The 55252-nt window shown below is 45.0% G+C and overlaps 1 protein-coding gene across 1 annotated transcript; it reads right to left on the bottom strand.

The window, feature by feature from the left end:
* Nucleotides 1–22681: 22681 nt before the first annotated feature.
* Nucleotides 22682–50864, bottom strand: LOC143297408 (elastase-1-like). Its single transcript, XM_076609745.1, has 8 exons — nt 50837–50864; nt 48750–48833; nt 47259–47389; nt 43809–43969; nt 38710–38822; nt 37761–37916; nt 29939–30078; nt 22682–22910 (listed from the first exon to the last, which is right to left on the bottom strand). The coding sequence occupies exons 2-8, from the start codon at nt 48805–48807 to the stop codon at nt 22743–22745; spliced, it is 927 nt and encodes a 308-aa protein (XP_076465860.1). The 5' UTR covers nt 48808–48833; nt 50837–50864; the 3' UTR covers nt 22682–22742.
* Between the last annotated feature and the right edge of the window lie 4388 nt (nt 50865–55252).

A 55252-nucleotide genomic window follows, 5' to 3' on the forward strand; every position in this document is an offset into this window, starting at 1 on the left:
GCTGTACATGTAGCTCTGTGTGGCTGTCACTGTCATGTTGTACATGTAGCTCTGTGTGGCTGTCATGTTGTACATGTAGCTCTGTGTGGCTGTCACTGGTCATGTTGTACATGTAGCTCTGTGTGGCTGTCACTGTCATGTTGTACGTGTAGCTCTGTGTGGCTGTCACTGTCATGTTGTACATGTAGCTATGTGTGGCTCTCACTGTCATGTTGTACATGTAGCTCCTGTGTGGCTGTCACTGTCATGTTGTACGTGTAGCTCTGTGTGGCTGTCTGTTGTACATGTAGCTCTGTTTGGCTGTCACTGTCATGCTGTACATGTAGCTCTGTGTGGCTGTCACTGTCATGTTGTACATGTAGCTCTGTGTGGCTGTCACTGTCATGCTGTACATGTAGCTCTGTGTGGCTGTCACTGTCATGCTGTACATGTAGCTCTGGGGGCTGTCACTTTTCGGTTTTTAAAATGTAGCCTGTGGGGCCCGTAAATGTCATGCTTTTCAGGGAGCAATGTGGCTGCCCACGGGGGCCCCCATGTTTCCCGTATTTGGCTTTTTATGTCATGTTGACATTTTAGCTTTTTTTGGCTGCCATGTCATGCTGTACATTTTGCTCTGCGGGGCTGCCCACTGCCCCGGGGGTAAAAATGGAGAATGTGGGGCTGCCCACTGCCCATGTTGACAGCTATGTGGCGGTAACGGTAATGTTGTGACTTTTTGGTCCGGGGGGTTGTGGTTTTTTTTTTTTTTGGGGGGGGGGGTTTGGGGGGTTTGTGGGGGGGTTTTGGGGTTTTGGGGGGGGGGGGGGGGGGGTTGGGGGGGGGGGGGGGGGGGGGGGGGGGGGGTGTAGGTTGTTTTTGGCGGGGTTGGTTCACGGGTCTTTTAAGGGTTTTAAAGGAAGAAAGGCTCTGCGGGGGGGCACTGCATATCGTCCCCTGAAAGTCTGGGGCTGTCACTTTTCATTGAATTTGTAGCTATTTTGGGCTTTTCACTGTCTTTGTACATGACAGGGGTTGGTTTGGCCCACTGTCATTTTGGGAAACATGTAGCTCTGTGTGGTTTTTCATTTGTCTTGGGTTTTGTACAGTATGTGGCTTTTCACTGTCATTTGTACTTTGTAGCATGTGGGCTTTTAGAAACATTGTACTGTAGTCTGTGTGACTTTTCGCGTCAGGGTTCTACATGAAAGTATGTGTGGCGGGCCCCACTGTAAATTTTTGTACATGTGGGCTCGGTGTGGTTTGTCCTGTAATTTTTGTAATGTAGCTCTGGGGTGGCTTCCTGCCCTTTTGCGTACATGTAGTTGTGGGTTTGTCACTGTCATGTTGTACTTGAAAGCTCTTTTGTGGCTCCAGCCTTTCTGTAAAAGTACCCTTTTTGGGGGCGGTCGGGGGCATAACGTACAGGGTAGCTCGTGGGGGATGTCCCCTGAATGTTGTACATGTAGCTCTGTGGGGATGTCACTGTCATGTTGTACATGTAGCTATGTGGCTGTCACTGTCATGTTGTTACATGTAGCTGTGTGGCTGTCACTGTCATGCTGTACATGTAGCTCTGTGTGGCTGTCACTGTCATGTTGTACATGTAGCTCTGTGTGGCTGTCGCTGTCATGTTGTACATGTAGCTCTGTGTGGCTGTCACTGTCATGCTGTACATGTAGCTCTGCGTGGCTGTCACTGTCATGTTGTACATGTAGCTGTGTGGCTGTCACTGTCCTGTTGTACATGTAGCTCTGTGTGGCTGTGACTGTCCTGTTGTACATGTAGCTCTGTGTGGCTGTCACTGTCATGTTGTACATGTAGCTCTGTGTGGCTGTCACTGTCATGTTGTACATGTAGCTCTGTGTGGCTGTCACTGTCATGTTGTACGTGTAGCTCTGTGTGGCTGTCACTGTCATGTTGTACATGTAGCTGTGTGGCTGTCACTGTCATGTTGTACATGTAGCTATGTGGCTGTCACTGTCATGTTGTACATGTAGCTCTGTGTGGCTGTCACTGTCATGTTGTACATGTAGCTCTGTGTGGCTGTCACTGTCATGTTGTACGTGTAGCTCTGTGTGGCTGTCACTGTCATATCGTACATGTAGCTCTGTGTGGCTGTCACTGTCATATCGTACATGTAGCTCTGTGGGGATGTCACTGTCATGTTGTACATGTAGCTATGTGTGGCTGTTAATGTCATGTTGTACATGTAGCTCTGTGGCTGTCACTGTCATGTTGTACATGTAGCTGTGTTACTGTCACTGTCATGTTGTACATGTAGCTGTGTGGCTGTCACTGTCATGTTGTACATGTAGCTCTGTGTGGCTGTCACTGTCATGTTGTACATGTAGCTATGTGTGGCTGTCACTGTAACATTGTACATGTAGCTCTGTGTGACTGTCGCTGTCATGTTGTACATGTAGCTATGTGTGGCTGTCACTGTCATGTTGTACATGTAGCTATGTGGCTGTCACTGTCATGTTGTACATGTAGCTCTGTGTGGCTGTCACTGTCATGTTGTACATGTAGCTTTATGTGGCTGTCACTGTCATGTTGTACATGTAGCTCTGTGGGGATGTCACTGTCATGTTGTACATGTAGCTCTGTGTGGCTGTCACTCATGTTGTACATGTAGCTCTGTGTGGCTGTCACTGTCATGTTGTACATGTAGCTCTGTGTGGCTGTCATGTTGTACATGTAGCTCTGTTTGGCTGTCACTGTCATGTTGTACATGTAGCTCTGTGTGGCTGTCACTGTCATGTTGTACATGTAGCTCTGTGTGGCTGTCACTGTCATGTTGTACGTGTAGCTCTGTGTGGCTGTCATGTTGTACATGTAGCTCTGTGTGGCTGTCACTGTCATGTTGTACGTGTAGCTCTGTGTGGCTGTCATGTTGTACATGTAGCTCTGTGTTGCTGTCACTGTCATGTTGTACATGTAGCTCTGTGTGGCTGTCACTGTCATGTTGTACATGTAGCTCTGTGTGGCTGTCACTGTCATGTTGTACATGTAGCTATGTGGCTGTCACTGTCATGCTGTACATGTAGCTCTGTGTGGCTGTCACTTTCATGTTGTACATATAGCTCTGTGTGGCTGTCACTGTCATGTTGTACATGTAGCTATGTGGCTGTCACTGTCATGTTGTACATGTAGCTCTGTGTGGCTGTCACTGTCATGCTGTACATGTAGCTCTGTGTGGCTGTCACTGTCATGTTGTACATGTAGCTCTGTGTGGCTGTCATGTTGTACATGTAGCTCTGTGTGGCTGTCACTGTCATGTTGTACATGTAGCTCTGTGTGGCTGTCACTGTCATGTTGTACATGTAGCTCTGTGTGGCTGTCACTGTCATGTTCTACATGTAGCTCTGTGGGGATGTCACTGTCATGTTGTACATGTAGCTCTGTGTGGCTGTCACTGTCATGCTGTACATGTAGCTCTGTGTGGCTGTCACTGTCATGCTGTACATGTAGCTCTGTGTGGCTGTCACTGTCATGTTGTACATGTAGCTCTGTGTGGCTGTCACTGTCATGCTGTACATGTAGCTATGTGGCTGTCACTGTCATGTTGTACAGCTATGTGGCTGTCACTGTCATGTTGTACATGTAGCTCTGTGTGGCTGTCACTGTCATGCTGTACATGTAGCTCTGCGTGGCTGTCACTGTCATGTTGTACATGTAGCTATGTGTGGCTGTCACTGTCATGTTGTACAGCTATGTGGCTGTCACTGTCATGTTGTACATGTAGCTCTGTGTGGCTGTCACTGTCATGCTGTACATGTAGCTCTGTGTCGCTGTCACTGTCATGTTGTACATGTAGCTCTGTGTGGCTGTCACTGTCATGCTGTACATGTAGCTCTGTGTGGCTGTCACTGTCATGTTGTACATGTAGCTCTGTGTGGCTGTCACTGTCATGTTGTACATGTAGCTCTGTGGCTGTCACTGTCATGTTGTACATGTAGCTCTGCGTGGCTGTCACTGTCATGCTGTACATGTAGCTCTGCGTGGCTGTCACTGTCATATCGTACATGTAGCTCTGTGTGGCTGTCACTGTAACATTGTACATGTAGCTATGTGGCTGTCACTGTCATGTTGTACATGTAGCTGTGTGGCTGTCACTGTCATGTTGTACATGTAGCTCTGTGTGGCTGTCACTGTCATGTTGTACAGCTATGTGGCTGTCACTGTCATGTTGTACATGTAGCTATGTGTGGCTGTCACTGTAACATTGTACATGTAGCTCTGTGTGACTGTCGCTGTCATGTTGTACATGTAGCTCTGTGTGGCTGTCACTGTCATGTTGTACATGTAGCTCTGTGTGGCTGTCACTGTCATGCTGTACATGTACCTCTGTGTGGCTGTCACTGTCATGTTGTACATGTAGCTCTGTGTGGCTGTCACTGTCATGTTGTACATGTAGCTCTGTGTGGCTGTCACTGTCATGTTGTACGTGTAGCTCTGTGTGGCTGTCACTGTCATGTTGTACATGTAGCTCTGTGTGGCTGTCACTGTCATGTTGTACATGTAGCTATGTGGCTGTCACTGTCATGTTGTACATGTAGCTCTGTGTGGCTGTCACTGTCATGTTGTACGTGTAGCTCTGTGTGGCTGTCACTGTCATGTTGTACATGTAGCTATGTGTGGCTGTCACTGTCATGTTGTACATGTAGCTCTGTGTGGCTGTCACTGTCATGTTGTACGTGTAGCTCTGTGTGGCTGTCATGTTGTACATGTAGCTCTGTTTGGCTGTCAATGTCATGTTGTACATGTAGCTCTGTGTGGCTGTCACTGTCATGTTGTACATGTAGCTCTGTGTGGCTGTCACTGTCATGCTGTACATGTAGCTCTGTGTGGCTGTCACTGTCATGCTGTACATGTAGCTCTGTGTGGCTGTCACTGTCATGTTGTACATGTAGCTCTGTGTGGCTGTCACTGTCATGCTGTACATGTAGCTATGTGGCTGTCACTGTCATGTTGTACAGCTATGTGGCTGTCACTGTCATGTTGTACATGTAGCTTTGTGTGGCTGTCACTGTCATGCTGTACATGTAGCTCTGCGTGGCTGTCACTGTCATGTTGTACATGTAGCTATGTGTGGCTGTCACTGTCATGTTGTACAGCTATGTGGCTGTCACTGTCATGTTGTACATGTAGCTCTGTGTGGCTGTCACTGTCATGCTGTACATGTAGCTCTGTGTGGCTGTCACTGTCATGTTGTACATGTAGCTCTGTGTGAATGTCACTGTCATGCTGTACATGTAGCTCTGCGTGGCTGTCACTGTCATATCGTACATGTAGCTCTGTGTGGCTGTCACTGTAACATTGTACATGTAGCTATGTGGCTGTCACTGTCATGTTGTACATGTAGCTGTGTGGCTGTCACTGTCATGTTGTACATGTAGCTCTGTGTGGCTGTCACTGTCATGTTGTACAGCTATGTGGCTGTCACTGTCATGTTGTACATGTAGCTATGTGTGGCTGTCACTGTAACATTGTACATGTAGCTCTGTGTGACTGTCGCTGTCATGTTCTACATGTAGCTATGTGTGGCTGTCACTGTCATGTTGTACATGTAGCTCTATGTGCCTGTCACTGTCATGTTGTACATGTAGCTCTGTGTGGCTGTCACTGTCATGCTGTACATGTAGCTCTATGTGGCTGTCACTGTCATGTTGTACATGTAGCTCTGTGTGGCTGTCACTGTCATGCTGTACATGTAGCTCTGTGTGGCTGTCACTGTCATATCGTACATGTAGCTCTGTGGGGATGTCACTGTCATGTTGTACATGTAGCTATGTGGCTGTCACTGTCATGTTGTACATGTAGCTCTGTGTGGCTGTCACTGTCATGTTGTACATGTAGCTGTGTGGCTGTCACTGTCATGCTGTACATGTAGCTCTGTGTGGCTGTCACTGTCATGTTGTACATGTAGCTCTGTGTGGCTGTCGCTGTCATGTTGTACATGTAGCTCTGTGTGGCTGTCACTGTCATGCTGTACATGTAGCTCTGCGTGGCTGTCACTGTCATGTTGTACATGTAGCTGTGTGGCTGTCACTGTCCTGTTGTACATGTAGCTCTGTGTGGCTGTGACTGTCCTGTTGTACATGTAGCTCTGTGTGGCTGTCACTGTCATGTTGTACATGTAGCTCTGTGTGGCTGTCACTGTCATGTTGTACATGTAGCTCTGTGTGGCTGTCACTGTCATGTTGTACGTGTAGCTCTGTGTGGCTGTCACTGTCATGTTGTACATGTAGCTGTGTGGCTGTCACTGTCATGTTGTACATGTAGCTATGTGGCTGTCACTGTCATGTTGTACATGTAGCTCTGTGTGGCTGTCACTGTCATGTTGTACGTGTAGCTCTGTGTGGCTGTCACTGTCATATCGTACATGTAGCTCTGTGTGGCTGTCACTGTCATATCGTACATGTAGCTCTGTGGGGATGTCACTGTCATGTTGTACATGTAGCTATGTGTGGCTGTTAATGTCATGTTGTACATGTAGCTCTGTGGCTGTCACTGTCATGTTGTACATGTAGCTGTGTTACTGTCACTGTCATGTTGTACATGTAGCTGTGTGGCTGTCACTGTCATGTTGTACATGTAGCTCTGTGTGGCTGTCACTGTCATGTTGTACATGTAGCTATGTGTGGCTGTCACTGTAACATTGTACATGTAGCTCTGTGTGACTGTCGCTGTCATGTTGTACATGTAGCTATGTGTGGCTGTCACTGTCATGTTGTACATGTAGCTATGTGGCTGTCACTGTCATGTTGTACATGTAGCTCTGTGTGGCTGTCACTGTCATGTTGTACATGTAGCTTTATGTGGCTGTCACTGTCATGTTGTACATGTAGCTCTGTGGGGATGTCACTGTCATGTTGTACATGTAGCTCTGTTTGGCTGTCACTGTCATGTTGTACATGTAGCTCTGTGTGGCTGTCATGTTGTACATGTAGCTCTGTTTGGCTGTCACTGTCATGTTGTACATGTAGCTCTGTGTGGCTGTCACTGTCATGTTGTACATGTAGCTCTGTGTGGCTGTCACTGTCATGTTGTACGTGTAGCTCTGTGTGGCTGTCATGTTGTACATGTAGCTCTGTGTTGCTGTCACTGTCATGTTGTACATGTAGCTCTGTGTGGCTGTCACTGTCATGTTGTACATGTAGCTCTGTGTGGCTGTCACTGTCATGTTGTACATGTAGCTATGTGGCTGTCACTGTCATGCTGTACATGTAGCTCTGTGTGGCTGTCACTTTCATGTTGTACATGTAGCTCTGTGTGGCTGTCACTGTCATGTTGTACATGTAGCTATGTGGCTGTCACTGTCATGTTGTACATGTAGCTCTGTGTGGCTGTCACTGTCATGCTGTACATGTAGCTCTGTGTGGCTGTCACTGTCATGTTGTACATGTAGCTCTGTGTGGCTGTCATGTTGTACATGTAGCTCTGTGTGGCTGTCACTGTCATGTTGTACATGTAGCTCTGTGTGGCTGTCACTGTCATGTTGTACATGTAGCTCTGTGTGGCTGTCACTGTCATGTTCTACATGTAGCTCTGTGGGGATGTCACTGTCATGTTGTACATGTAGCTCTGTGTGGCTGTCACTGTCATGTTGTACATGTAGCTCTGTGTGGCTGTCACTGTCATGTTGTACATGTAGCTCTGTGTGGCTGTCATGTTGTACATGTAGCTCTGTTTGGCTGTCACTGTCATGTTGTACATGTAGCTCTGTTTGGCTGTCACTGTCATGTTGTACATGTAGCTCTGTGTGGCTGTCACTGTCATGTTGTACGTGTAGCTCTTTGTGGCTGTCACTGTCATGTTGTACGTGTAGCTCTTTGTGGCTGTCACTGTCATGTTGTACATGTAGCTCTGTGTGGCTGTCACTGTCATGTTGTACATGTAGCTCTGTGTGGCTGTCACTGTCATGTTGTACATGTAGCTCTGTGTGGCTGTCACTGTAACATTGTACATGTAGCTATGTGTGGCTGTCACTGTCATGTTGTACATGTAGCTCTGTGTGGCTGTCACTGTCATGTTGTACATGTAGCTCTGTGTGGCTGTCACTGTCATGTTGTACATGTAGCTATGTGGCTGTCACTGTCATGTTGTACATGTGGCTATGTGGCTGTCACTGTCATGTTGTACATGTAGCTATGTGGCTGTCACTGTCATGCTGTACATGTAGCTCTGTGTGGCTGTCACTGTCATGTTGTACATGTAGCTCTGTGTGGCTGTCACTGTCATGTTGTACATGTAGCTCTGTGGGGATGTCACTGTCGTGTTGTACATGTAGCTATGTGGCTGTCACTGTCATGTTGTACATGTAGCTATGTGTGGCTGTCACTGTCATGTTGTACATGTAGCTCTGTGTGGCTGTCACTGTCATGTTGTACATGTAGCTCTGTGTGGCTGTCACTGTCATGTTGTACATGTAGCTATGTGGCTGTCACTGTCATGTTGTACATGTAGCTCTCTGTGGCTGTCACTGTCATGTTGTACATGTAGCTCTGTGTGGCTGTCACTGTCATGTTGTACATGTAGCTATGTGTCTGTCACTGTCATGTTGTACATGTAGCTATGTGTCTGTCACTGTCATGTTGTACATGTAGCTATGTGTGGCTGTTAATGTCATGTTGTACATGTAGCTCTGTGTGGCTGTCACTGTCATGTTGTACATGTAGCTCTGTGTGGCTGTCACTGTCATGTTGTACATGTAGCTCTGTGTGGCTGTCACTGTCATGTTGTACATGTAGCTATGTGTGGCTGTCACTGTCATGCTGTACATGTAGCTCTGTGTGGCTGTCACTGTCATGTTGTAAGCTATGAGGCTGTCACTGTCATGTTGTACAGCTATGTGGCTGTCACTGTCATGTTGTACATGTAGCTCTGTGTGACTGTCACTGTCATGTTGTACATGTAGCTCTGTGTGGCTGTCACTGTCATGCTGTACATGTAGCTATGTGGCTGTCACTGTCATGTTGTACAGCTATGTGGCTGTCACTGTCATGTTGTACATGTAGCTCTGTGTGGCTGTCACTGTCATGTTGTACATGTAGCTCTGTGTGGCTGTCACTGTCATGTTGTACAGCTATGTGGCTGTCACTGTCATGTTGTACATGTAGCTCTGTGTGGCTGTCACTGTCATGTTGTACATGTAGCTATGTGACTGTCACTGTCATGTTGTACATGTAGCTATGTGTGGCTGTCACTGTCATGTTGTACATGTAGCTCTGTGTGGCTGTCACTGTCATGTTGTACATGTAGCTATGTGGCTGTCACTGTCATGTTGTACATGTAGCTCTGTGTGGCTGTCACTGTCATGTTGTACATGTAGCTCTGTGTGGCTGTCACTGTCATGTTGTACATGTAGCTATGTGTGGCTGTCACTGTCATGCTGTACATGTAGCTCTGTGTGGCTGTCACTGTCATGTTGTACATGTAGCTATGTGTGGCTGTCACTGTCATGTTGTACATGTAGCTCTGTGTGGCTGTCACGGTCATGTTGTACATGTAGCTATGTAGCTGTCACTGTCATGTTGTACATGTAGCTCTGTGTGGCTGTCACTGTCATGTTGTACATGTAGCTCTGTGTGGCTGTCACTGTCATGTTGTACATGTAGCTCTGTGTGGCTGTCACTGTCATGTTGTACATGTAGCTCTGTGTGGCTGTTACTGTCATGTTGTACATGTACAGCTATTGGAAAGAGATGAGCTGTTGAGAATTAATCAGGAGGGGAAAAGGTGGGTCTTCAGCCTGGATTTGAAAGATTGCAGCGAAGATGAGTGACGGAGAGGCTGAGGCTGAGGAAGTTGATTCCAAAGAAAGGGGGCTTGGAATGAAAAACTACGTTGCCCATGCGTTTTGGTTCGAGCAGGGGGGATCCTAAGCATACGGGTGTCAGAAGAAGAGCGGAGTTGGTGTGAGGGTATGTAGGGGTGAATGAAATCAGAAAGATACTGTGGACCAGAAGCCTCAGTGGACTTGAAACAAAGAGAAACGACTTTGTAAATAATTCTTTCTTGTACTGGGAGCCAGTGTAAAGCATGAAGGAGAGGAGAGACGTGATCAAAGTTAGAGAAACGAAAGACAAGACGAGCAGCATAGTTCTGGACTTTCTGAAGCCTAGCAATGAGGTAGCTGGGTGAACCGACAAGAAGGGAATTACAATAATCCAGGCGGGGCAGCACAAAGACACAGAGGAGAGTTTTGATTGCATCTTCAGTCAGGAGATGAAGACTGGATGCAATCCTGCGAATTTCAAAGTAACACAGTTTGCATATATCTGCAACATGCTGCTGACAGGAAAGAGACTGGTCGAGTATGACACCAAGATTGCGGACGGAAGAGGAAAGAGGAATGTCGGTGCCACTGAGGGAGACTGAGGAAGGAAGAGAGACTGAGTGGTAAAGTCTCTGTGGGGTGATAGTCATGATTTCAGTTTTATCCTCATTTAATTTAAGCTTGTTTTCAGTCATCCATGTCTTCAGATCGGAGATGCAGGCCTGAGTAGAGTCAATGAGAGAGGGAAGGAGAGACGGAGGTCCCGACAGATACAGCTGGTTGTCATCGGAAAAGCTATGGTGGGACAACGAATGATGATTCACAATGGTGGAAATCGGTTGTGTATAGAGAACAAATAGAATGGGCCCAAGCACGGAACCTTGTGGCACACCAAACTGTACGTCGGAAGGGGAGATTGAAAGACCGCAAAAAAAAAAAATTGGACCAGTCAGACAGATAAGAGCGGAACCATGAGAGAGCAAGATCGCAGATTAAAAAAGTGCGATTCGGACGGTTGAGGAGATTCTGATGATCAACAGTATCAAAGGCGGCTGAAAGATCAAGGAGGGAGAGAATAGAGATTTTACTGTTGTCAAGAGAAGTTAATAAATCGTTCGCAATTTTGAGAAGAGCTGTCTCAGTGCTATGACCGATGCAGTAAGCAGACTGAAATGGGTAATTCAAGTTACTGGTGCTGAGGTGGTCAAGAAGTTGAGCAAGGACAACTTTCTCAGTTACTTTTAAGAAAAAGGGAAGATTAGAAACGGGTCTGTAATTCTTTAATGAGTCTGGATCAAGACTGGACTTTTTTAGCAGTGGCCGTAAGATAGCAGACTTAAACACAATGGGAAAGGTGCCAGACAGAATAACAGCAGTGATGTGTGGAAGAAGTGTGTGATGGCAGTGGTTGAGGAAGGAAGCAGGAAGAAGTTCAAGTTCGCATGTTTTAATGCTTGACTGTCTGATAAGTCTCTTGACAGTGTCAACAGAGATAGGCTGGAAAGAGGTGAGGGGGTTGCCAAAGAAAGTTGGGTCGGGAAAGACGGAGGAGGCGACAGAATGAGAGTCAAGAGTCTGACGGAGGTCCAGGATCTTACTGGTGAAGAAATCTGAAAGTGCTTGTGGAAGTTGGGAGGGTGGGGTGTTGGTGGGAAGGGGAGGGGGTCGGATTTGCCAAGGTTGGTGATCGAATATAACATTTTGGAGGTGGCACATGCAGGAATTTTGACAATATGCAGTTTTAGCACCGTGTACTAAAATTGTTCACAGCTTTGTAAGCAGCCTGAAATATTTGTTTGTGAATGGTGAGGCTCGTTTTCAGCCACTGTCTCTCGGTTCTGCCACGCTCTCACTTTGCTTCCAGCAACAGGGGGCCACCGTCAGATAACCTCGGTGATGGCGGGCGCTGGGAGACCCTGCGTTCTGGTGGCAGGGGCGTACTGGTCCAGCAGGTCAGCCAGCAGCTGGTTGAGGTCATCGGCAGAAACATGGGGACAGGCCGCCAGCCTGGCCTGGAGGTCCTCGTCAAAGGCGGCCACGTCGACACCAGCTAGATTCCTAACAAGCACGTAGACCTGGCGAGGAGGGGACCTCAACAAGTGCAGCTGACACTGGAGGCACACGTGGTCAGAGGGCAGGGTGTGGTTGACGGTCAGGGACTTGAGTAAGGTCTGATCCAGTCCAACGTATGGCCATGCCGGTGTGTGGGGACACGGACAGCTTGGATCAGACCAAAGAGTCAAAGAACTCTAGAACTCTATAAGTCTGGCAGTTTGAGTATTCAAGTAACAGAGTGAAAGATACGAAGAAGTCAAATGACAAAGAAAACAAGAACCCAAATGGACCCACCTCAAGCCATGTTGAGTGTGCCAGTGGTGACGAGAACAGCAGTCCGTCCGCTGCCACAGTGTGGGGGAACTGCCACGTGTCGGGGAACTGCCACGTGTCGGGGAACTGCCACGTGTCGGGGAACTGCCACGTGTCGGGGAACTGCCACGTGTCGGGGAACTGCCATGTGTCGGGGAACTGCCACGTGTCGGGGAACTGCCACAGTGTGGGGGAACTGCCACGTGTCGGGGAACTGCCACAGTGTGGGGGAACTGCCACGGGGAACTGCCACGTGTCGGGGAACTGCCACGTGTCGGGGAACTGCCACAGTGTGGGGGAACTGCCACGTGTCGGGGAACTGCCACAGTGTGGGGGAACTGCCACGTGTCGGGGAACTGCCACGTGTCGGGGAACTGCCACGTGTCGGGGAACTGCCACGTGTCGGGGAACTGCCACAGTGTCGGGGAACTGCCACGTGTCGGGGAACTGCCACGGGGAACTGCCATGTGTCGGGGAACTGCCACGGGGAACTGCCATGTGTCGGGGAACTGCCACGGGGAACTGCCACAGTGTCGGGGAACTGCCACAGTGTCGGGGAACTGCCACGGGGAACTGCCATGTGTCGGGGAACTGCCACGGGGAACTGCCATGTGTCGGGGAACTGCCACGGGGAACTGCCATGTGTCGGGGAACTGCCACGTGTCGGGGAACTGCCACAGTGTGGGGGAACTGCCATGTGTCGGGGAACTGCCACGTGTCGGGGAACTGCCACGTGTCGGGGAACTGCCACAGTGTGGGGGAACTGCCACGTGTCAGGGAACTGCCACGTGTCAGGGAACTGCCACGTGGGGAACCGGACAGACAAGGCATCACGAAGGGATGTTCATTCAAGATTTCCCCTTACTTCAAGTTACCGTAGGTGGCTGAAATTGCTATGTATGATAATACATACCTCTATGTTTCACATGGTGATCTGCATCTCTGAAGTCGTACCACTTTCTCCCTTCCAGGTGCTGTGGTGGAGTGATGTGTGGTAATGGGAGCCAGTTGAAGTCAGAGCGGTCATCAAGTTTCTGTACCCGAGAGGCCGCACACCCTGGGAGACGGTCGATGAGGTGAAAGAGACTCACGGGGAGGACGCCCCCATCGTGTGACGTACTCCAGCACTGGCATCGTCAGTTGGTGGGGTCGGACATCGTTGGAAACGGCTCCCATTCCCGGGTGACCACACTCCGCCATTGATGAAGACACCACCCGGCAAGTGGAGGCGGCCATTTTGGAGGATCGCCGCATAACCGTTCGTCAACTAGCCAAAGATGTCAAGATCAGTGTGGAGTTTGTGGACCATTTGCACGTGCGGAAGTTGACTGCACAAAGGATTCCCCGGTTGCTCACACCTTTCCAAAAGCAGGAACCAGTCACGTGCCATGTGCCAAGAAATTCAGGAGGGCTTCTTCCACAGACTAATCATGCAGGACGAAGCATGGGTCCATCACTATGATCCAGAGACTATACCCCAGTCACAGCAATGGAAGCACTTTGACTCACTACCTCCGCGGCGGGCAATGTCATGCTCACGGTCTTTTTGGGACCAGCGCGGAGTACTGACGATGGATTTCCTGGCAAAGGTACCGCAGTTTCCGGGACACACGACGCTTCATTGCTGCAGACAATGCGGGAGGCCACTAAAACCGAGAGGCGTGGTGGGGAGACTAAATGTGTGCGCGTCCTGCAAGACAACTGTTCACAACTCGCGTGTCGCCCAGAGGGAAGCGCGGTCCTGCGGCCAGCAAACCCTTCACCACCGACCTCACACCATCTGACTTCCACCTCTTTCCAACCATGAAGTCATTTTGAACGCAAAGCACTTCCTAGACGATGAAAAGCTTATTTCCGAGGTCAGGTCGCTGCTTCTGGCAACCTACAGACTTATTAACAGGCAAGGTCTTCAAAGCTGCATAAATTGATGGGAGAAGTGTGTCAGCCTTAGTGATGTCTTTGCAGAGAAAGACAAATAAGTGTGCCAAGTTTCACTCCTGTCAGTTCATGGGAAGTGGGTCAGGGTAAACTTCAATGAACATCTGTCACAACCCATAAGGAGTTGCCCATGAACCCCCCCCCACACCACACACACACCCCCCCCCCCCCCCCAATCCCCTCCTCCCCCCGCCGCACCTAACTAACAAACTAACTATACAACTCCCCCCTCACCTGTCACCAGGAATCAGGCACACCACTGGCCCAGGAGAGAACACAGAACCACACAGAGGCAGAAGGGGGTCACACAAGAATCGAGCCCCCACGACTGTCCAAACAGGGCACCCAACAGCTCGCTTGCTGGAACGGCGATCCTTCTCCTTCCAAAGCTCGGCACCAAAGGCAAAAGCAAAACCCTTTCTGCGAAACGACGTTAACTCCGAACTCATCTCACGAGTTCAGAGCGAGAAGGACTAAGGACATGTCAGACACGCATCACGACAGATTCACGTGCTTCAGTTCGGAACAGAACTGAGCACGCAAGAGAACGATAGAGCAAAAGGGGGAGAGAGGAGGGAGAAAGGGAGAGGGGAAAAGAAGAGGAGGGGAAGGGAGAGAGAGGAGAGGGGAAAGGGAGATGAACACACGAACACACGCACAAATGAATGCCACGAGCCGTGACATACGAGACGTCACAAATCATGTCTTCCGCGCTGAGCTGTTCTCACCAGGTCCACGTGGCGTCCTGTCCATTGATCACTTCACAGGAACAGTTGTGTTTTGGACAGAAGACGGAGAATGGATACTTATGTGGTACACTTGTCAGAAATCTGCTCTGGGTGCTTTTCAAAGCCTTTTACATAGCACATCACATCAATATTACATATTCACACTAAAGTGAAACAAGCAAACTGCGTAGACAAAGACTCACACACACACACTCTCTCTCTCTCTCTGTACATACATTTAAACAAACATTTAAATATACAGCCCCTCTCTGCATATACGCATACATGCGCGCACACACGGACACACAGACACACACACACAGACACAGACACAGACACACACACACACACACACACACACACATATATATATATATATATATATATATATATATATATATATATACGAGCACGCGCGCGCACGCGCGCACAATCATGAACACAGACACAAATGCACATTCGTTCACATACATGCATGTTATGTGTACACATACATATGGACACCTTTCATCAAAGTGAGTTTTATTTTACAACCCACAGTGTTTATAAACTTTCTCCCTTTGGTGTCTCCATAGACTCAGCAGTCATTCTTCATTTTATCGTCAGAGTGGATAGGTTATAGTCGATTCGATCAGACAGGCAACCAGTGGAGAGACTGAAGAAGAGGTGAAACATTGTCAGATGTGGAAACTGCAAATGTCTGGCAGCGTTATTCGGTTTGACTTCTTTTGGTTGCCGGCCAGAAGAGAACTACAGAAAAATAGTCAAGAAGAAAAAAGAAGAAGATGAAGAAGAGAGAGAGAGAGAGAGAGAGAGAGAGAGAGAGAGAGAGAGAGAGAGAGAGAGAGCTGAAAACTGTTTTAATGTAAGGCCACCGACCTGTATACATATAAATGCATGTGCTATGCACACACACATTTGAAAACCCAACCTTGAGTTGGACGAATAACAAAATGTTAGAAAGAATAAACTGATAATATAACTAAACTAAATAAAAAGCTAAGGGTAACTAAGAAACATGTCTTTCATCTAAGACTGAGCGCTTTCTGCTCTCTGTTTTAACACATAAACAATAAACATTGCTACATCTCTTGACACAATGCTGTTGACATTTTGAAGTAAGTGGGGTAATATGGGAATCTGTACATGCTTGGATAAGTATTTCTTTCTCAAAATATAGGATTGTGGACATATTGCCAGTACATGAATTTCGTCTTCGTACCCTCCACAAAAGGTACAGTTTTTCAGGCTATTCTTATATCGCTCATTAACTTTAAGTTCTTTTACTCCAAATCTGGATTTAATGAAAGACGATCTGAATTTGGAAATAGTAAGATCAAATAAATATTTTTCTGGCTGCAACAATGATTTAAAGGAACGGTTTGTTTCAAAACGATTACTACTGTATAGTTTGTTTGACCAGTCTTGTTTATAACAGTCCACCATACGTTGTTTAAATGTTCTAAGGAAAGCTTTTTCGTTTCCTACACCTCCATTAAACCAAACTTCAGAAAATCCATAAACATCTAAACAGTGCTTTATTGTAGACATCCAATATCCTGAATAATCATTTTGGCAGCTGGTCATCTTGTTCACACTCATGATATACATTTGTTTTGGGAATTCTCGTTATGGACATCTGTTGCAGTTTAAACCAGTATTGTAGTGCGCTAATGCAGCTGTCAATGTACAGAGGATACCTGCCTGTATCACCGTATACCATTGCGTTCGGCGTTTTGGGGCATACATTAAAAATCATTTACATGCAAATAAATGAACTGATTCTAGTATTTTAAAACGCAGAGTCCCCCATAATTCTGATGCATACAGCAACATGGGTTTCACTTGTGCATCAAACAGTTTAAAGAACACAATTCTATCCATGCTCCCAAGATTCAACATTGTACGCATGATTTCGACCACCCTGCCTTTTGCTTTGCCCACATATTCTTCTAACGGAGAAACAAAAGATGGTTCAAGCGGAAACCTGCGTATCTATAACTCCTCACTATTCCTCACTATTATAAAACCATTTTCAGCTTTTGACAAATGACTACTTTTCTACAAATAATTATTTTCGTTTTGCTCAGATTTACTTTTAGTCCGAGAGATTTTTGTTATGCTTTTTCAAGATTGTTCAGTTGATTTTGTAATCCAACTGGAGTTGAAGAAAATAAAGCAATGTCATCTGCAAACAGCAGGAGAAATATTTTTTGAAACCAGGTATGAACTGAAATCCATGTTTTCCATTTTTATTAACCTCATCAGCAACTTCTGAAATCAAGATTGAAAATAGCAAGGGAGATAACAAACAGCCTTGTTTTACTCCAGCCGGGCAGTCAAAGAATTCTGATTATAACAGGATCCCAGCGAACACAGGACGGAGCTATACATTCCTTTGAGCATGCGGATCATTTCAGTTGACGATTTTTATCTTTTGAAGTACTGCCCACAAACTTTCACGATTAACTGAATCAAAAGCTTTCATGTGATCAATGAATGTGATATATAGTGTGCTCTTCTTCGTGCCATAGAGACAGTTTTGCATCATATTACAAAGAGTAAAAATATGATTAATTGTGGAGTATTTCCTCCTAAAACCTGCATGCTCTTCTACACTGTTCCCTTCCTTTCAGCCCAGTCATATAATCTTTTATTCAAAATTGATGTGAATACTTTGCTTAAGATGCTCAGTAAAGAAATACCTCTATAATTCTCTTGATTGTTCGCATCACCCTTTTTCAGCAATGAAATTATGACTGAGCGTGTCCAGCCTGAAGGGAAGTAACCATTATCCAAAATGCTGTTAAATAACTTGGTTAAAAAGGGAGCAATTATATTTTCTGACGTTTTGATGAATTCGCCCCCTACATCATCCAGACCAACAGATTTTCCACATTTCAGTCTGTGGAATTGCACTTTTAACTTCTTCAAGACATATCTCAGCATCAAGATCGTGTACTACTACATCGTCTTCAGTATCTGCTGGGAATATTACTTCGTCATTTTTATTTTCTGCCAGAGAGAGAGAGAGAGAGAGAGAGAGAGAGAGAGAACTGAAGACTGAACACTGAAAAGCTTAATGTCATTTGCTGCAAAGCTCTAGTGAAATAGTAGGTACAAATCAGAAAAAAACCCAAATAAAATGGAACAGAAAGGGAAAACATAATCAAAGTAAACTAAACTACTAAAGGATAAGCGGCACTTTGGTATTTTGTCGTTTGCTTAAAATGTCCATGTGGCAGGCGGGTACTGTGCCTTTTTTTCCACCCAGTCGTTCGTCTCCAAGGTTTGAACAGTACACAGGAAACAAAGTACATATTATAATCCGAATAATAATTATCTAAGCATGTGACATTGCCACACATCATATCAACACGAACACATAACAGGGTAACATAAAACATATTGCAGAGGGTGGATGGGAGTGGTGTGTGTTGCAGAGGGTGGAGGGTGGTGTGTGTTGCAGAGGGTGGTGGGGTGTGGTGTGTGTTGCAGATGGTGGAGGGGTGGTGTGTGTTGCAGAGGGTGGTGGGGTGTGGTGTGTGCTGCAGAGGGTGGAGGGGTGGTGTGTGTTGCAGAGGGTGGTGGGGTGTGGTGTGTGCTGCAGAGGGTGGTGGGGTGGTGTGTGTTGCAGAAGGGGGAGGGGTGTGGTGTGTGTTGCAGATGGTGGAGGGGTGGTGTGTGTTGCAGAGGGTGGTGGGATGTGGTGTGTGCTGCAGAGGGTGCTGAGGTGTGGTGTGTGTTGCAGAGGGTGGTGGGTTGGTGTGTGATGCAAAGGGTGGAGGGGTGGTGTGTGTTGGAGAGGGTGGAGGGGGTGGTGTGTGTTGCAGAGGGTGGTGGGTTGGTGTGTGTTGCAAAGGGTGGAGGGGTGGTGTGTGTTGGAGAGGGTGGAGGGGGTGGTGTGTGTTGCAGAGGGTGGAGGTGTGGTATGTGTTGCAGAGGGTGGTGGGTTGGTGTGTGATGCAAAGGGTAGAGGGGTGGTGTGTGTTGGAGAGGGTGGAGGGGGTGGTGTGTGTTGCAGAGGGTGAAAGGGTGTGGTGTGTGTTGCAGAGGGTGAAAGGGTGTGGTGTGTGTTGCAGAGGGTGGAAAAGAAAGAGGTGGTGTGATGAATGAAGTGACAAAATAGTGGAAAAGAAAGAGGTGGTGTGATGAATGAAGTGACATAATAGGGGAAAAGAAAGAGGTGGTGTGATGAATGAAGTGACAGAGTAGTGGAAAAGAAAGAGGTGGTGTGATGAATGAAGTGACATAATAGGGGAAAAGAAAGAGGTGGTGTGATGAATGAAGTGACAAAATAGTGGAAAAGAAAGAGGTGGTGTGATGAATGAAGTGACAGAATAGTGGAAAAGAAAGAGGTGGTGTGATGAATGAAGTGACATAATAGGGGAAAAGAAAGAGGTGGTGTGATGAATGAAGTGACACAATAGTGGAAAAGAAAGAGGTGGTGTGATGAATGAAGTGACAAAATAGTGGAAAAGAAAGAGGTGGTGTGATGAATGAAGTGACAGAGTAGTGGAAAAGAAAGAGGTGGTGTGATGAATGAAGTGACAGAGTGGTGGAAAAGGAAGAGGTGGTGTGATGAATGAAGTGACAAAATAGTGGAAAAGAAAGAGGTGGTGTGATGAATGAAGTGACAGAGTGGTGGAAAAGGAAGAGGCGGTGTGATGAATGAAGTGACAAAATAGTGGACAAGAAAGAGGTGATGTGATGAATGAAGTGACAGAGTAGTGGAAAAGAAAGAGGTGGTGTGATGAATGAAGTGACAGAGTGGTGGAAAAGGAAGAGGCGGTGTGATGAATGAAGTGACAAAATAGTGGACAAGAAAGAGGTGATGTGATGAATGAAGTGACAGAGTGGTGGAAAAGAAAGAGGTGGTGTGATGAATGAAGTGACACAATAGTGGAAAAGAAAGAGGTGGTGTGATGAATGAAGTGACAGAGTAGTGGAAAAGAAAGAGGTGGTGTGATGAATGAAGTGACAGAGTGGTGGAAAAGGAAGAGGTGGTGTGATGAATGAAGTGACACAATAGTGGAAAAGAAAGAGGTGGTGTGATGAATGAAGTGACAGAGTAGTGGAAAAGAAAGAGGTGGTGTGATGAATGAAGTGACAGAGTGGTGGAAAAGGAAGAGGTGGTGTGATGAATAAAGTGACAGAATAGTGGAAAAGGAAGAGGCGGTGTGATGAATGAAGTGACAAAATAGTGGAAAAGAAAGAGGTGGTGTGATGAATGAAGTGACAGACTAGTGGAAAAGAAAGAGGTGGTGTGATGAATGAAGTGACAGAGTGGTGGAAAAGGAAGAGGTGGTGTGATGAATGAAGTGACAGACTGGTGGAAAAGAAAGAGGTGGTGTGATGAATGAAGTGACAAAATAGTGGAAAAGAAAGAGGTGGTGTGATGAATGAAGTGACAGACTGGTGGAAAAGAAAGAGGTGGTGTGATGAATGAAGTGACAAAATAGTGGAAAAGAAAGAGGTGGTGTGATGAATGAAGTGACAAAATAGTGGAAAAGAAAGAGGTGGTGTGATGAATGAAGTGACAAAATAGTGGAAAAGAAAGAGGTGGTGTGATGAATGAAGTGACACAATAGTGGAAAAGAAAGAGGTGGTGTGATGAATGAAGTGACAGAGTAGTGGAAAAGAAAGAGGTGGTGTGATGAATGAAGTGACAGAGTGGTGGAAAAGGAAGAGGTGGTGTGATGAATGAAGTGACAAAATAGTGGAAAAGAAAGAGGTGGTGTGATGAATGAAGTGACAGACTGGTGGAAAAGAAAGAGGTGGTGTGATGAATGAAGTGACAAAATAGTGGAAAAGAAAGAGGTGGTGTGATGAATGAAGTGACATAATAGTGGAAAAGAAAGAGGTGGTGTGATGAATGAAGTGACAAGATAGTGGAAAAGGAAGAGGTGGTGTGATGAATGAAGTGACAAAATAGTGGAAAAGAAAGAGGTGGTGTGATGAATGAAGTGACAAAATAGTGGAAAAGGAAGAGGTGGTGTGATGAATGAAGTGACAAAATAGTGGAAAAGGAAGAGGCGGTGTGATGAATGAAGTGACAAAATAGTGGAAAAGAAAGAGGTGGTGTGATGAATGAAGTGACAAAATAGTGGAAAAGAAAGAGGTGGTGTGATGAATGAAGTGACAGACTGGTGGAAAAGAAAGAGGTGGTGTGATGAATGAAGTGACAAAATAGTGGACAAGAAAGAGGTGGTGTGATGAATAAAGTGACAAAATAGTGGAAAAGAAAGAGGTGGTGTGATGAATGAAGTGACAGAGTAGTGGAAAAGAAAGAGGTGGTGTGATGAATGAAGTGACAAAATAGTGGAAAAGAAAGAGGTGGTGTGATGAATGAAGTGACAAAATAGTGGAAAAGAAAGAGGTGGTGTGATGAATGAAGTGACAAAATAGTGGAAAAGAAAGAGGTGGTGTGATGAATGACGTGACAAAATAGTGGAAACGAAAGAGGTGGTGTGATGAATGAAGTGACAGAGTGGTGGAAAAGAAAGAGGTGGTGTGATGAATAAAGTGACAGAATAGTGGAAAAGAAAGAGGTGGTGTGATGAATAAAGTGACAGAATAGTGGAAAAGAAAGAGGTGGTGTGATGAATAAAGTGACAGAATAGTGGAAAAGAAAGAGGTGGTGTGATGAATGAAGTGACAGAGTGGTGAAAAAGAAAGAGGTGGTGTGATGAATGAAGTGACATAATAGTGGAAAAGAAAGACCCATGAACTGGACTGACTGACAGTGACTTATAACATGTATTATAACAGTGATTCAAAATTCCCTATAACAATGTAAGCATACTCGTTTTAATTAACGAAAACAATATCAAAGGTTGTTACTAAATGGATTTCGATTCAAACAGTCTGAGTTTTTTTTTTTCGAAGTAATGAATAACTATTCAGAACCTCTTCAAGGACAATTATGTGCTTGGTTAAAACTGTTGAGCCACTTTTTGAAAGATAAGTTGTGTTCCTTGACAGTGGACAAGTATATAATGGATATTCACCTCTTTTCCGATAAACACTAGGCCTTGTGTTCCGTAAAAATCTCGATCGGTGGGCATTCAAACGGATTCTAATCGGTCTTGGCTGGGAGAAGCTTTAGAGTTGCTTGCTATATCTGCAGGCTTCGGTGACGGTAACATTGGCCTATGCTTGTGCCGTTCACTGGACACTTTGCTGTACACCGAAAACCCTCCAGTGGATCAAATGGAATGCTGAGGATTGTGCAGGGCGCGATAGTGCGTGTGTGTGAGCTTTTGAGTGTGTGTGTGTGTGTGTGTGTGTGTGCACGTGTGTGTGTGTGTGTGTGTGTGTGTGTTTGTGTGTGTGCACGCGAGTGTGTGTGTGTGTGTGTGTGTGTGTGCACGTGTGTGTGTGTGTGTGTGTGTGTGTGTGTCTGTGTGTGTGTGTGTGTGTGTGTGTGTGTGTGTGCTTGTTTCTTCCCACACTTCGGTTTCATTTTGCATCACTTTTGATGGTTTTTCTGTCTACTCCACCATCTGCACCAGTTCAGTGGCGTCACTCCCTCCCTCTGCATTCATTCAGTACCCCATACACGGCCACACACGGGCTTGTCGGGTGCAGTCCCAGAGTCAGCAGCTAACAGGGAACCATCGATGTCTGGTAGCCAGGAGGCCACACACCAGAGGAGACGCTGCACTGCTGCGGAATCACGTGGATGGTGTCCAGTGATGTGTCTTATGATTTAAGATACAAGATTTAAGTTTATCTTGTATCTTGTGCGAATGACACAAGGTATAGACAAAGAATGACACAAGAACAGACAAAGAAAAAGAAAAAGAAGACAAGCAGAAAAGGAATAAAGGGAGACAAACACGGAAAAGAAGTAAAGGAAAAGCCCGGAAGTCTCAGGCAATGCTCGTTATGGTTTATTCACTGAAGAGAACATCGTTACCGAGCAGGACAGCATCAGTCGTGACGAGTCAGCACACATTAGTGTTTACTATAGACTGGATCCAGGACAGGTAGCTGGAGACACGGGTGTAGGCTGCGGGGAAGCCTTCCCGGCCACAACCTATTCCATAGTTGAGTACGCCCGCTTGGTAGACGACACCTCCACACTCGCAGACCAGAGGTGCTGCCCCGTCCCCCTGCACCCACAGAGATTTTTTCCCTTTCAATGGAAGTTCTTTTTACTTGTGATTGAATGGTTGCAATTAACATAAACACACCATCATACACAGAAGACAATAAGTAATGAGACAGAGAGAAGAAACATGTACTCACATACCAGTAACAAATATAGATTTACATTACTAATTTTCAGTACACGATTTACCAAAGCTAACAGTTCCAAAGTGTCCCCTTTGCAGTTAGTCCATCAGCCAGCAGGTAAATCGGTACCACTCATAGAGCCAAGTGCCATCATATATTTTGGGAATCGTCTATGTCCCTACATGTCAGAAAACCATGATAATGTTATGAACGTGGCAGCTTTCTGCCCGTTATCACGTGATTTCTAACCCCACCCTGACGCGTCGAGAACGCGCACCGTGATCAAGCTCTGTTCTCCCAGAGCCTGAACTGTTGAAGATAGAAAGACAATTATTGAACAGAAAAGATTATAACAGCATGCTAAACAACTTTTGTTCTTATAAGTATATCAAATTATTATTCGTTCATGAAACGTAGTGGCGCTCTGAGGATTTCACGACACATTCACACAAAATTTGTCACGTTGTCTTTTGTCAAAGTTTACTTGTTAGATATAGGAAGACACTTTATGAAGCAAAATGAAGCACAAGGGACTTGTGAACAATTTTTATTCTCATAAAACTATCAAAATGTTGATCATTTCGGAAACGTAACCACTTTTATGAGTGTCACTAAAGATTATGCAACACGACAAAATATTCAGTTCGTGTTCTGCTTTGTCTAAATGATTGCAAAGAAAAAGGTCATTACTGAAGAATAAGATATATAATAGCACGTAAAACAACTTGCGATCTTATAAGCATATCAAAACATTGTTCATCTCATGAAGTATAGTGTTATTTTGAGGATTTCATGATAAATTCACACAAACTGCGACATGTCGTCTTCTGTCAAAGCTAACTGGTCAACTTTTATTCTCATGAAACTATGTTGATTGTTTCTGGAAAATGATGACTCTTGTGAGTGTCACTGAGTGTCATCAAAGATTACACAACACAACAAAATGCTCAGTTCTTCTGCTCTGCCTAAACGTGACCCGACACCACAAACGGAACATTAAGTCACTGGACGTATTGCACCTTTTGATCACATGTTCTTTATAGCGATCAAGTACGTTCAGTGACTTAATGTCTCTTTTGCGGTGTCGGGTCACATTTATTTATTTAACGGGTACAATTAGAAAGGTAACTACTGAAGAATAAGATGCAGAATAGTACGCTAAGTGATGATGATGATGATGATGAAGTGAACTTGTATAGTGCTCCCTCACAAATTCAACTATGCACTTAGTATACGTACATCAAGATAATAGGGCTGTAAGATAATACAAAGATGAAATAGAACACACACACACACACACACACACACAGACACAGACACACACACACACACACACACACACACACACACACACACACACACACAGATACTCCCATCCCTCTCCCACCAAGACTCCGTGCTATTCTGTCTGCTTAACTGTTCCAGATAAAAAAGAATAGGACAAGCACTGCAAGCATTATCATAATTACAAGCGTCATTAAAAACACAGCTTTGCCACATATTTAGCACACAACACGTGTCCACTTGTCACTGGCTTGAACAGACATGACACTGTTCTCTTAGTCTTCACTTGTAATAGGACTAACTTGTCCAACTAAACGTACAGAAAAGAAGAAAATGTCTTTCAGTTTCCAGCTGAGATGCTTGCCTCAGTTTAGTATTCATCAAAGAACAGATTATTGTCAAAGTCATCATCGTCTACAAGCTCTGGCACATCCTCCAGATTATCATCCACAGGCTGGTGGTCCATCTCCTTCAGTTTGCACATGTCGGAACATTTCAGACCACGTTGAATCCACGTACATTCCTAGGCAGGGCACGCCCTTGTGTATTTGCGGGCAAGAAGTTCAATGACTTCTTCAGGCGCGTGCCTGACGTCCATCCAGTCCACAACTAAGACGTCTGTTCCAATTTGGTTTTTCCACCTTCCAACTACTCTGTGCTGGATCTGGAGCACCAGGATCATGAGACAAGCTCCGTCGCCAGTCCTGCCTGGAAGTTGGCTCGCTTTGCCTGTTTCAGAAGGCAGTCCTTACATGCTGGAAGCTGATGAGATTCAATCTCACCATTCCTTGCACGATACATGTGGTATCGTAGATCATTCACATCACTTGGTCCTTGTTTCGAATACCAGATGCATGTGAACCTTTCTAGGTGTTGAAAGAGTTCCCCTGTCAACTCCCAGCTTTCATCCAGTTCAGGGAAGTCTCACTTCACGTCTTCATCTCCTTTCAAGATTTTCAAGGCATTCAGTTTGCCTTTGCCCGCGAAAGCACTCAGTGTCAAAGCCTGTGCACACATGCATCCCGATAAAAGCCTTACATACATCCGGTCCAAGAGAGGCTGCGATCTTGTTGATGTCCAACAGGTGAGTACGGGTACGTGTCCCAGTTTTCTGGAACAAACGTGACCTGATGGTCTCAGCAAAGGCCAGGTTCAGAAGACGTCTCTGACATCAGAGTTGATCACCATACCCTCGAATCCTTCTTCAGAAGCGTGCATAGCATGTAGCAACAGGCGACCATCAGCCTCTTCCTGGAAACACTGCAGCTCAAGAACTTCACAGCATTGGAGTCCAGTCATGCGGAAGCAAACATCATCACAAATGACAATTGACGTACAGAACTTTCTTCATCCGTGCAAGCTTCTGTTTGTACTTCTCTCCTTGCCACTCACTGGCGAAAGATTTGATCAAGCTGGTTTTGTTTGCATCTTGCGCCAAGAACCTTCACCACTGTTTGATCATCTGTCCTGGTGTCACGTCTTGTACCTTCAGGCCGAATTCTGCATCCCTGTTGGTTCTCTCAGCGTATTTGATGGACTTTTCTCGGTACGTCTCAAACACGATGTCAGCCCTTCTGCTAAATGAAGCCTCCTTCATGGCCATGGCAAAGATCTGTTCTGCGATGTCATCAAAGGTGGTCTGCTGGGCATCAGGGGTCAAGCGTTGTACAAGGGCCATGCCATCGATGATCGTTGCTGAATGGGCAGGCACAGCGTCAGCCAGTGGGATGTTTTTCTTGATGCTTGTCGCCAGTGCTGCCTTGTTTGTTTTTCGCATACTGCCATCAGGGGTGGCCAGAGACCATGGAAGGGGCCCAAGTGGATGGCACAGCATGTCTTACATGTTGATATCACGGTGCTGCCTCATCACGATCATGCCACCAAGTGCTCTGTCAGCTTTCAATATAACAGAACGACCATCCATACATTTGGTTTGTTTCTTTTTAGTAGCTGTTGCAAATGTTTTGATCAGACATTTTTTTTCACTGGGGCATGAAACTTCTTTGTGGGTGGATTTGATTATTGTCTCTCGGTCTTGAAAGTTGCGTAGGCATGTTCTCCTTTTGCGTGTGCCTCTCTACTGTCTTCATCAACATCTTTTGGGGCAGTAGCGCCAGTGGAGATGCTGATGAGGTCCACATTGGCTTCAAAGGGATTGACCCAGCTTGTACGCGTCTCAACAACAGCACTGACAGCTTCTTCATCTTTCTTGATTCCAGATTTCTGAAGTTCAGGATGCTCAAATCCATGCTTGCTCAAGTGAACCATGTTTCTCAGCACTGTCAAGAATTCACTTGTATTCTGTGGTGAGGTAGTATCGGCTCACTGCTCCAGCCTTTAAACTGAATTGGGCTGTGCCTCCTACAGTCTGTGTGTCCTTGTTCACCGCCACTTCAGTGGTCTGGTCCACAGGAATGCGTCCAAATGGGTTTCCTGCTGCACGCTGCACAGAGAAGTTGCCCTTCTGAAACTCTTCATAGATCTCCGGATGGTCTGTTGCTAAGTTGGTCATTTCAGCATAGAACACAGGAAGAAATCGTGTTCAGTTCAGTTTATCGCACGAGAAGCACCACGGGATCATGGAACGAACTGCGTGTAGATGCAAGTCCCAGTTTCCTTCCCGAGATGATCGCAGATGGCCCAGCAAAATATCCTGAACCATGTCAACATAAGTCATCCAAAATGCTGACAGATGCCCGTTGTCATGACGCAGAGGTTGAAGATATTCACCCCAAAGGTCAGGTATCTGTCCAGATATGTTATGGGTTGTCCAGCAAAGTTTGGATTGTCACTTGTCCAATGTCTTCGTAGAAGTCACCGATCAGAGTTTCAAGCTCTTGGACAACTGGCAACATGTCTGCATGCCTGTCCGTGATCCATGGTATGAATCCCTGCCACATCATCCTCATGAGAGCTTCAAGAACGCACTTGTGTGTCCTGACAGCTTTTTTGTACTTCTTCCCTTCAAGTACCTTTGCCACAAAGGCCTTGCGCTTCGTATTGCTTCTAAATAGGTATTCCGATTATCTTACTATTTAGCCTTTACAAAAGACGAAGTGCCGCATTTTGTGTGAATTTTGTCATGAAATCCTCAAAACGGCACTACATTTCATGAACGAAATGATATTTTCATAAATGTATAAGAACAAAAGTTGTTTTGCGTGCTATTCTGCATCTTCTTTAGTAAGTACATTTTTCCCCAACCATTTTGTCAGAGCAGAACACAAACTGAGTATTTTGTTGTGTTGTGTAATATTTGATGATACTCACAGAAGTGATTACTTTTTCCAAAACGATCGACATTTTGATAGTTTTATGAGAATAAAAATTGTTCTCAAGTCCCTTGTGCTTCATTTTGCTTCATAAAGTGTCTTCCTATATCTAACAAGTTAGCTTTGACAAAAGACGACATGCAGAATTTTGTGTGAATGTGTCGTGAAGTCCTCAAAACACCACTACATTCCACGAACAAATAATAATTTGATATACTTATAAGAAAACCAAAAGCTGTTTAACATGTTATTATACATCTTTTTTGTTCAATAATTGTCTTTCTATCTTCAATAGTTTAGGCTCTGGGAGAACAGAGCTTGATCACGGTGCGCGTTCTCGACGCGTTAGGGTGGGGTTAGAAATCACGTGATAACAGGCAGAAAGCTGCCACGTTCACAACATTATCATGACACAGACGATTCCAAGAATATATGATAACACTCGCCACTATGAGTGGTACCGACCCCCTTGACTTGAGGGGCTGGCTGAAGGACTAAACAATGATGAAACCACCGAAGCACAATGAAATCTCCATTCAGAAGAGTCCCTCCCGTCCCTCTCTTTAAGTAGTCTTCTTCTTTTTTGTTCGTGGGCTGCGACATTCACTCTTTCATACGTGTGGAGTTTTACGAGTATGGCCGTTTTTACACCCGCCATGAAGGCAGCCATTCTCCATTTTCGTGCCACTTATAACCCACTGAACGCTGACATGGATTACATGATATTTAACGTGCGTATTTTCATTTTCTGCGTGTGTATACACACGAACGGAGTCCAGGGACTGGCAGGTCTGTACATCTGTTAACCTCGGAGCTAGGAAAAATGTCCGCCCTTTACCCAGAGGGCGTAGCAACCTGGATTTGAACCCGGCACCCTCAGATAGAAAATCAAATGCTGTAACCACTTGGCTGAAATAACAAGGATTATTTTTCACAACTATCGCCGTTTAACGATCTATGGTAAGTATAAAAGTGACAGCAGCAGCACTGAACACAGTTTTAATTACTACCCCAGGAGCAACGCAACACGGTTTTCACTACTGTCTCTCTCAAGAGAAACACAGCAAAACGTATTAGACAAAAGTGATGAATAATTAACAGATAGGCCTATTGTTGAATGTTAATGTAAAACAAACGAACAAAACGAAAAAGCAGAGCCTGCACCTCCAAGCTTCAGAACAGAACGGCTGTAAGTCTCCCGAATTTAGCCGTATTTCCGAATCATTAACAGTTTATTTCGTTGATGTTCCGTCCGGATTCCGAAAACTGCTCTTACCCCTCGCAACTTCCCGATTGGTAACAATACGCCATGACCTCGTTTTTCTTGTTCACAATTAAAAGCAGAGAAATACACATTCTGGACGGAACACATACAGTGACACTAACTACATTACTGACGTGTTTACTTCATACGAATATTCTAAAGTGGACACTGAATGAACATAAAAGAATTTGAATCGACCGTTTCACTGCCTCATCTACACGGCACTGGTCAGTGCAGATCTTGACAAAGCATGTTGCAAAGCCTGACGCGATGGCAACGTCTCCTTTACTGACGAATTAAAAGAATCTCTGACATAATCATCGACGTGTTTACTGCATATGAATGTTTTAAAGTGGCTACTGAATTAACTAGAATGAACAGGGGAAAAAAAAATGGAAACGAAGGTGTCAGTAGTTCTCAGTGAGTGGAAAGACAAAGCTTGTCAATCACAGGTCTCTGCAGATCTATAAAAACGGACATATAATTTTAGTGCGGTTTTTTTTTTTTTTTTTTTTTTTTTTTTTTTCTACGCAATGGGAACGACTCGTTTACCTCGGACTTGAAAGAAAATGTTTAAATGCCTGAGATATTCCAAAATAACATGATTTAAACTTCAACAGGACTTCGTTTGTTCTTCTCGAGTTGTTCTTTCTTCATAAAAAATCGTCAGTATCTTAAAGCTTTCCTTTCTTTCTTATGGTGTTCTATCATTTGCCATCAGTTTTAACATCTGTTTGATCACAAAAATACCCTTTTCGAGAGAACACAGACGCTTTCTTATTTCTTTTTTTCAGCTTGGGATGCCCATCTTGCTTTCAATTCTAAGAGTCTTCATTCTGTTTTGTTCCCCTAAATCCAGTAGGATGTGTCTTCTTCTCATTCTCCCTCCACACCTGCACACCAACACACACAGACATACACAAGCATTAACGCGTGCACATACCCACAACCACACACACACACATCCACACACACACATCCACACTCACAAACACACACGCGCGCGCGCGCGCGCACGCATGCACACACACACACACACACACACACACACACACACACACACACACACACACAGAATACCTACATTACATGGCGACTTTCCTGCCTCCCCAGCGCAGATCAGTTTGTCATTGTAGTCAGTGTATGGACTGTAGACATCCGAGCAAACGCTCTGAGGCACCACAGGTAAGTCAACTTTGTGGGGAACATCGGTGACTTGTCCACCTGTACACAGCCAATAAGTGTTATAATAATGAACCTTGAGAAATGTCATCATCATCCGATTTCTATCGTGCCTTTCCCTACAAAGCATGCTCATCTGCGCCGTAGAATGCACACATAAAACGTGCATTTAAAGACTGAAGTGAAAAACGAACCGCCATGACCGTGCCCTGATATCCAACCAAACACGACAGTATGTTCACACACACACACACACACACACACACACACACATACACACACACACCGACCTCCACACACATGACACTCATCATATATATCACACATCACAATACCTAAATAGTGCGCATTTCATATCCGATAATTAACACTCATATCAAGTTACTTAAAGGATATCACAAAGACATTACACCCTGTATCAGTGCTTGTGCTCCCACTGTCGCCTTGCTTGGCTGGCTGGCTGGCTGGCTGGCTGGCTGGCTGCTAGTAGTTTTAACGTTTGTCTGCCAGTCTGTTTGCCACTGCTCGTTATGTCACGCATCTTCTGTGTCAGATACACTGACTTTATTTAGAGTCCTCTATTCACTATAAACTACGACACTTGCCTTCCGACATTCTGACCAGTCTCTTCCAATGTATCTCTCCTCTTAACAGGAAATGTATGAGCTTTGCAGAACCCTACGATCCATTTCTGAAAAGCTGCTTTTAGTTCCAAGAATTAATTCAAAAGGCGCAAGTAAAAGGTGTGTTTGGGTTCAAGTGCCCCATGTTTGGAATTCATTGCCATTGTCCCTCAGAAATGCTCCCGATCTTTCACACTTTTGGTCGCAGTTCTAACGTCAGCAATCCACAGGCAACTATCAATTTTAGATTGTGGGCCACAGACGACTTCATCTGTCGCAGTCCTAATGTCAGCAGTTCACTGGGAACTATCAATTTTAGATTGTGGGCCACAGACGGCTTCATGTGTCGCAGTCCTAACGTCAGCAGTCCACAGGAAACTATCAATTTTAGATTGTGGGCCACAGACGGCTTCATCTGTCGCAGTTCTAACGTCAGCAGTTCACAGGAAACTGTCAATTTTAGATTGTGTGCCACAGACGGCTTCATCTGTCGCAGTCCTAACGTCAGCAGTCCACAGGAAACCATCAGCTTTAGATTGTCTATGAGCACATACTCGAGGAGACCCTGCACTGCTGCTGAGTCACTTCGTAGTGCCTGTTCTGATTTAACGTACTTATGACACCACTTCTAAGCCCCATACTGACGACAATAATAGATTATTGCGGAGCCAGACTGACTGAGCGACCCCCCACCCCCTTCCAGAGTGGAGACCGCCACCACATCCCTCCAGCGACATCCCCCCCACCCGCACCCCCCCATGACTCTGCCGACACAGAGGACCTTGACAGGACTTTACCCAAGCAAAGAAGTGGAGGGTGATCAACACTGAGGTCACCGCGAGATCAGGTCATGAAAGGCCACCTAATTTGGGACATTTTATTTTTGATTTATGATGAAGGAGGAGGATGGTAATGATGACAATGCTGATATACAGATCCATTACATTAGGGACTATCTGACAAGGTTGCACACAGCGCGACCTTTCACAATATCCCGGCGTTAACCAGGCCCGAGAGATAAATACAATTGCAGTGCTGATCGGAAATGTAAGCAACATACCCAAAGACACATTCGGGAAGTGGATGAAATTCGACTGTAAAACCCATAAAACACTGTCCCAGTCTTCTCATTTAAACCCATAAAACACTGCCCCAGTCTTCCCATTTAAACCCATAAAACACTGCCCCAGTCTTCCCATTTAAACCCATAAAACACTGCCCCGGTCTTCCCATTTAAACCCATAAAACACTGCCCCAGTCTTCCCATTTAAACCCATAAAACACTGCCCCGGTCTTCCCATTTAAACCCATAAAACACTGCCCCGGTCTTCCCATTTAAACCCATAAAACACTGCCCCGGTCTTCCCATTTAAACCCATAAAACACTGCCCCGGTCTTCCCATTTAAACCCATAAAACACTGCCCCGGTCTTCCCATTTAAACCCATAAAACACTCAACTCTGGGTGAAAGCCGGCCGTGGGCCGTAAAACCCACCTCCGTGTGCCCTACAGGTAACACGTCCGCCTAGGAAGCAAGAGATTCTGAGCGACACTGGTTCGAGTCCCGGCACAGTCTCCAGTGTTTTCTCCTCCTCTGCTAGACCTTCAGTGGTGGTCTGGACGCTAGTCATTCGGATGAGATGATAAACCGCGGTCCCGTGTGCAGCATGCATTTAACGCGCGTAAAAGAACCCACGGCAACAAAAAGGTTGTCCCTGGCAAAATTATGCAGAAAAATCCACTTCGATAGGCAAACAAATTAAGAAAAAAAAAACTGCATGCAGGGAAAAAAAATGCAAAAAATTGGGGGGCGCTCTCAATGTAGCGACGCGCTCTCCCTTGGGAGAGCAGTCCGAATTTCAAACAGGGAAATCTGTTGTGACAAAAATTAGTAATACAATACAATACGGTACAATACAATACAGTGCAGTGCAGTACAATACCATACAGTACAATACAGTACAATGCAGTACAATACAGTACAATGCAGTACAATACAGTACAATGCAGTACAATACAATACAGTACAATACAGTACAATGCAGTACAATACAATACAGTACAATACAGTACAATGCAGTACAATGCAGTACAATACAGTACAATACAATACAGTACAATGCAGTACAATACAATACAGTACAATACAGTACAATGCAGTACAATACAGTACAATGCAGTACAATACAATACAGTACAATGCAGTACAATACAGTACAATGCAGTACAATACAGTACAATACAATACAGTACAATGCAGTACAATACAATACAGTACAATACAGTACAATACAGTACAATGCAGTACAATGCAGTACAATACAATACAGTGGTGGTGTGTCCATCGAGATCGATGACCATCGTTGTCATCCAACTGGGGGATGGGGGGAGGGTGGTGGTGGGGTGGGGGGGAGGATGCTCATGAATCTATCTGTGAATGCGCAGATGGCTGAATAGTCCACTCTGCGCACGAAATGTTCGCTGACAGTTGGGGCAGACAAAGACAGGCATATCATTGTCAGGGAGCTTGTTTGCCCGTGACTTTCTGGCCTGCCTCTTCTGAACAGCTGCAGCAGTCCTGTTGGCCTCACACAACTTGGCGCCTTTGTGCACAGCAGCGCGCCATTTGTCCCGGTCCACTGCAGATTCCTCCCAGGAGTCAGGGTTGATATCAAACGCTTTAAGAGAGACTTTCAGAGTATCTCTGAAGCGCTTCTTCTGACCTCCGTGTGATCTCTTCCCTTGTTGCAGCTCGCCATAGAAGAGCCTTTTGGGCAACCGATGGTCTGGCATGCGCGCCACGTGTCCAGTCCAGCGAAGCTGGGACTGCATCAGGATGGTGAAGATGCTGGGAAGGGTGGCTTTTGCGAGGAGCTCTGTGTCTGGGGTCCTGTCTTGCCACTTGATGTTCAGTAGCTTCCTGAGGCATGTTGTGTGGAAGTGGTTCAGCTTCTTGGCATGTCGTTGGTACACTGTCCAAGTTTCGCAGGCATACAGTAGTGTGGGGAGAACTACTGCTCTGTAGACCTTTAGCTTGGTCTCAAGACTAATGCCTCTTCTGTTCCAGACATTTGCACTGAGTCTGCCAAAAGTTGCGCTTGCTCTTGCAATCCTGACGTTCACTTCATCATCGATGGTCGCATTTCGTGACAGTGTGCTGCCAAGGTATGTGAACCGCTCCACCGCACTGAGTCTCTGACCGTTGACTGTGATGTTGGGCTCAACGTAGGGTTTCCCTGGGGCTGGCTGATGGAGAACTTCAGTTTTCCTCGTGCTAATGGTAAGGCCGAAGTTCCTGCTGGCAGTGGCAAACTTGTCGACGCTGAGTTGCATGTCAGCTTCAGATCCAGCGTTGAGGGCACAATCATCAGCAAACAAAAAGTCTCTGATGATGTCTGTCATGACCTTCGTTTTTGCTTGAAGCCTTCTGAGGTTAAACAACTTGCCATCTGTTCGGTACTTTAGGCCGATTCCAACATCGCCATCTCTGAAGGCATCAGTAAGCATTGCAGAGAACATGAGGCTGAACAGCGTTGGAGCCAGGACGCAGCCTTGCTTGACACCATTTGTGACAGCAAAAGGAGCAGATGTTTCGCCATTGTCCTGGACTCGAGCCTGCATGCCTTCATGGAATTGGCTGACCAAGGAAATAAATTTCCGAGGGCATCCGTACTTGGCCATGATCTTCCACAGTCCCTCTCTACTTACGGTGTCGAAGGCCTTAGTGAGGTCGACATAGGTGGAGAACAGATCAGCATTTTGCTCCTGACATTTCTCTTGCAGCTGCCTTGCAGCAAACACCATGTCGGTGGTTCCGCGCTCTTTCCGGAATCCACACTGGCTCTCAGGCAAATGACCTTGGTCAAGGTGTGCTGTGAGGCGGTTTAGTAGGATCCTGGCAAGTATCTTGCCTGCGATGGAGAGCAAGGAAATGCCCCGATGGTTATCACAGGCTTGCCGGTTCCCCTTTGGCTTGTACAAGTGAATGATAGATGCATCTTTGAAATCCTGGGGGATCGTCTCTTCTTTCCACATGAGTGAGTACAGCTGATGGAGCTTCTCAGTCAGCACAGTGCCTCCATCCTTGTAGACCTCTGCTGGTATGGAGTCTGAGCCAGGTGCTTTGCCACTGGATAGCAGACGGATTGCTTTCTGGGTCTCAAGAAGTGTTGGCGGATCGTCCAGTGCTTCATTGATGGGGACTTGTGGGAGACGGTCTATGGCTTCATCATTTATGAAGGAAGGGCGATTTAAGACACTGCTGAAGTGCTCCGCCCAGCGTTCGAGAATTTTCTCCTTCTCGGTGATCAAGGTATTCCCATCTGCACTGAGGAGGGGGGACGATCCTGAGGATGTGGGGCCGTAGACTTCTTTTAAGGCACCATAGAACCTCTTCATATCGTGCCTGTCAGCATATCCCTGGATCTCATCAGCTATGTCACTCAGCCACTTATTCTGTACCTGGCGTAACTTTTGCTGAACAGTCCTGCGGATGGCCTCATACGCATCATTTTTTGATGTGGACTTTGGGTTGCTCAGGTAGGCTTGATGCAGACGGCGTTTCTCATCCAGAAGCTGCTTGATTTCATCACAGTTTTCATCAAACCAGTCTTTGTGTTTTCTGGTCATGGGTCCCAGGGTCTCTGAAGCTGTACTATAGATCAGCTCACACAGGGTCCTCCAGTCAGACTCCACATTCTGGTTGTCCAGAGAGGCGGATTCCAGACGATCTTCCAGCAGCTCCACAAAGGATTGTTTGATGGTGATGTTATTCAGCTTAGCGATGTTGAGCCGTTTTGAAGCCTTCTGGCCTTGGGGGCGTCTCTTGGGCTGGATTCGAATATTCAGCTTCGAGATTACAAGGCGATGGTCTGTCCAACACTCGGCGCCGCACATGGTCTTTGTTACACGTACATCTTGCCTATCCCTTTTCCTGACGATGACATAATCGATGAGATGCCAATGCTTTGAGCGTGGGTGCATCCATGACGTCCTGTTACGGGTAGGGAGGCAGAAAACTGTGTTGGTTATCAGCAGTTCGTGCTCTGCACAAGTCTGAAGCAGAAGCAATCCATTTGGGTTGCAGTGGCCCACACCGTGCTTTCCAATCACTCCATCCCAGGAGATGTAGTCAGAGCCAACTCTAGCATTGAAGTCCCCAAGAATGATGAGCTTGTCTGCTTTAGGGATAGCAGCAATGACAGAGTGAAGGTCCTCGTAGAACTTCGCCTTCACTTCATCCGGGTTGGTCATGGTTGGGGCGTAGGCACTGACAATGGTGAGGTGCTTCTGGCCAGATGCCAGTGGGAGTTTCATGGTCATAAGCCTATCGTTGATTCCCTTTGGGATTCCAGCTAGCTTGCTGACAAGTGCTGTTTTTACTGCAAAACCAACGCCAGCCTCACGTCGCTCTTCGCTTCCTCGTCCACTCCAGAAGAAGGTGTAACCAGATCCCCGTTCACAGAGCTCGCCTTCGCCTGCAAGCCGAGTCTCACTCAAGGCTGCGATGTCAATGTTGTATCTGGCGAGTTCGGATGCAACTAGTGCCGTTCTCCTTTGGGGTCTGTCCGCGTTATCTCTGTCCAGGAGAGTCCTTATGTTCCAAGCACCAATGGTGAGAGGAACGATCCTTGTTTTTTTCTTTTCTTTCTTTTTGTTTCGACCGCTGATGTAGGGTCCCCGCCAGCCGCGGTATGCTGGCCAGGGCGATATGGAGCAGGCAATTTTTAGGGCACCTTTTCTAGCCCCTTCCTCATGCCAGGGAGGTGAGCAGTGCATTCCTAAAGAGGGCTGCTCAGACGCTCAGACGGCTGCCGAGCTCCATCGCTGCTCCTGTCGACGAAGAACGACCCTATGGCCTGAGCCGCCTGCGTGCAGGTCTGCGGCTGCGACTGCCAGTGTACCCACACCTGTCGTTTCGTCGCTCACCTGTCGCCACAGGACTTGAGGGTGATGAAATGATGAAGGATGCCTTTTGGATGACTGATGACTTGCGCGATGAGTTTGTTTAAAGTGAAGAGGAGTTGCGCAACGTCGACCTCACTCTCTCGTCCGGGTCCACCAATTTCCAGTGGCAAGACTAAGTCGAGACGACTGGAGCATGAGCACGGATGCAGTGGATGACCAAGATATCCTTTTGGTGTCTCATCTTGCTCTCTGCACTCCACAGTGCGTTGCTGTAACCGCCTTCCTCTCCGTTGAACCGATAGGTTTCTTCCGCAGATTCTGCCGGATCCAGACTTCACATGCATGGGTAGACACACCCCGGGGGCCAACTGCGTGTGGCATGCACACAGCACAGTGGAGCTAGATGGCCGGCGGTGGCTCTCCTGAGCCGACGCCCTTTTATGGATCTCCATAAGGGTGTCTAGCCACCCGCCTCACCAGTCCCGGAAGGGAGCAGTGGGAGTGCCGGTTTAGTCGCCGGCAACCCGACCCTGAACAGGTTGTACTGGATTACAGGTTACCAGTAGCAGATCTAATGACCTGACCTGACACAATACAGTACAATACAGTACAATGCAGTACAATACAATACAGTACAATACAGTACAGTACAGTACAGTACAGTACAATACAGTACAATACAATACAGTACAATACAGTACAGTGGAACTTGCATCCTCAAGACCAAGACGCTAAGCACTTCACCACGGCGGCTGGTGTTATTCAATCAAATGAATGGTGAAAAGGGCTTTGAGCAGCATTAGTACTGAATATCGCGCCATAGAAAAGTTATATATCATTATTATTGTGATTACCATCGTTACTATTATTACTACTATCATTTGTCTGTCTGTCTGTCCACACACACACCTCCTACCAATTCGAGCGTACCAGACTATGTAAAGGAAATAAATGACTACAAAAACATGTCACACTGTCTAACTTTGGGAGTAATTTCAATTTACCACATTTTGAAGTGTGATAATCAGTTTTCTTTCCGATAATATCAGACATCTGATTGTTTGGGACGTGGGTGTAACAAAAAAAAACCAAAAAACATATAAATAAAACAAAAAAATCTCTCTCTCTCTCTCTCTCTCTCTCTCTCTCTCTCTCTCTCTCCCCTCTCTCTCTCTCTCTCCATGAACACATCACCTTCAGCAGAATACCCCCATCCAGCCACAGAGCACGTGGAATTGACCTCAGGACAGTTGTCGTTGGCGTTCAGGTTGGCGGGACTGACTGCAGAACTCGTCAGATCCAGAGGAGACAAAAGCCTCGCCACCGCAATGTTATTCAGTACCTTGACAGCTGTTCAAACACATCCATGACGTCACTGTGTTGTTTTTAACACGATACAATCAACACACATCAACACAACACGCTGCAACGTAGCGCTACACACCCCAGCACAGTGCGACAGATTCTGTCTTGACATGCCCCCTACATCACTGTGAGAGTGGGGGGTTCAAATTGTCCGTCTGTTTAGCATGTGACATGGTGCACGTCCATATGTCTTGAAAGATCCAGTTGACATGCGACACTGTGAACTGTGGCTCCTCCATTCCAGACATTTAGGATACATCCATTACTTTAATCAAGGAGCTGTGGCAATTATGTGACCATGCATTTGTTTGGGGTTTTTTTTGGCGGGGGGCGGGGGGGGGGGGGGGGGTTGTTGTTGTTTTTTGTTTTGGTTGTTTTTTTTTAACACAACGTGCTATCAACTGTCTGTAAATGACGGACATTGAACGATGAGAGGAAATGTCAACAGATACACCTTGCATTTAAAAAAAAAAAAATCAAAGTCATGAGGAGTGCTGAACTGAACCAGGTGCTGTCAATATTTCCCTGTGTTTGTTTGTTTTTGTTTGTTTTGTTTTTTGTTGTTGTCCCTGTAAGGGAAGGGACAGGAGCGGATCAAGCTCAGAAGATGGTCCATGGTTGTTCCATGTACAACTGAAATAAACTGCAGTGCACACATCGCACTACAAAGCACGAAACATATAATGTGGTGTACAGCTGCACAGAACCAAAGTAATGCAATACAACACATACAGCAGACAACACACACAAGTCATTCTGTCAGAACAGAGACACTGACCATCGTAAGCAGGATGTTTGAAGACTCTCCACACATGCCGGAATTGCTGGCTGGCCTCATCCAACCCCTTGTTGTGCTCACCCGCCATGATGGCATACGTGTAGGAAGCATACCTGTACAGAACGCACCGTCAGCACTGCAGGGTGGACACCGCCCAGGGCACCAGTCATAGTGCCTACCGCCCAGCCCCTCATGTTCAATGTGATCATTGCAATGGTTTTATCATGTTGCTTCCTCACACGTTTCTCCCCCCGGATTGTTTACATGCCGCTGGTCGTCAAGGAAGTGACGTGGGAACGTCCTTGACTTCATAACTTTAGTATCGGGGCCCTTTTAGGGATGATTATTCAATTATTCTACGGGTTTGATGTTTCTGTGTGCTGTTATGTGGCAACAATTCACGTGTGTGTGTGTGTGTGTGTGTGTGTGTGTGCACCAATAAACTTGAGTGTGTCCATGTGCAGATGTGTGAATGCGAAGGTCCACTGAGTTCTGCAGGTGGTCATATTGTCAAGCACTATATTGGGTTGCTACATTGGGCTGTGTCAAGCATCTTATTGGGCTGTCAAGCACTATATTGGGCTGTGTCAAGCATTTTATTGGGCTGTCAAGCACTATATTGGGCTGTGTCAAGCATCTTATTGGGCTGTCAAGCACTATACTGGGCTGTGTCAAGCATTTTATTGGGCGGTCAAGGACTATATTGGGCTGTGTCAAGCATTTCATTGGGTTTTAAGGCCAGACTTGAAAGAGGTGAGTGTGGAGACTTGGGCTGTCAAGCACTATATTAGGCTGTGTCAAGCACTATATTGCACTGTGTCGAGTACAATGTTGGGCTGTGTCAAGCACTATATTGGGCTGTGTCAAGCACTATATTGGGCTATGTCGAGCACTATGTTACGCTGAGTCAAGCACTATATTAGGCTGTGTCAAACACTATATTAGGCTGTGTCAAACACTATATTAGGCTGTGTCAAGCACTATATTGCACTGTGTTAAGCACTATATTGCACTGTGTCAAGCATTATTTTGGACTGAGTCAAGGCCTATATTGCACTGTGTAAAGCACTTTTTGGGCTGAGTCAAGGACTGTATTGGGCTGTGTCAAGCACTATATTGCACTGTGTCAAGCACTATTTTGGGCTGAGTCAAGGACTGTATTGGGCTGTGTCAAGGACTAAATTGCACTGTGTCAAGCACTATTTTGGACTGAGTCAAGCACTATATAGCACTGTGTCAAGCACTATTTTGGACTGAGTCAAGCACTATATTGCACTGTGTCAAGTACTATTTTGGACTGAGTCAAGCACTACATAATGTATTGTCATTGGGGGGGGGGGGGGGTATGATGCTGTCGTCATCCATTGTGACGTCAACGACATAAAATCCAAAGATGCTACAGAAGTCTGTAATTTCTTTATCTTAACATTGAAAGACACCGGAAAGAAAAATCCAACAAAGTTTATGGTCAGTTCACCAACCACTGTTAAAAATTCAAAACACAATGGTGGCTTCGGAACTGTTCAACGAAAAAAAAAAAAATCATTTATAAGGAACGACATTCTCAAGACCAAAGCCCTCAGAGACGCTGTCCACCCCAACGGCAGAGGAACCAGCATCCTCGCAGGAAACATCGGGCGACATGTTCGAGATCTTCTCTGGGAAACACCGAAGAAGTCAGTACGCAGAGCCATGTTCCACCATCACCACAACCCCGCCCCCTTTCATCACGGCTGGTCTAGTCCTTACTGTTGAGCTTCGCGTTCTCACACAGAAACGCGGGACAGGTAGATATGACACGGATCAACGGTTTATTGCTTTCAATGTATAGGCGCCATGCAAACAGGAAAAAGGGGAAAGCAAGGAGCGCAACTCACAAAGAATAAAGGAAACTTAATCAGATCTATCAACATCAACACTTACGACGCACTGATGGACTGGCCAGCATTCTGTTGACATTTGGGTCAACTTTTGCCTGGCACTGATTAACGTTTTTGTGCTGAGCGATATTCTTGTTTTGCTGAGTGACCTTTCTTCCCGCCGTTTACAGGTGCAGTTTTCGTTGACGATATTTAGCCTATTGTTTTTGTTTCCCCGTTTCCATTCATTTAGGGTGGTTGTTGTTGTTTTTTTCTAACCACCGTACAGCAACATTCACGCTTATGTAAGCTTAATTATTCAGTAGCTCTACTTGTTCGCTTCAGTCTCCATTTGTGATTGTCATTCTCTTTGTCCAACTTCAGTCTTAACGCAGAGATAATGGCGTGCAATCTTAAAACAAAAACCGTTCAAACTCATGGGATCATAGTAACTAAGATGCCAAAACAAACGAAAATACAAAGGGTGAAACTATTTCAATGGAATTGTAGATCTCTAGCAACAAATCTACCGTACTTTAAACGTCATCTTGCCTCTCAACAGTATGAAGTCTTGAACTCATTTCTGAGCACGTAACCATGACTGACAGTGAAGACATGTTATTTTCTCCCCTTTTTCAATAAAGTGCACAATATTCACACCAGCTTGGACCAAACGCCTTTCCAACCTGTTCATCCTGATCCTTAGTTCAATGGCAATCCTCTCCATTTCATCAATCCCTTGACTGAAACAGAAGTCCATGAAATCCTGAAAGAACTGACAATAAAATCCTGTGTGTTCGATCCTGTCTCTTCCCAGTGTGTCTCACAGCTTCTCCCCACAATCACCAATACTGTCAACTCATCCCTTCTCACTGGAACTTTCCTATCCACTTTCAAACCTGCAATCGTGTCGGCCTCTTCTGAAGAAACCCAACCTTGACTCAAACATTTTGAAAAAAACTATCGACCAGTTTCTAACATCCCTTTCCTGTCCAAACTCCCTGAAAAAGCTGTCCTGAAGCAGCCCCACAACACCTTTGTTTCACCAACGTGTGTGTGTGTGCGTGTGCGTGTGCGTGTGTGTGTGATGACAATACCAAAATACCACAGGGACATGAGAAAACCCACCAAAACACCACTGGGATACCACTGGGGACATGGGATAGTCCATCAAAATACTACATGGGACAAGGGAAAGCCCACCAAAACACCACTGGAATACCACTGGGGACATGGGATAGCCCATCAAAATACTACATGGGACAAGGGAAAGCCCACCAAAACACTACTGGGATACCACTGAGGACATGGGATAGCCATGAAAATTCCACCTGGGACATGGGACAGCCCATCAAAATATCACTTGGGACATGGGACAGCCCATCAAAATGTCACTTGGGACATGGGACAGCCCATCAAAATGTCACTTGGGACATGGGACAGCCCATCAAAATATCACTTGGGACATGGGACAGCCCATCAAAATATCACTTGGGACATGGGACAGCCCATCAAAATGTCACTTGGGACATGGGACAGCCCATCAAAATATCACTTGGGACATGGGACAGCCCATCAAAATATCACTTGGGACATGGGACAGCCCATCAAAATGTCACTTGGGACATGGGACAGCCCATCAAAATGTCACTTGGGACATGGGACAGCCCATCAAAAGACCACCAGACACCAGATGGTTTTCATGTGGTAAGCCCATCTGAGATGGGTTTTGGATGGGCTGCCCATCACAAACATGCGATTGCCCACTGGGATCCCAGCACAAACCCATGTTGGTCCCACGTGGAAACCCTGTTGCGAATCCTAGTGGGGCCCACCTGTGTTAGCCCAAGTGGGGCCCATTTGGTAAACCATGTTGGGCCCATGTGGGACCCATTTGGCTCTGCTGTCTGGGTAGGTCGAAGGCCAGACGGTGGGGCAATGTGGCCAGCTGTCAAGCAGTTATTTTTTCACAGAGATCAACTCTCAGGAATGGCAAAAGCCAGTCATCCACAATTCTTTGACACCGAGGGCTGACAGAGTGTTGTTGTTGTTTTGTTTTCACGACTTTTTGGCCACTGATCTGTTGACCAATTTTTTTCACGGACACAAACCGGATTTTGAGCAGACACTTGTCAGATCAGTTCAAACCATGAAGAATGGAACAACGCCAGACGGGGTGCTTTAGGGTCCAAAAAAAAGCTTGGCGGCTCACTCTCTCAGAACATGACGGACTTTTTATCTTGACCGAACGCACGAATGTCGTTGCTGGGACAGTCATTCACTTACAGGACAACAAGAGTTCTGGCTCTCATTACAAACTTATTACCCGTTTTATTTTCTTCAACTGGTATATATCAGATAATAAGTATGCTGTTCCTAGCTCTTTTTGTCTGTTTGTTAGTTTGTCTGAGAGTCATTCTACGGAAGTAATATATACTTTTTTTAAAGCATAAAGACCATTCTCTTGATTACAAAATGGCTGAATAGTTATCTAGATTCAAAATAATTAAGACAACAGCCCAAATTTAGAATTCACATTCAGTTTCCCCCACAAAAACGTTTACTTTCATTATGAATCTCACATAGTTTCTGTGCTAGATTTTGTTTAACCCTTGAATCATTAAATTTCCCTGGCAAGGAGAGATAACTTTTTCTTTACAAGATTCTCTGACAGTGAACTGGTTAATTTTATTATTACCGATGTAAAATAACCCCCATGTTCAAAACACTTTTTTTGAATCACCAACGTTAATACATGATCGATTTTTTTGGCATTATCAAGCAATAGCAAGTATTTATAGAAGTAGGGCTTGGTTTTCTCCTTCCTTTTACCATAAAAATCTGGAATGGTTCAATATTAAAGCATTAAAAAAATCACCACAGGCACGCACATGCATGCACGCACAGTACGCATGCACACACACAACACACACACACACACACACACACACACACACACACACACACACACAACTACTTTCACTCAAGCCACATTTCCCATATCCAGCTCAATATACCTCGCCTTCCCTGTAGCCTCCTCAACCCCCTGTATCCCCCCCCCCCCCCCCCCACCTGCCCCCCATCCCCCAAACCCCAACCCCCCAAATACACAGATACACACACACACTGATGACATACTGACAACACAGACAGACAGACAGACAGACAAACCAACTATGTCAACAAATACACGCACACCAGCCAACAAACAAGCTAATCAACAGACAAAATGTGTCTTACTTTAAACAACTGGCAGTAGAGAGTATGTGCCACTTGTCAATGACGCTACCGCCACACCACTGAGACTTCGTGTCGCCAGAAAATCTGTACACCAGTACCAAGTATGGTCGTTCGTTGGGTGACAGCGCCGTCCCTCCCACAACTTTCCAGTCCCTCATATCCTGAAGTGAAAGGATCAACGCTGAAGTTATCGTTACAGTGTTTGTTTGTTGCTGTTTTTCCGTTCTGCTTCACGTACTCCTCCCACCTTCACTGTTCATTCCCATGGACACAGACATCGCCAGTTTGCTGGCTAGAGACGTGACAATCAACTCCTTCCCTCTCGTCATTTGAGACATCAAGAGGTGTTCACATTACACACGGTCAGACACAGTGAACTCGTGTCAAATGTAAGCTGTGTGGCGCGTGCATACATTTGCAGATTGTCTTGCCCAAAAGGCTGGATTTTGGTTTGCAGTTTCATTGTTGTAAAATAACCATTCTGTTGACATTTGACGAAGACGGCGTATATGGTATGCACAAATTGTCACAAAAATTGAAAAACATGTTAAAAAAACGCAACATGATTGACATGCTTTGGAGAAAAAACACCACACCAAGAAAAACTTCCCAAACGGGCTATGACAATAAGTCCTATCTATTTGTGGTCAATGTGTTTGCCACAAAACAAAGTGCTTTGACAATAAGTCCTATTTCTGGTCAATGTGTTTGCCACAAAACAAAGGGCTATGAGAACAAGTCATATCTATTTCTGGTCAATGTGTTTGCCACAAAACAAAGGGCTATGACAACAAGTCCTATCTATTTGTGGTCAATGTGTTTGCCTACAAAACAAAGGGCTATGACAACAAGTCCTATCTATTTGTGGTCAATGTGTTTGCCACAAAACAAAGGGCTATGACAACAAGTCCTATCTATTTGTGGTCAATGTGTTTGCCACAAAACAAAGGGCTATGAGAACAAGTCCTACCTACTTGTGGTCAATGTGTTTGCCTACAAAACAAAGGGCTATGACAACAAGTCCTATCTATTTGTGGTCAATGTGTTTGCCTACAAAACAAAGGGCTATGACAACAAGTCCTATCTATTTGTGGTCAATGTGTTTGCCACAAAACAAAGGGCTATGACAACAAGTCCTATCTATTTGTGGTCAATGTGTTTGCCTACAAAACAAAGGGCTATGACAACAAGTCCTATCTATTTGTGGTCAATGTGTTTGCCTACAAAACAAAGGGCTATGACAACAAGTCTTATCTATTTGTGGTCAATGTGTTTGCCTACAAAACAAAGGGCTATGACAACAAGTCCTATCTATTTGTGGTCAATGTGTTTGCCTACAAAACAAAGGGCTATGACAACAAGTCCTATTTGTGGTCAATGTGTTTGCCTACAAAACAAAGGGCTATGACAACAAGTCCTATCTATTTGTGGTCAATGTGTTTGCCTACAAAACAAAGGGCTATGACAACAAGTCCTATCTATTTGTGGTCAATGTGTTTGCCTACAAAACAAAGGGCTATGACAACAAGTCCTATCTATTTGTGGTCAATGTGTTTGCCTACAAAACAGAGCTTTCACGACCAATTGCTTGTATCCCCGTTTTGAGAAAGAGTCGTCATGAATGATTTATATAATTTGCAATATGTTCTTACATGTAAAGTGCACTCAGCTCTAAGAGAGAAAGAGCGCTATACAAATGTACATTATTATTATTATTATCATCATCATCATCATCATCATCATCATCATCATCGTTGTTATTATTTTTTCTATCATCATCATCATTATTATTATCATATTATCATTTTCATCATCATCATCATCATCACCATTATCATTATCATCATTATTATTATTATTATTATTATTATTACGGCAAAGACAGGCACATTGTACAGAAAAACAGCTTGTCTAGGAGAACACTATTTTTTTTTTTTTTTTTGTTATGTCCACTGACAGCAACTGACAGTGTGTGATTGTTTTCAGTGTGAGTTCAGTTCAGTTCAGTTGCTTAAGGAGGCATCACTGTGTTCAGACAAATCCATATAGCTACACCACATCTGCTAAGCAGATGCCTGACCACAGCATAACACAATGCTCTTTGGCCTTGAGTGGAAAAAAGCACATGGAGCTGCATCATGGATGCATCATTGAATTAATGAATGAATAATTTAGCAAATAATTAAATAGAAATAAGCAGACACACGATGAAACAAGAGAAGCAAGGCCTTCAAGACTCACTTGTGATACACTTTAATAAAAAAAAAAAATTAATAAATAAAATAAAAAATCACATGTTATCGCGTATTGTTCATTGAATATTGGATTGAACGGGCAGGTCAACTACTTTAAACATCATGGCGTCGTTCGCGTCCTGATTTTTTCCTATGTTTAGGCCAAATTTGGTGTCAACTGACAAAGTATTTGCAGAGTAAATGCCAATGTTAAAGTTTACCACGGAGACACACACACACACACACACACACACACACACACACCATGTCCCATTTTATCTTGTACCTGCCCCTCCAATACACGCACACTCCTCAGATATATGACTGACAGTGTTTGACTGTTCAATGAGAATGATGAAAAACTGACAGTGTTTGACTGTTCAATGAGAATGATGTATGACTGACAGTGTTTGACTGTTCAATGAGAATGATGTATAACTGACAGTGTTTGACTGTTCAGTCTGAACGATGTATGACTGACAGTGTATGACTGTTCAGCGAGAACAATGTATGACTGCAATTGTGTAACTTTTTTCAGTGTGAACAATGTGTGAAAATGACAGTTTGTGACTGTGTTCAGTGTGAACAATGTGTGACTGACAGTGTATGACTGTGTTCAGTGTGAACGATGTATGACTGACAGTGTGCGACTGTTCAGTGTAAACGATGTATGACTGACAGTGTGTGACTGTTCATTATGAACGATATATGACTGACAGTGTGTGACTGACAGTGTATGACTGTGTTCAGTGTGAACGATGTATGAATGACAGTGTGTAACTGTTCAGTATGAACGATGTATGACTGACAGTGTGTGACTATTCAATGTGAACGATGTATGACTGACAGTGTGTGAATGTTCAATGTGAACAATGCATGACTGACAGTGTGTGACTATTCAATGTGAACGATGTATGACTGACTGTGTGTGACTGTTCAATGTGAACGATGTATGACTGACAGTGTGTGACTGCGTTCAGTGTGAACAATATGTGACTGACAGTGTGTGACTGTTCAGTGTGAACGATGTATGACTGAGAGTTTGTGACTGTTCAGTCTGAACAATGCATGACTGACAGTGTGTGACTGTGTTCAGTGTGAACGATGTATGACTGACAGTGTGTGACTGTGTTCAGAATGAACCTGTACTTTCGCTGTGAACACTGGTCCACACGTACAGACACACCAGCTTTTCCTTGTTTCCTTGTGCACTGACCTTGATGGGTGGGTTGTTGTCCCGGACGTTGAGTCCTCCTGTCAGCAGAGTGGTATCATTGTCCCCAGTGTCTGGCATGCCCCCCCACCTGATCGTATTCTGCGCACGGAGGTCCAGAGGACCTGCCTGGCCTGCAACATGCACGTGGTGTACACACACACACACACACACACACACACACACACACACACACACACACAAACACACAAGGTGTCAGGGCAGAAACACTCAGCTACTGCAGGTGCTCTGTTCTCTGAGCAGACATTTCAGAAACTGAAGAACATGGCTGAAAACGAACTGTGCTTAACATTGGTTTGATCCAAACAAAAAAACACACAATGAAACAATGAAATCGAAATGTTGTACAATGTAGATCAACTGCAAGCAATACACAAAGCTCAAGAAATAGTTCTGATGACTCATCGACATAAAACCTGCTTTCTTATCAGATTATTTTCCACTGGTGTAACATTTTCTAAAGATGCAATGGTAAGAGAAATGAAGGATGTCAGCATAAAACCGAAAAAAAAAAGAATGAAAGAACGAATGAAAAAGAAAAGAGAATATTTTTGCAAAACAACTAGAATGAATAGGAAGAACAAGAAGGAGGAGGAAGAGGAGGAGACGGAAGAGGAGGAAGCGGAAGAGGAGGAAGCGGAAGAGGAGGAGGAAAATAAGAAGAAGGAGGAAGAGGGGGAAAAGGAGGAGGAGAAGAAAGAGGAGGAGGAGAACGAGAAGAAGAAGAAGAGAAAATACACAAGACAATACAGAATTCTTTATTTTCGAGGATAAGCACTGGCGTTTTTTTCCTTCCAGTCCTTCTCCCTGAAACAGGGTCTACACTACACAAAACAACATAGTATATGTCACAGCATGCAAGACACAATACTACATAAAGTCATCAAGAGAGAGAGAGAGAGAGAGAGAGAGAGAGACAGAGACAGAGACAGAGACAGAGGCAGAGACAGACAGAAACAGAAACGTTTTGACGCTTTGACGCTTTAATGTCATTGGCCATGAGGTCCTTATGACATGGGTGAATGCATCAACATATTTTCAATTCATAATAAACCATTATAATAAACAAATGAAATGGTGAAAGCAAATAATGAAACGAAACAAAGTTCCATCTTTGAAGAAAAATGACGGTAGCCAACAGGCCACACATCTCCGTTCATTCATCTGTCAATGCACCATGCAACATATTCCAACACTGGCTGCAGCAGAAAATTGTTAAACCTATCTGACCACGTAACTATGCTTGTGCTTTTTGCCAACTCTTCATAGCACACTTAATATTATGAAAACACAATGCACAAAACACACAAGGTAACATACTATCAATACTACAACTGTTACACTCCAACACTCACACACACACACACACACACACACACACACACACACACACACACACACACACACAGGCCTGCCAGCCTATATACAGACAACATGCTCCCCTGCCTACAGCCCGACAGCCAAGTGACTCACAGCCCCACAAGGCGGTCACCAGCAGCAGCAGCAGTGAGATGCTAGAGCTTCCTTCCATGATGCAGCGGCCTCTGTGTCTGTCACCTGCTGTCACACACACTGCTCATGATCACTGACAGTTGTGGAGAATGTCTGGAGCACTCACACACACACACACACACACACACACACAATGCTCATGATCACTGACAGCTCTGGAGAATGTCTGGAGACTACTGATGTGAAGCACTCACACACACACACACACACACACACACACACATACACACACACACATACACACACACACACACGCACCCACGCTACAATGCTCCTGATCATCATCATTATCATCACCACCATCATCATTAGATACAAGTGTCATTGGGAACGTGTCATCAACTCAGCAAGGCTTGTAGAAAAGAGTAAAAGCAGCTGTCAATGGTCAGCAGAAAATGACCACTTCTATTGTTTGTCCAGCGTGAGGCATGAGCGTGTTCTGAGTCCTTTGTTTCCCATTTTTGACTCACTTGTGTAAACAAAGTGAGTCTCTGTTTTAACCCGGTGTTCGGTTGTCTGTGTGTGTGTGTGTGTGTGTGTGTGTGTCCGTGGTAAACTTTAACATTGACATTTTCTCTGCAAATACTTTGTCAGTTGACACCAAATTAGGCATAAGAATAGGATCAAGAGAGGCAAGGCCTTCAAGACTCACTTGTGATAAATTAAGTCCCCTAGCATTAATACAGAGTAATTTCCTTTTTTTACTATCTGCACCAAAATGTTTGCAAAATAAATTAAACTTCCATGCTTAGCAAAAGAAGTTCCTGTTTGAACAAAAAATGATAATGACTGCTCTTGTTGTTGTGTCAGAATATCAGATCAAAGTGCCAAGTTTGTGTGTAAAAAAGGGAAATTAATCTGCAATTAATGCTAGGGGAATTAATTTGCTTTAAACTGATCTTTCTCATCTTAAACATTACATTTTGAAATTATACTCAATACATAAAAAAGCTTGTGTGTTTTACTCGCAGTGTACAGGGCTTTCACTATGTCCATTCGCCCAAGTGGTCTTTTTCGGAAAATACTAAAATCAGTACGACGAGTGGACTTTATAGATCTATTGGCTGAGCCCTGAAGGTCATGGGCAAAAATCAATTGCGTACACATTTATACACATTCAAAGCGCGTGCTCATATTCTTCGCGAACGCGAACGACGCCATTTTGTTTCAAGTTCAATCCTATATTCAATGGACAATACACAATAACATGTGATGGAAAATTGGAGAAGAAGACCGTTAAATATTTATTCAGAGAAAGGTTTGTGAACGCCTCATCACTTACTGGATTATGCCCCAAACTACCATAAAAATATCTACAGAATCAGTCGGAATTCACAGTTAAAAATTGTAAACCATGCGAGTTGATACCCTTGAATTGATGAAACGAAAAAAAATTTCCAGTCTTGACTTTTCTCAAAATGAAGTCCTTTTCACTTCATACGACGTTTGGAAGTACTTGTACTTGGCTCTACATTTATTAGTTAACCAAAATACTAAATTTTCATATCAACTTTAAAACTATAAAACTAGAATGAACATAAAAGAGAAATTGAATCGACCGTGTCGTACTACATTCCCGACGGGTGTAACTAAACTTGTACATCTAGATCTAGAGAAAACGGCTAAATGTTGCAGTGTGATTGCGGCGATAGCCACGTTTCCTTTACCGCGGACTTAAAAAGATTTTTTTTTTTTTTTTTTTTTTATTCACCTTAAAGATGTTTTGAATGCCCAAGATACACCAGAATATTATGATTTAAACAGCGTTCTCACTGCGAATACTGCAATTGATTTATCGCCCTTTAAAAAAAAGTATGTTCAAATATTAAATTTTAAGACGTCAGTTAAGGAGCCACAATAGTGTAATGGGTCAGACAGTTTCTTCTTTTCATAGAAAAAGGTTTCAATAGTTAAACTATTTCCAAAAGTTACGTCTCTCTATTTCTTAAAAAAAAATGTATATATATTTTCGAACATTGAGCCTGTTGTGAATCAAAAACAGAGAGAGAGAGAGACAGACAGACACAGAGAGAGACAGAGAGACTTACACTGAAGTGAATCCTCAAACGCTGGAGAAGAAGATGGAATGGCTGGTTTCTGTAGACTCTTTATAACAATGACCAGAAAACAGCAATCACTATAAATTGTGCTGTTAAAATCTTCGTCAAAAAAGCGTGACAGGGAGAGATACGCGAATGAATGTAAATCTCGCTGATATTTCAAAACACTATTTCAGTATCAATCTGCGAATGTTCGAGAAGCCGAGTTATCAGATTGGGAGCTAAATGAACGAGGTGTCCTCTCTCTTCCCCGCCACCACTTTCCCTGCCACCACCACCCTTCCCTTCATGCTCTACCCCCTCTCTCTCTCTTTCTCTATGTAACGCGGACACACACACACACACACACACACACACACACACACACACACACACACACGCTGTATACATACATTTTATACATTTTAACATACATGTGTATCTAACAGCTACCCTAACACATACGCACACATAGGCAGGCACAAACTTACATAAACACACGCACACACAATACACATTCATATACATGCATGTAGTTATGTACACATACATATGTATACACACATAGTCAAGCACAGCTAACGCAAAGGAAGTGGACCTGCCACAATTGAACTTATTGCTGAGGGAAAAGGTGAGTTTTGAGACGAGATTTAAAAGATGCGAGGGAATCAGAATGACGGAGGTTATCAGGGAGCTTGTTCCACGTCTTTGGCGATTGAAAAGAAAACGATCTGTGTCCACTGTCACCACTTTCCCTACCACCACCACCCCTCTCTCTCTCTCTCTAACGCGGACACACACACACACACACACACACACACACACATATATATATATATATATATATATATATATATATATATATATACACACACATATATATATGGGTGTGTGTGAACTTTCTCAATGGATCATGTGTCCATTTCATGAAAAGTACAAGCAGATTCTCTGGTTAGTTCATAAGATGGATGAACGTGTTAATGTTGCACTGTCGTGTTTCACTCAAGTCCACACGACGGGCAGATTGCCACACACACCGCTAAAAAAAAAACCCCAAAAAAACCTATAAATTGTGCTGTTAAAATCTTCGTCAAAGAAGCGTGACAGGGAGAGTTACGCGAATGAATGTAAATCTCATTGATATTTCAAAACACTATTTCAGTATCAATCTGCGAATGTTCGAGAAGCCGAGTTATCAGATTGGGAGCTAAACGAACGAGGTGTCCTCTCTCTTCCCCGCCACCACCACCCTTCGCTTCATGCTCTACCCCCCCTCTCTCTCTCTTTCTCTATGTAACGCGGACACACACACACAGACAGACAGACACACACACACACACACACACACACACACACACACACACACACATGATCATGTGTCCATTTCATGAAAAGTACAAGCAGATTCTCTGGTCAGTTCATAAGATGGATGAACGTGTTAATGTTGCACTGTCGTGTTCACTCAAGTCCACACGACGGGCAGATTGCCACACACCGCTAGAAAACAGCAATCACTATAAATTGTGCTGTTTAAAATCTTCGTCAAAGAAGCGTGACAAGGAGAGTTACGCGAATGAATGTAAATCTCGCTGATATTTCAAAACACTATTTCAGTATCAATCTGCGAATCAACACAAACACAGAATACAGATATTTCTCTTCCACACAAAATTTATTCTCTTCCGCTCTCTCTATCCCGCTCACGCAACCTTACACACACAGCTGATACTTACAAAAAAAACCAACAACAGCAAAACCACATATACCATTACTAAAAAAACAAAACAAAACAAACAAAAAACTGAAGTCACTTGCAAAACCCCCTCGCTTCTCCTAAAGGTTTTCAAGAACGTTTTTCCACACACACACTCAAGAAAAACAAACCATCCAAAACCCAGACCGGCACACAAATATTTGTGCTTTAGTGTAGGTCGTAGCCAGTCACGGAACAGGAGGGGGTGAAGACCCAGGACACCAGTCACAGGACAGGAGGGGGTGAAGACCCAGGACACCAGTCACGGGACAGGAGGGGGTGAAGACCCAGGACACCAGTCACGGGACAGGAGGGGGTGAAGACCCAGGACACCAGTCACGGGACAGGAGGGGGTGAAGACCCAGGACACCAGTCACAGGACAGGAGGGGGTGAAGACCCAGGACACAAGTCACGGGACAGGAGGGGGTGAAGACCCAGGACACCAGTCACGGGACAGGAGGGGGTGAAGACCCAGGACACCAGTCACGGGACAGGAGGGGGTGAAGACCCAGGACGCCAGTCACGGGACAGGAGGGGGTGAAGATCTGGGTCACCAGACGAAAGACCCGGGACCCAGGACACAGCGAGAGCTGCCACAGGTAGCGTACACCAACGACCACCACAAAAACACGACGACGAAGACAGACGAAGAAACACCGAAGTGGCTCCAACGGAGGACAGGCGGCCCTCACTTCAACTGGTGCCAAGACGTCGGGCTAGCTACCCCACCAACAACAGACGACCCGTACACTACGGCAGTCGGGCGACAAAAGCCTCGAATCTTGTTGCTGCCCAACAATATTTCATACTCGCTCAGGTGAGCTGAGTAACATGCATGCACGTGGTTCGTGCGCAATTCGAGATTTTTACCCGAACTGAAGGATGGGAGAAGGAGGAAAAGTGAAAGGAGAGGGTGGAGAAAAAACACCCGAACTGTCGTCACAAGTTGTGACAAGGTGTCCTCCCTCCTCTTCCCCGCCACCACCCTCGCTACCCCCACCCCTCATCGCTTTTAGCTCTGTCTGTCTGTCTGTCTGTCTACTTTCCAGAATTAAGCATTTCTTAAACAATCATTGCCGTAAATTATTTTTCTATGCTTATATCGAGCCACATGTAAATTATGCCTCAACAATATGGGATTCTGCCAGTGATAATGTTTTAAAACAACATATGAGTCTACATAGAAGAGCCCTAATGCCGATACATCTGAAATCTTCGTCATTAACTGCCATTTACATGGAAACCCATTCATAATAAGGCGCTTTTTGTGGTTGAGATAATGCCTTGTTTTGCTCCTCCGTATCTAAAACAACAATTCCATACAACACCTGACAACAAGAAGATCACGGTACCAGTGCCTAGCATTGATTTATTTAAATCGAGTCTCACTTACTGTGGTGGTTGCCTCTGGAGCAACATCTTATCTAGTTATAATGTTCATACAAGTTTCACCGTGTTCAAGATAAAGTACCATAAATACCTGATGGAAAGAAAATTGCAAATTCTACTTAGTATACCAATTTATGTTATGTCATATGTTACTGTATTTCACCATGTGTCATACTCTGTCTCTTTATCTCATCCTCATTATGGATTGTATCTATTTTTGTCTCTTTATCTCATCCCCTCCATCAATGCTATCCATTTCACCACATGTCTCAATCTGTCTTTATCTCATCCCCTCTATCAATGCTATCCATTTCACCACATGTCTCAATCTGTCTTTATCTCATCCCCTCTATCAATGCTATCCATTTCTCCACATGTCTCAATCTGTCTATCTCATCCTCTCTATAAACATCATATATTTCACCACATGTCTCACTCTGTCTCATTATCTCATCCTCTCTATAAACATATATTTCACCACATGTCTCACTGTCTCTTTATCTCATCCTCTCTATAAACATCATATATTTCACCACATGTCTCAATCTGTCTATTTATCTCATCCTCTCTATAAACATCATATATTTCACCACATGTTTCAATCTGTCTCTATCTCATCCTCTCTATAAACATTATTTTCGCACTCTGTTTCATTATCTCTGTCACACACTCCAGAAATCTGGGCAAGCCCAAAAGTCAGGAGACGTGGTCTTTTAGGGTCGACACCGCGCAACACACACTCCCAAGAAGGACGCAGAAATCCGTGTACGATTTTACAACTTTTATTCACACAATCACACACATATGGGTACAGGACCTACTTCCTAAGCTATCCCCAAACCCAAACCCTCGCCCCCACCTAACTCCAAACCACCCCTCCTTAACCTACCTTTTAACCCCCACCGGGACAAAATCAAGAAACGAAAGAAAAACGAACCAAACACATACACACTCGCACATTCACTGCACAACCGGCAACGTTCATTTAACTCATCTGTCACTCGTTGACGGACTGAAAAATCCCTGCTCCAGGCTGAGAGTCGAACGCTGACTACAATCTCTCCCTCGACGTCCAGCTCACCCACAGAGCACCCCACCAGATGAGTCCGGGAGGTCGCGGCAAGCAGGGCAGGCTGCGGTCGAAGGTCGACGCCGAGGGACGATCTGGATCCCCAGGGTGCGACCCCAGGGTTTTGTGTCAGCGCTCGGCTCCTCAGGTGGAAGACCCCGAGGGGCGACCTCGGAGCTGGGACAGCAGAGCAGTCGATTTGCCGCTACTTGA

The sequence above is a fragment of the Babylonia areolata genome, chromosome 22 (genome assembly GCF_041734735.1).
Source record: "Babylonia areolata isolate BAREFJ2019XMU chromosome 22, ASM4173473v1, whole genome shotgun sequence".
Lineage (NCBI taxonomy): Eukaryota > Metazoa > Mollusca > Gastropoda > Neogastropoda > Buccinidae > Babylonia > Babylonia areolata.

Excerpts from the sequence above, each read along its gene's own strand:
- LOC143297408 (XM_076609745.1), bottom strand. The coding sequence starts at position 48,807 with ATGGAAGGAAGCTCTAGCATCTCACTGCTGCTGCTGCTGGTGACCGCC. Across the intron at positions 47,390-48,749 it reads GGTGACCGCCTTGTGGGGCT|GCCAGGCAGGTCCTCTGGAC; the intron begins GTGAGTCACTTG and ends TGCATGTTGCAG. Across the intron at positions 22,911-29,938 it reads CAGGAAAGTCGCCATGTAAT|GGGGACGGGGCAGCACCTCT; the intron begins GTAGGTATTCTG and ends CTGTGGGTGCAG.